Source organism: Eublepharis macularius, chromosome 11, assembly GCF_028583425.1.
Source record: "Eublepharis macularius isolate TG4126 chromosome 11, MPM_Emac_v1.0, whole genome shotgun sequence".
Lineage (NCBI taxonomy): Eukaryota > Metazoa > Chordata > Lepidosauria > Squamata > Eublepharidae > Eublepharis > Eublepharis macularius.
The window spans coordinates 78,324,935-78,397,023 of record NC_072800.1 but is presented as its reverse complement, the minus strand read 5'-3'; positions in this window follow the sequence as shown (position 1 = coordinate 78,397,023).

Below are 72,089 nucleotides of genomic sequence, written 5' to 3'. Positions count from 1 at the left end.
AAAGTTACCTGCCTCTCGCAGCATCTCCTTGCATGCAAATTCCCCCATCTCGCAACGAGACCTCATAGGGTAACAATCCTGCTTTGGCTTCTAAAGCAAACTGCGTGATTTGCAACAAATGCCTTTTCCTCAAGGATATTGAAGAACATTTTATAGACTGCTTAGCCTCTCAATGGAATTGGCTGTATGATTAGCTGCAACTTGCACATATGCAGCCACGTTTACTATCTGAGTAGGTAGCTATTGTGAGTCGAAGACTGGTGGGAAGAGATGCACGAGTCACAGGAGTTTTGTCAATATGAGCCTCCATTTCCACATATGTCATTTCTATGGACCTGTGGGAGAGGCTGGAACCTGAAGCGCACTGATGCCTGTAAGGGATGAGTGAATGTTCCCTGTTTCATTTCTTTTGATATTCATTTAGTTCTTGAGCTCAGATTCAGTTCTCCACCATTCACTGCTGGTTTGGTACATTTGTTTGCATTAGCTATGCATATCGTATGCTTTTCGTATGCATTTCACGTGGTATTTTTATTTACAATGCATGTGATGTATACATATCACATATATAATACATGCTGATTGACTGAAGCATGAACCACATTTTACAGGACATCATCCAAGGAAACAGAAAATGGGAGGGGGGAGGAATAAAGACTCATAAGTTTAATTTACACAAGGTGAAAATCAAAAAAGGGATTTTCAGGTCAAGATAGCAGGGATGAACCATTAAGGAAAAAATCACTTCTAATGCACACATATACAGTATGCCCTCAAAGGCAAAATAGGAGAAATAAGAACATAAGAAGAGCTCTGCTGGATTAGACTGATGGTCCATCTAGGCCAGCATCCTTATTTATGCATGTGGCCAACCAGTTACTCTGGTCAGCCAACAACAGGGCATAGAGGCCGTCGCCTTCCCCTGATGTTGCCTCCTGGCACTGGGATTCAGAAGTTCACTGCCTCTGAATGTGGAGATCCCCTTTAGTCACCTTGGCTAGTAGCCACTGATACCCTCCATGAATCTGTCTAATCCTCTTTTAAAGCTGCCCGTGCCTGTGGCAATCACTACATCCTCTGGCAATTAATTCTGCATTTTAATCCTTCACTGAGCAAAGAAGCATTTCCTTTTGTCCATTCTAAATCTACAGACCATAAATTTTATTTGATGATCCAAGTTCTAGTATTTCGGGAGAGGGAGAAAATGCCCCCGCTTCTCATTCTCTCTCTTCCCCTCCCTTACCACTTTGATACCAGGCAAGTGTCTAGGGTAGGAGTCCCCAACCTTTTTGAGCCTGCAGGCACATTTGGAATTCTGATACAGTGTGGTGGGAGCAGCAACAATATGGCTGTCACCATATTGCTGCAGGAGATGGAGCCAGCTACAAAATGGCTGCTACAGCTTACCTTCAGCCACACACTGAAGATCCTTGTGCTGTGGAAGTAGTGCTGCCAAAGCAATGGTTTTAAAAACCTGCACAGCCAATCAAATCTCTAACAGCCAATCAGAAGCTCTGCTGGACAAAAGCCCCAACTGGTCTCACCCACTTTTAAAAAACATTTGGCGGGCACAAGGAAAGTTGTCGGCAGGCACAATTGTGCCCATGGTCATCACATTGGGGATGCTTGGTCTAGAATCAGGAGGTCACCATGAAACATATGTAGCCCCAAAGTGGTTGGAGGCTGGTAGAAGCTGAAGTGACACTGCACATGAATGGAAAGTGCAGTAATTGGTAAAACACAAGCAAAAAAATTAAGCAAATTCTTACTTCATCAGGCCCAGGTTCATCTTTTTTTCAGTTCCTAGTCCCTACAGTGTCTGGCCAGACGTCTCTGAGAAAGCCCTAAAGGAAATCATGAAGGCAACAGGCTTCCTGCTTGCTTCTCTTAGAGCAGGAAGTTTCTGTTTAGCCATCATCATGGCCATTGATATATTTACCCTTTATCGACTTTTTAGAACCCTCTAAGCTGGTGGCCATCACTACTACTTCTGGTAGTGAATTCCACAAGTTTATTATGCACCAGGTGAAGAAATACTGTATGTTATTTTGTCTGCCTTGAGTCTATGGCCAATCTATTTCATTGGGTGTCCCTGGCATTATTGCAGAGGGCACACATTTAATTCACATCCATCGATTTCATGCTGTTATTATGTACCACTGGAAAAACCAATGGGTGGTTACTTTTTTATGGGAAAATGCAACCCACCATCCATTCTCTTGGTTCTACTTTACTCTTCCCATTACAGAACTGCTTGATCCTTCACACAGCTTCCAGTATAGAGCCTGTCTCTAGTAGAGATGGCCATGGAATGAAAAAAAAAATGAACTGCTCGGTTCGTGGTGCGTTAATTTTCACGGAACACGAACTTAACGAACTCACCCAATTTCCGAACCGGTTTGAGGTTCGGGGTTTGAGGGGGAAGATTAGGATGGGGGGGGGGGGAGAAAGGAAAAAAGCACCCTTTCCCCAAACACCTCCCCAGTCCCCAGTCAGTAAGAAAAACAAGAAATCAAGAGAAAAGAAGAGGCTTTTCAGCCCCTTTTCCAGCAGCCAGAAGTGCAGGCCAAAGATCCAAGTTCCAATCCCAATCCCAACACCACAGCCAGCCACCAAGCCCTCCTCCGTCTCCCACTCTAGAGAAACTGAAACCAGGAATCACATGGCATCCCCTATTTATGGAAAAAGCCAAGAGATTGAACTACACAGGAGCACTCTGGTTGGCAGAAAAACCTGCCTAACATGGTTTTCGAAAGAAGAGATTGGTGTTACCATGGCTGCTGAAGGCCCATCTCCTCAGTTGCCTTGGAGATTCTAACCCTCCCCCCTTTTCCTGGCTGGATAGGCCAGAGTGGGAGCTCTCTAGTTGGCAGGGATAGCTGCCAATGAAGCCTAGAGGCCTTAGATTGGGGGCAAGCTAAAGACTGCCACCGTTGCCTGGGTGAGGGAGTATTTGGTGCCAGAAGTGTCCAAACTGGCAATGGAATGGTAAGAAAAGTTTGTTTGATTCGGAAAAACGCGGTCCCACGGAACGCGTGGTTCTTTGACTACGAACCGGCTGTTCCATATGGAATTTTGTTCTGTGGTTCATTTTGTGCCCATCTCTAGTCTCTAGTCCAAGAAATTATTCATTCAGCCTTTAATGGAAGAGCTAATCCTACCCAAAGAAGGATCATGAAGACAATTCAGTCCTATCTACTGGAGGGCAGGTTGTGTCATTCTGGCTGGGATGTAGGCAGATCATATGTCAGCAAATGAGAGTCTGCATCAGGGAAAATGCTGACATCACCTGAACTACAGCGGAGTGCACACAACTGCTGCAGTTATGGCGAATTACTTTTAAAATAACATCTGTTCATTATAATGAATATGTTTTTGTTCTATGCAAGAACCTTAGCTGGCGGTTATAGAATGTTGATCACAAAACTAATTAACCTACTCATCTGCCAAAGGAAAAAAAAATTCACGTATTTTTCCACAGCTTTAAAATGAGGCCGAATAAAAGTGCACTATAAATTATCTGACTGCATTAAAGGAGTTGTAATTCTTTGTTATTGAGCAATAAAAGCCCTTGGTTTCTATTTGGGCATTCCAAATAGGCAACTAACCTCATTAACTCTTTACTGCACAGGCAGGATTCCAGCTTGAGGCCAAAGGAAGATGCCAATTTTTATGAACAGTTTTTCTGTTTCTTAAAAAGTGACCCCTCTTTTATGTGATCTTTAAGGTGGCAGGGTGAAAAAATGTTGACAGGAGGTGGGGGGGGGTCATCATTCCAGAGACAATGAGGTTGGCTTCTCTCATGCCATGCTAGGCTGTGAATTGTCTCTTTTCAGAGCACAGCATAGCAAGACAAGGAGCATGTCCCCATGTGACTAACTGTGTGATCCTTAGCAGAAGGACACCCTTCTAACCTATTGACTTTAATAGACTTATTTATTTATTTATTTTATTAATTTAATTTATAGTCTGCTCTCCCCATGAGCAGGCTCAGAGTGAATTTACATCATAAATACATAAAAACAATTAAGAACAATTAAAAACATTGGTGGCAAGCAATCATGTAGGTACAGCATTAGACATAAAAGGCAGCTCATATTGCACCCTCCATCTCAGCACCTCAAGCCTACAGGGCAGGGTGGTTGAAATGCAATCAGTGTAGGGTTGGGCACCTATCCCCTCCACTGGGAGGGGCCGGTTGGATGATTTGCTGCCTCAACCCCCATAAGCCTGGCGGAACCTCTCCGTCTTGCAGGCCTGGCGAAATGATAACAAATCTTGTTGAGACCGGGCCTCCATAGACAAAGAGTTCCACTGGGTAAGGTGCCAGGACTGAAAAAGCCCTGGCCCTGGTTGAGGCAAGACGAACCTCTTTGGGGCCAGGGATCACCAGTAGTTGTCTGCTGATCAAAGCAGCCTCCCGGAAATATAGGGCAAGAGGCAGTCCCATGGGTATGATGGTCTCTGTCTCCTAAGGGCCTTAAAAGTCAAGACAAGAACCTTGAACCTGACCTGGAACTCCACTGGGAGCCACTGCAGCTGGCACAGAACAGGTGTAATATGTGACCAGAAGGAAGCTTAAAAACTATGCTTAAGAAGGCACTGCAGGTCATCCATAGTTCTTGCTTTGCTATGATACGCTTACATGGGTGGTCAGCAATCAAGTCACCACAGGGCAGCACACCTAGAATGGACTGCCAGCCAAATCTCCTAAGACAAAGCCCCAAAAGATATCCTGGAAATGCCTGACATGAACCTAGTATTCTTAGCCAACATTCACCAGTGGATAGACTGGATTCATAAAATGAAGCTGGATGACTAATGTATGGAATTCTGAGTCAGGACCATGGACAGATCACTATGGGGGGGTCTGGGTAGAAGAGGGACCTGGATATTGACAAAGAGCCTGGAATATTGTCCCAGCTGCAGTCTGCAATAGATGGAGGTCACAAAATAATCTAGCCAGATGGTATCACGGTTAAAGTGTTGGACTAGCCCTGAGGAAACTCAAGTTCAAATCCCAGCTCACCATGAAACTCATTGGGTGCCCTTGGGCCAGTCATTCTCTCTGGGCCTAGCATCCTAGCAGAGTTGTTGTGAAGATAAAATGGAGTAAGGGAGAACTACGCACACACTCTTTGGGGGAAGAGCTTGATAGGAGTGAAAAAATAAATAAATACATATAAATACATCTCACTAAGGAGGAATGTGTCTTGAGCCATACCATTCTGAAAGACTTGCTGGTGATGAAAGAGAGAGACCCTCTATTCTGGACACATGCACAGCTTTGCTGGAATGATTTCTACTGTCACTGGATTTGTAAAGATAGTGCAGGAAGGTCTTCCCAAGAGGCAGGCGGTTCTGGGAATTTAGCAAAGAGAATGAAAGCAGGGCCATTTCCTTGGGAACTATCCCTCTGTCCCTGGGATCCTTCTTCCTCTAGTAAGGAAGACACATCAGTGGTGGTCATGGTGGAGACTGTCCTCAAGTCATATCTTACTTATAGTGATCCCTCGTGGGGTTTTCAAAGCAAGAGACTAAGAGCCAAACTACAAGTGACACCTGACACAGGTTGGACACTTGTCAGCTTCCCTCAAGTTTTGATGGGAAATGTACGCAGCTTGGCAGAATGTTGGACAAGTGACAGTTGAAAAGTCCATTGGACAGCAGTTGGAGAACCAAGCTGCAAGACCAGGACATCTACATTTCCCATCAAAACTTGAGGGAAGCTGACAAGTGTCCAACCTGTGTCAGGCGTCACTTGTAGCTTGGCTCTAACAGAGGTGGCTTGCCATTGCCTGTCTCTGTAACCCTGCTTGCACTGGCTGTCTCCCATCCAATTGCTAACCAAGGACGACCCCGCTTAGCTTTTGAGATCTGACAAGATTGGGCTCACCTGCGCTGTTTGGGTGAGGGCACATCAGTGGTAGTTCATACAAGTCCATCCAAGCAGCCCTCCCCCTTTCCATGTTTTCAGACCCCCTCCTCTGGATTGATGACATCCACCTACAGACATCTTGGCTTTGAATAAGTAGCATTAATAGTTTAATAACTGTGATACAAAGGAGCAGCTTGACATATACCATGGGACCTTCCTCTAAACTGAAATAAAAGATATATTTCATTATATAACATATCGTTGCAAACTAAAGAAATTAGCTATTAAAATTTGATAATATAATTAAGCCATAGCCCATTTGGTTGAGAGAGCTAAGAAGAGATAATGGATGACAATGTAAGTTATGCTTTTTAAAATAAAAATGCTAAAAACCCAATGGTTCATAAAAACGGTCAGAGTTTTCTTTACAGAGATTTTAATGAAAGGGAATTTTTTCTACAGATAAAAAATGAGAAGGGTATATTTCCGCAGGGACTCCTTGTTGAAAACCTGGCTTTGTATCTGTAAAAAAATTAAATGAAACAGTAAAGGCATTGAAAACTTCACAATTCATTTCCTGTTCTCTCAAACTGATACCGGGCATTAGTTATGTCCTTATTTTACCACTTCTGATGGATATATGAAGTTGCCTTGCAACAAGCCACTCCATTGGTCCACCTCAAATAGTATCATCCCCCCCCCCCGGCTGGCAATGGTTCACTGAGGCAGGGCCAGTTCCAGGTATTTTTTTGGGGGGGGGGTGCGCGCCATGGCTGCTGCTATGCCCCCCACTCACACGCCTGTCCCACCCAATAAAAAACATGTGCTGTGTTGCTGTCACTCAGCTGTAGCCTCTATGTTTTTAAAGGTAAGAAGTATAAACGAGACCTTGAAAAATGCTTTTAAATAGGTGGATTTTATCCTTTTGCTTCTTTGCCCATTGGTGTACCTGTACGCCTAGTCTGACGAAATCAGCAGCATGTCTAGGGTTGCCACCCTCCAGGTAGTGGCTGGCAATCTCCTGGAATTTCAACTTGTCTCCAGGCCACAGAAATCAGTTCACCTGGAGAAAATGGCTACTTTGGGGGGTGAACTCTATGGAATTATGCCATGCTGAGGTCCTTTCCCTCCCCAAACCCCACTTTCTCCAGGTTTCCCCAGGTTTCACTCCCCAGATCTCAGAGAATTTCCCAACTTGGAGCTGGCAACCCTAAGTGTGTCTGGCATTGGGTATCAGCGTAACACCAGAATCTATTGATTCATTATTTATCCTGCCTTTTGTTTCAGGAGATTTGGCCAGTGAACCCTCATATTTTGTCTTCCCAACAACTCTGTATGGTAGCTTAGAAAAGGTGACTGGCCCAAGATGACCCAGTGAGCTTTATGGTTGAGTGGGGATTTGAACTTGGGATTCCTAAGACCTAGTCTGATGCATTATACCACACATGAAAAACTCCAAAATAAGAAACCTGGATGGCAAAGAAGAAGAAGAAGAAGAGTGCATTACATGAGCGTTACAGTCTGCAGCCAATAGGGTTTCCAGGCCTACTGATTGACATGTGGGAGTAATTGAGTGTTTATGTGGGGACTGTGTCTGAACTCAGAAGTGATATCACTTCCTGCCAGCTCTCTAAGAATCCTCCAAATCTCTATATTAAATATTATAGAGATTTAGAAGATTCCTAAAGTGTTGCCCCTAACACAATGCCACCCCCTCCACGCATCTTCTCGCACTGTGACAATCAGTATTGGTGGGCAAGTGGGTGGATTAGCAGACAAATGCCCACAGAGAGTGGGCAGGGGGCAACCGTAATAGCAAGGGTCAAAAAGGTTCCTCACTAACTTGAAAAGAAAAGGTATGTTTTAATACTAAACAATTTCATTAAAATAATGAACAGGTATTAGGCTAGGCCTGCCAGGGGCCCCAGGGGCCCAAGTAGGGGGAGGCAGGGGGCTGGGGCTGGAGGGCAGCAGGGTATTTAGCTCTTTCGTACACTCTTTGAACATGAGCTCCCATGCTACCCCATCCCACCGGACTGGCTTCAGTGCACCTTGTGTCCCCTGGAACACAAGGAAATGACATTGTTTTCCAGCATGAAGGAAGAGCCATGGGGTATGCTGAAGTAAAAAAAAAAAGTCCATTGAGGTAAAAAAAATAATGCCAATTTGGAGTCTTCAGCGTTCCCACTACAAAGCTTCTGAATGGGTGATTTTTTTTACTTTAGCACACCCTTGGCTTTTCCTTCATGCTGGAAAACGATGTCATTTTCCAGCCTAAAGGAGGGGACACAAGGTACACTGAAGCCAATTCAGCAGGATGGGGGAGTGCACACACATGCTTCCCCCTCATGCCTTCCTCCCCCCCCCCCAGCCAGATGAGCAGGCTGGGAGGTAGCAGGTGGGGGGCAAGGTGATGGCAAACCTATATTAGGCCTAACTGTAGATTGGGCAGTGACTCCGCTACTGGAACCCTCTATGCCATTCCAGCCAGATTTTGCCATGGCAACTCATGCTCTTCCAGGTTTGTGAAGTCTGGTGATACTGGGTAACCAATCTAATGCTACTAAAGAATATTGAAACTCACAACTCTGCTTCTTTCCAACTAGGATTGCCAGCCTCCAGGTGGTGGCTGGAGATCTCCTGGAATGACAACTGATCTCCAGGTGACAGAGATCAGTTCCCCTGGAGAAAATGACTGTTTTGAAGGGTGGGTTCTATGGCATTATACCATTCTGAGGCCCCTCCCTTCCCCAAACCCCACCTTCTCCAGGCTCCACCCCCAAAATCTCCAGGAATTTCCCAACCTGGACCTGGAAATCCTATTCCCTACTCCTGGGCAACCCGGGGCTTTGGCACTGCCAGACTTCCAGCTTTCAGCCCATCAGCTCACCTGTTTTGGAGAGATCTGCCACTCAACCAAGGCCCTTGAGAACATATTTAATTGGTGGCAAAGCCCTGAGTTCATAGAAAAGGGAAACATTTATGACCCTCCAAAGGTCACTATAACAGGTATGTCTTCCCTGCACCCTCCAACACATGCCGGCAATCCAGAAATATTTGTCACAAAGTCAATTTGCTGCTGCAATGGGAGATGATTATTAGGGATTGTAACATGTGCCATGAGATCTGAGCAAAAAATGAGCAAAAATAAGAGTGAAAACAGCATTTCCAAAGAGAAACATTAACAAATTTTCAGCTGTGGGATATTTGGGAGTCACAGGAGGTAAAAAGATGTGTCTTTTGAGTCCCTAAGATAGAAATGTGAAATGAAATGCATCTTCAGTATAATTTTTGACATTGGGTTTCTATTGCCATGTTGGTTGAACAAAAAAAAATAATTAGGACTATGTATTCAGAATCATTGCCTGGTGCTCATTTTAATAAGATGTGATACAGTAGCATATCTTCCAATTATTAACTGCCTTATCTTTATCATTTCGTTTTCATGCTGAGCAATATGTTGCAGCGCGATTGCTAAAGGCAAAAATAGACCAATATTTTTTAACAGCATGTACCAGCTTAACTACCATATTCAGCAGCCAAAGGGTCGTCCAGAGGAGATGCCTTTGTATAAGTATAAATTAACCAGAATTGGTTTATAATGCTAATTCTCTTCCTTAGAGAAGAGGCACTTGGCTTTATTGGAGACACTGGTGGAGGGAAAGAGAAAGTTGGCATTGTACTGGAAATTGCTGCAGTGTGTGCATGTGTGTGAGATGGGAACTTCTTTTGTGGCTAGAGAAAAGTATGGTGCTCAGCACTGCAAGCTATGCAGAGTTACTCCTGTCTAAGCTCACTGATTTCTATGGACTTGAACTGGAATAATGCTGCATAGGATATATAACCAACAGTCCTCTGCATTTTGCACCAGCTGAATTCTCCAAATTGTCTTCAAGGGCAGCCCTGTGTAGTGTGTGCTTTTGTACTTTGACATAACCGTTAGCAGTCCTATCCCTTCTCCTTACTGGAAGGGCAGTTTATGAATCTGAAATATCACAAGCCCCTTCGTCATGTGCCTTAAGCACATGGCACTGTCTGGCCAGGCAGGACACATGCCAACTCCAGCTGGAATTGGAAAATTACAAGATGGTGTGTCAGGTTGACTGGCTGCCCCTCCATGCCCTGGAGAAGCACAAAATCAAAGAGGGCTTCCAGGAGTTCCTGCATGTCTCATCAACACACTTCCATTCTTTCCTCACCCTTCTTTCCTAATGTGGACTATTCAGGGGGCTGATAAGACCTCCCATCCAGCAGTGGCAGGACATCAAGCATTTTTCTCACCTATAGTTCCTCCCAGATATGCTCAATCAAACCTTTCCCAATTTATTGTTTTACCTCCAGGCAAGCTATCAAGCTATTGTTTCAGGGACAGAAGATGTAATTCTGCCCCAGGGTATGTTTCACACTATAATTGGGCTGCCCCAAGCCCTGTGCTGCATGTGTGCTCTGGACCCATCCACACACCCTCAGATTATATATGAGCCCTCCCTTCTCTTCCGTCAGACACTGGCCATCCTTGCTACCACTTCTGTGGACCTTCATCACTGGTAAATATTACCCCATCCCAATTACTCTTTCCATTTCCTCCCTGTTTTCTAGTCAGCTCTGTATGTATGCTGTGTGTGTTCTCTGTGTGTTTGTTCTTTTTGCTCTGTTAATAAAGAAACCTTTCCTGTTGAACACCTGCCTTTTTACTTGAGCATTCTCCAAGGGAATGATCCTGGTATATATTGATGGCAATCCTGCAGTTACCCCCTTTTGCTGTGTCTCCTTGAATGCTAATTCCCCCAACTCACAAAGAGACCCCTCCATTTAAGGCAACATAACTTGACTTCCTTCTTGGAGCGCTACCATCTCCTTTCCATCCCCCTTTTTGTATCTGTGCCTTCAAATTCTTCGTTCCTTTAGGTAATGCCCAAATCAACAGGGTGCTCCTGCTGACATCTGGGACACTGTTAAATTGTGTGAGAGATTGCACGCTGTTTTCAAACACACTTTCATTTCAAAGCAGGAGCCATCCTGTGATTTTGGGTGTAAAGTTACACTCTGCTTAACTAATTAATGTGTTTACAGATTATTTGCCTTTGAATATTCCTTACTAATTTTCTGAAACAAGTTTTTTTTTTAAAAAAACCTTTTGTTGTAAAGATGAAGCTTTGTATATGTTACAATATGAAGTGCAAAATAATTAAAAATCTTTGAACAGGCACTGGATTCTCATATTTTGTTGTACCAGAAAATTAAGTCGTTGGGGGATCTTTTAGCCTTATTTTTGCACCTTGGAAGCAAGAATCCAGGGCACAGATCTCCAGACACGTGTAGGAGATGGTAAATCACCTTTAATCTTCTACTGTCTTTTTTATGTTCATAGAAGATGTACCTTTGCTGTGTCTTGCATTGCTTGAGAACGAGGAATAGATTGCATGGTTGGAAAAAGCAGCGTGTGCCGAATCTTCAGGCATTTTGGACATTAAACACCAAATGAAAACATATATTTTACGACCTTATGCTCCAACAAATTCAGCTTATTGTGCCATGAAATTAAGTTTTTAAGGCATCCATGCGATGACTTGGGGAGTTCTAGCATTCTGTACAAGAGAAGCCTCCACCCAGCATAGTGGACAAAGTGAAATATTTCTCTCTATGAATATTTCTGGGTTTTTTTTAATGACAGTGTGTCAGAAAAGCAGAGCATCAGCAGCTATTTTCTATCATGTCCCTACTTTGAGCCATCTAACCATGTATTTTATTTCTTCCTCTACTTCATTTATATACTACTTTTCTCCTCAATGTGGATCCAAAAGTGCCTTCCAACATTTCCCCTTTTCCCATTTTATCCTCACAACAACCCTGTGAGGTAGATTAGGCTGAGAGTATGTAATGGGCCCAAGATCACCCAGCAAACTCCCAGATCCTAAACTCAGGGTGTCAGTGGCTGTCTATCGTTTTAGATTCATAGTTTAGTGGTGGACCCTATGGTCTGCATCCATTGGATTCTAATTCAAGCCCTCCTATTACCACTTTACTGGGACTCAAGTAGCAGGACAAACCCTCTGGGAGGATTCTTGCCAGGAAAGTTAGACCAATAGATGGATCAGTGGTCTGACCTTCTGTGGCCTTACAGGCAGAGGCCTTCTTTAGCCTGGCCCGTTCAAAGTCCTTTACTGGAGAGATCTGGGATTGATATTTGGGACCATCAACATGGAGAGAATATTCTCCAGCAGAAAGAGAAGCAGATTCCTAAAAATTATTACTGCATGTATCTCAACAGGGTGATGATGACTCCATAACTGGGCCTAGGGATGAGCACCCGCCAGTTCAGCTCATGTTTTGCCCACTGGCTATAAGCAGCAACCACTTTTTCTTATTTATACATAACCTCTATCAAACCTACTATCAATATAGTATATCTCAACTCAATATAACATACTAATATGATATAATATATAACAAAGATCACCCTATCTCTTACTTTAAACTTATTCTATTTCTTTTCTTTTCAACATATACTCCATCAAATACACTATCAATATAGTATATATCACAGTAATATATATATGTTGTATGCTATGCCCCCAATGTAGCACAGCACACATCACCACACAACACAGCCACATATCATATTATATATAGAGTCTGATCTACTAACCCGTTGTTTTATGTCATATATCATGTATAGTATACCTCATCGAGATATCTGTTTACCCCTTCTCATTATCCCATATATTCAATGTAAAATCCCCTTAAACATTATATAAGCTTAGATTATAATTACATCCCCCCTAAATGGTAAGATCCCTTCTCTCTTGTCATTACAACACTATTCTTTAAAAATTTTCAAACTGCCACAGTTCTCCTTTTACATCCCATTTTTTCCCAGAAATTGTTTCAGTTTCCCCCAATCAACAATATATTGCCCTAGGTCAAGATCTTTAAGTTTTCTTGTCATTTTGTCCATTTCTTCCATGTACAGCATGTATAAATAAGAATGTGCTTAGAATAAGAGATATTGAATTAGTGTTGGTAGGGAAATATAAATGAAATAGATTTAAGTAATAAGAAGGGTTAGGGGTTGGAAAGCTGCTGGAAGTCAATAGGGAGGGAGGAGGAAAAGGGTGGGGGTTAGAGCAGGGGGCAAAATGGGATTATTTGTGTCAAATTTGCAAAATTTTCTTTGTTTTACCACTCACTAATAAAAAAATTTATTAAAAAAAAAGCAGCAACCACTTTTTCATCAGGCAGTTCAGCTATTTGTGAACAGTTTGAGCCTTTTGGCATGTATCCAAACAGTATGTTACAGAGAAACCAGCAGCAGCTGACACACGTACATTCTCACAGTGCCTGGTGGAAGTTCCAGTTCCCCTGACTTGTTGCTGCTCCTGCTCCACAGCTATTTAAATAGTGAGAAAACCAATCAATCAACTATTTATAAATTCATATTTTTAAAAAAATATTGTTTGGTATTCATCTAAATCCACTTAGTTCACACATGTGCTTTTACACACTGCCTTTCAGGAGATAAAGTTTTCCGCAGTATGGTTGAATGATTGGTTTCAACCGTCCATGAGCCCAGGGGATGCTGAATTTCACCTACTACAGAGGGGCAAAAGTGACTGCAACAAGGCAGACGGAAATGAAATTCCACCACCACAGCTATTGTGCAGTGGCAATGCTATTCTGCGCACTGCTTCAGTCAAATGGTGGTGAAGTGAGGAGACCCAATAGTCAGCTCAGGAGTGATCACGGCAGTCAAAAACAATATGCCCACCTGCCAAAAATGTTTACAGCGAGGTTCGCAGCATCTCTAAGCTGGACCAAATGCTCAGTTCCTGCCTGAGTTGCAGAGTTATGTCAAAGTGGCTGTCACACAGCTTGGATAAGGATCTGTACAAGCTTCAGTGACTATTGTGGATTTTGCAACAGTGTTCAATTTGCTGAGAAACTGTGCAGAATTGATACTTTAGCTCTCGCCTGTACTATTTTATTGTCATACATACTCACCAAAAGCATCTGTTTTTCAAATAATGTTGTATTGTACCAAAGCATGTATGCCCTGACATAGATAGCCCAGGTGAGCCTGATCTCATCAGATCTCAGAAGCTAAGCAGGGTCGGCTTTGGTTAGTAATTGGATGGGAGTCCTCCAAAGAACACCAGGGTTGCAGAGGCAGGCAATGGCAAACCACTTCTGTTAGTCTCTTGCCATGAAAACCCCACCAGGGGTCACCATAAGTCAGCTATAACTTAAGGGCACTTTCCACCACTCCACCAAGGGAGGCAAATCCACACTCACTCATCTTCCGCTTATCTTGCGCTGTCATGGCAATCGCCTTTATTCCGCATGTGCATCCTCACATCCACCCTTCCGGTGCATCTTCATGGCGCAATCAGTTCTCCACATGCCACTGAGTACAGCGTTACTGTGGGCGGTTCCATCCTCTGCCGTCAGAATTGACGGCGCACGTCACTTACCTTTTTTTTTTTTAAAAAGGGGTTAATTATCCGGTATATGGATATCTTGAATTTGTTTCCCGCACCTGCCGTTCACTGGAGACAACCGTTGTTGAAAATACAGGATAGCACCTCGCACTCTTGAAAACTGGAGAACTCAATAGGGAAACGGTCCCTGTGCGACATGCGCATGCTCCGGTGACCGTTTCTTTTCCCGTGCAAACCGCTGCTCACTAGGGTTGGTTTACCGGTTTACTGACCATTATGCACTGTTAAAAAAAAGGGAAGAAAACAGATTTCTGCGAATATCACGTGGTTTGGAGGGAAGGCGCAATAGTGGCGCGGTGATGGCGGGGCACACGCGGAACGGGAAAGCGTGTGAGTATCTGCATGAATAGCACACCGCTTGCGAAAAAGCCGCGGAATCAAATAGGTAGTGTGGATTCGGCTGGGATGTATTGTGAGTTTAGAAGGCCTAGTCACACATACTGTTCATCTTCTATTAGATACTGAATAAAATGCACACAAACTTATACTCTGTGTAAAGCTGAGCATATACCTATTTTTCCTCACCTGCATGTTTTGGAAAATCTCTGCCAATCACGGAGTATCAATGCATAGAGACCTAGTAATAGAAACCCAAACACATAATTCACTCATGATGATTTAAGAGCGAGCCTTTCACATTTTCCCTTACACTGTTATAGGCACATGTCATTGATGTGTGTGATATTATAAAGTGGCTAATGTTATGGAAAATCATGACCTGGATCAACAATCATGTGCGAAGCAGAGTTGGATGGGCAATAATAAATAGGGATCCACACAGGGTTTTTTTGCGGGGGGGGGGATCACCTTTGTAAAAAGCTCTCTCATGTAGTGCTTATTCTCAAATGCTGTTTCTTGTAGTACTGATTTCTTTCTGGTGCTACAAATACTTTTGCCCCGAGTGCTTCTTCTAGTCCTGGTTCTTAATTGTTGTTATTTGGCAGTGTGAAATATTGATGGCATTGGTCAAAAAGATTGGCAGCTGCATGAATTGTTATTAACCAGCCTGTTGGTTGTAGCTTAAAGTTCAATAAATACCAAGATGCAGCATAAACCCTTAGGGAACCTTCTGCTCTCCTCTTCTTTTTTTTCCACCAGAACAAGTGGAAATTAACCATTTGATGGCTTCATAAGCTGCCTGCCTCTTATCATTTGTGCCTCTTTGGCCTAACCCTCAGATGAAATACAGAAGCTGCTTGAGTATCATAGCAATCATAACATGCATTCTGCAGCCATCCATTTGCAGAATACTCGCAACACTAAAGAACATGACATAGTCCTTGCCTGTGAATGAAAATAATCTTTAAAATTACCTGGAAAGTGAACTCTGCCTTCAGTTTTGCTCTTTTTCTTACCTCATGCTCTCTACAACTATAGGAAAGGGAAAACAGAAAAAAAACCCCTTCTTAAACTTGAAAAAATTCATTCGGCGATTAATAGGCTTCCACTACTCATGAAATATCCTGGGTGATCAATAACATCAGAAAAACTGTGCTAGCTCAGACCAGAGGTCTATCTAGTCTAGCATCCTACTTCAGACTGGTCAAGCAGCTGCCCGACAGAGAATGGAGAGATATCTCAGCACATGATGGCAGACAGGACTTGCACTCTGAAACGGAGATGGGAGGAATTCTTTCTTTATGGCCAAAAGAGAACATGTCAGGGTCCATGATATCCAGTTTGGTGTAGTGGTTAAGAGTGCAGAACTCTAATCTGGAGAGCCGGGTTTGATTCCCCACTCCTCTACTTGAAGCCAGCTGGGTGACCTTGGGCTAGTCATGGCTCTCTGGAGCTCTCTCAGCCCCACCCACCTCACAGGGTATTTTGTTGTGGGGATAATAATGACATACTTTGTAAACAGCTCTGAGTGGGCATTAAGTTGTCCTGAAGGGCGGTATATAAATCAAATGTTATTATTATGTTGTTATTATCCATGTTAAGGATCCAGGCACCCTGGAAAAACTACATTTCCTGTGGCCTCTGTCCCAAAGCAGTGTTCAACGTACTGAGGAAGCAAGAAAGCAGGCAGCATAGAGATGCTTCCAGAGAGATTTCCATGCAGCTGCCCTTAGAGCTTGGTAAATGAGGGCATCAGGGTGGGTCAGTGTTTGGGGGCTTGGAAGGAGGTGTTCAGATCTTGTCTCACAGTGAGAAGGCAACAGGGCTGAATTTCAGAACTGGATTGGGAGGAGGGGATGGGAAGAGGTGCTTTCTAATTTTTAAAAGTAGTTCTGCTTGCAGAGGTTTTAAAGCAAGTGGGGGTTGCCATTGCAATCCTAAGAACATTTCTATTAGATTGGTGGTGGAGAGTGCCCTCAAGTCATAGCTGACTTACGGTGACCCCTGGTGGGGTTTTCATGGCAAGAGACTATCAGTGGTGGTTTGCCTTTACCTGTCTCTGCAACCCTGGTCTTTGTTGGAGGTCTCCCATCCAATTACTACCCAAGGCTGACCCTGCTTAGCTTCTGAGATCTGATGAGATCAAGCTCACCTGGGCTATCCCGGTCAGGGTGGTAAGTAACTGACATTCCATTAAACTTCTGTTAAAGGGACAGGACATTTTTTTCTCCAAGCAGCTGGTTACTTTACATGACCAAGTTCTCTTGTATATCTCTGTCCCTCCCTCTCTCCCCTGTTGTTTCCTAGCTACCAAACTAATCCTGAAGACCTCATTCTGTAATATCTCACACCTTCCATCTCTCCTGAAGAGTTCATAGCAGCCAAAATCTTTACAGGTGAGAACAAAATACACAATGGAAGCTCTGGTTCAGCTATGGCAGATCCAAATCCAACTATTACTTGCTCAGTAAGTTGGCCCACTTACTAACCAAGGTTGTTGTAATAGTAGATGACCAAATTTTTAACCAATTGCTGATTTTTATTAGTTATTATTGAATTCCGATATTGAGATAGCTAAATAAGACCTTTTTCATTTCTTTTTAAAAAATGTTGACGTGACTTAGTTTTCCCTGTTGATGTTCCTAGTTTGTTTATGTTATGCCAATTGTATACAATTGACACAAAAATATGTATTAATTTCTGCTGAATGTGGTTAGTCTGATTAGGAGGGGGGGGGAATCAAGTTTTGAGTCCAGTAGCACCTTAAAGACCAACAAAATTTCCAAGTTATAAGCTTTCAAGAGTCAAGCTCCCTTTGTTAGGTACAAGGAGTTTGACCCTCCAAAGCTTATACCTTGGAAATCTTGTTGGTCTTTAAGGTACTACTGGACTAAAATTTCGCTCTTCTACTGAAGACCAACGCAGCTAATCACTTGGAAAAAAGATCACTGCAGATTTTGTCACAAGCAAGGAGAAGCCATATCAGAAATTCACATTTTCAAATCAAGGCAGTTTGTTATAACAACAACAACGTTCAATTTATATACCACCCTTCAGGACAACTTAACACCCACTCAGAGCGATTTACAAAGTATGTTATTATTATCCCCACAGCCAGTTTGGTGTAATGGTTAAAGTGCAGGACTCTAATCTGGAGAACTGGGTTTGAGTCCTCACTCCTCCACTTGAAGCCAGCTGGGTGACCTTGGGTCAGTCACAGCTTCTAGCTCTCTCAGCCCCACCCACCTCACAGGGTGTTTTGTTGTGGGGATAATGCATAGTTTGTAAACCACTCTGAGTGGGTGTTAAGTCATCCTGAAGGGCGGTATATAAATCAAATGTTGTTGTTGTTGTTGTTGTTATTATTAATCACTCTGTGAGGTGGGTGGGGCTGAGAGAGCTCCTAGAAGCTGTGACTGAACGAAGGTCACTCAGCTGGCTTTAAGTGGAGGACTGGGGAATCAAACCTGGTTCTCCAGCTTAGAGTCCCGCTGCCCTTAACCACTGCACCAAACTGGCTGTTCAGGAAACACCCCTCAATGTAAATGGTTCTGGAGAATTTTCAGAAAGAAAGAAAGAAAGGATACGCTTCCTCAGCTAACATCCACTGGAACCACTACTATACTTAAGATTCCTGAATGACATCTTCATCATTTGGACCCATGGGAAGGAAGCCCTTGAGAGATTTCATCAGGACTTCAATAACTTTCACCCTACTATCAACCTAAGCCTGGACCACTCTACACAACAGGTACACTTCCTGGACACCACTGTACAACTACATAATGGACAAATAAATACCACCTTATACCGGAAACCAACAGACCGATACTCATATCTACATGCCTCCAGCTACCACCCTAAACATACCACTCGGTCTATTGTCTACAGCCAAGCCTTACGTTACAACCATATCTGCTCCAATGCTCTCGACCGAGACCCACACTTAAGAGATTTACAACAAGCATTTTTGAGACTACAGTACCCATCAAATGAAGTGAAGAAACAAAGCAACAGGGCCAGACTACTACCCAGAAACAGTCTGCTCCAGAACAAACCTAAAGGAACTAACAACAGAACACCACTGGTTGTCACCTATAGCTCCCAGCTCAAACCCATCCAACGTATCATCAGTGAGCTACAACCCATCCTGGAAAATGATACCTCTCTCTCAGAAGCCCTGGGTGGAAGACCTTTCCTTGCCTACAGACAGCCCCAGGATACAAATAGTGTCTCAAAATGGGGAAATGACACATGTGGAAGTGATTAGATATATGTGGCTTGCTGCCCAGATATGTATGTTCGAGCTCAAAGAACGCACCGTGCAACATACTAAATGGAACCCAGTAATTGTCTTCATACTGCTTATTCCATAGTTTGATTATTTAGAGTATCCTTTTGGTTAAAGGAGGCACATAATCATATGCTAAAAAGAATTGATAAGTAACTTGTTTCAACAATGGCAACAATCTTCCTGCCTTTGTTCTCCATGTCTCTGGTAATTGAACTGACTGCATTTCAGTGCTGACATTTAATCAATGCATGTAAATCAGCTCAGAGGCCTATTATTCTTGTATTCATTAATCCAGTCATGCAGAATGCAAGCCCATAATGTTGTATATGAAGGTTTTTTTGTTGCTGAGGTCAAAAAGAACGCCATGCAGAGCTGTATTCTTAATTCCCGTCCCCTCCAATTGCATGGTCTTTGGGCCAAAGGAAGATTTTCCAATGCAGTTGCCATCAGATTTAAATGACTTGTTATGCTAACTGCTGAGATGCCATGCCATTTCATGTTTCAGTAGAGGGGATGAGACTTCAGAGTGTGTGTATGTGGTGAGGGAAGTTCAGCACATGAGGCAGTGGTGGGCTCTTGGGCACATTGAAGCACATTTTGGAAATAAAACAAATACTACGGATCATTGGCAAGAACATAATGCCATTGAACAACTTTTGCTGTGGTAAGCTTGACCCAAACCAAAAACAAACAATTGAGGTCCTGCTGAGGAATAATCATATGTGGTCCAAAATACACACCAGAAATCAGTGTTTGAGGAGGGAGTTGTGGCTTATGGGAGAAGCTGTAGCTCATTGTGTGGTAGGGACTGCACTCAGTAGAGCAGCTGTTTGGTGTGCAGAAGGTCCCAAACTCAATCCAGTTAAAAGGATCAGGTAGAAGGTAACGAGAAAGACCTCTGCCTGAAACCCTGGAGAACTGCTACCAGAGTAGACAATATTTACTTATTTTTATTTTACTTCATTTGTACCCTGCCTTTCTCCCCAACAGGGACCCAATACAGTTTATATTATTCTCCTCACCGACATTTTCCCCTCACAACAATTCTATGAGGTAGTTTAGGTTAAGAGAATGTAATTGGCTCCAGGTCACCCAGTGGGCTTCCATGGCAGAGCGGGGAATCGAGCCTGGGTTGCCCAGATCCTAGCCCACCACTCTAGCCACTCTACTCTATTGGCTCTCTGTACTGTCTATATACTCTCTCAATACTGACCTCAGTGGCCAATGGTCTGAATCAGCATAAGGCGGCTTCATTCGTAGAGCTTTGTGAGCAGAAGGTACCAAGTACAATCCCCACAATGTCAGGCAGCTGGGAAAGATCTTTGTCTGAATGTTTGGGGAGTCTGTCAAAATAGACAATACTAGAATGTAGAACAGGAGGCAGCTTCAGGTCGCAGATTATGAGAGATTTGCCCTCATTGCTTTTTTAAAATGGGAACCTCCCCGTAACATGCAGTGAAGATGCAGTAGGATGTTGTGTGTCTGCCGTATGATCTCCTTAGAATCTCATCATTGCCCTTTTTCGTCAGGGATGACATGAATTCAGTTGGGTCCTCTATGATAAATGTTATCAAATATCACCTATGGGGGCCAAATCCACACTTACCCAGCACAGCGCTAAGCAGGCAGAGTGAGAGCATCTTTCTGGCGCGTTTTATGACATCGTCGCACCACGAGAGCGGCATCATGGTGCGATGACGTCATAAATCGCGCCAGAAAGACGCTCTCACTCCGCCTGCTTAGCGCTGTGCCGGGTAAGTGTGGATTCGGCTGGGGTGTATCCAAGTCAAGCTAAACAAATAGCTGTATTGTGGTTGCTGCCATCTTGGTATTTTTTTCCCCCTATAATATAATTGACCAAGATTTTTTGTAATGTTTTGTGAATTTTATGAAATGTTATGGATCATTGTATATTTATTGTTGTTTATTGAGTTTTAAATGATGTAATCGGCCCTGAGCCCACTTGCAGGGAGGGCGGAATAGAAATCCAACAAAACCAACCAACCAACCAACCAACCAACCAATCCAATGACTAGCTTCTCCTTCCACTTCATGGGTTTAAATTGAGAGCTGGTGTAGTAGAGTGGCTAAGAGTATGAGGCAGGAAGTCTCTAGTCCAAATCTAACATCAGCCACAAAGGCCCCAGACAGCCTGCCTGGTACAGTGGTACGCAAGTGAATAAGATCAGGGAGACCCAGGTTTCAATTCCCACTCAGCTATGAAGCTCCCTGAGTGACCTTAGGCCCTGTGGGGTTGCTGTTGTGCAGATAAAATGGAAGAGGAGAGAATGATCCCCACTGGGTCCCCTGGGGAGAAAATAAATAAATAAATAGGTGGCCTTAGATGAGCCAGGATCCTTCCCCACACTTCCATTTCTGATGTGTGAATAGTCATACTGTGGAGTGGAGAGTGCCCTCAAGTCATAGCTTTCTTATGGCAACCCCTGGCGGCGTTTTCATGGCAAGAGACTAACAGAGGCGGTTTGCCATTGCCTGCCTCTGCAACCCTGGTCTTCCTTGGAGGTCTCCCATCCAACTACTAACCAAGGCCAACCCTGCTTAGCTTCTGAGATCTGATGGGATTGGACCTGCCTGGGCTACCCAGGTTAGGGCAATCATACTGATAGGCAATTATATACAGCTGTTAGAAGAAGTGGTATAATAATGTTCATAAAATGCTTTCAGCACGTTGTTGTTGTTGTTGTTGTTGTTGTTGTTGTTGTTGTTGTTGTTGTTGTTGTTGTTGTTATATCAACGGTTTATAGTATCCAAAATAAGAATAACCAAAATTCATGGCTTACTTTCCAGATAGGGCTAAGTCCCAAACCTGTTTTCAGTACTAGCATTCAACTGAAGAACATGTGAAATAATTATAAAGATGAAAGTTCTTTTGAGTATATGATGACAGCTTCTCTGACACCACTGAGTAAAACAGAAGCAGCCTACACAAAGGGAACAAACATCTTGTTTATCTTCAATTCTAGCCTCCCCATTTCTGAAATCATGGACTGGCCTCAAGGGGCATGGCGGCTTTGAACAGAACCAGGTTTTATTGTTGCAGTTCAGATTGTAAACTTCTTGGGGCAAGGATCTTTCCTCTTGTGTTAAAGAGTAAGTACCTTGCGCATGGAGGATGCTTCATGTGTAAATATATAAATAAGTACAGATAATAAATTGCAAATAGTCTGCAGAGAGAGGAAAGGTATTTGAATACTGCACTGATTTAGTTCAGACTCAAATAAATAGAAAACAGGCAAATGAAATTTTGAAATTCTCTTCCACTATCCATGCTAGCCTTTGTCATTCTTTCCATTTAAATGTAAAAAGCTACCCACTGACTGGACAGAATAATTGCAGCTCATTTTTGGCATATGTCTACAAGATCCAGTCAGACCTTCAAACAGGCCGAATGCTAGAATAAATGACCTGGATAATAACTTCGTCTCATCGAACAGCGTTCAGCTTACCTGTCTACCTTTACTCTGCTTCACTGCTGGTTCTCCCAGTTATCAGCTTCAGAGGGAGATGAAGGGACTGATTGAACGGTAATGTGCCTTCGAGGCATCCTTGTTGATGACCTTCATTTCTAGCAGGTCAGATTAGTTTCCTGCCCAAGAGGCACAGCATTATTGATTCATCTGCCTCTAAACAGATGCACCACTAGATATCGGCGTCCTGTTTTCAGGCTTTGGAAATTGAGCAGATATTTAGTGTACCTGGAAGGCACTGAGCTAGGGAGACTTCCAGCAGATATGAACAGGTGAGTCTCTCCGGAGGGAAAAAATGTACAAATAACCTACCCTCCATGGAAGACTTAAACAATTACCTGAAATGCTTTTGGAAGATGCTGTGCCCCACAGGAAAGAGCCGCCTACACACTGTCCCACTTGGATTGTTGATTCATCCGTTATGTCTTCCAACTTGTCATGGCAGCTTCTTTGCATTTTCATATACCTTTAAGCATGTGACTGAATGTAAATGGGAATTAAATTTAACATCTATAAAAATGCATCACCGCAGACAAAAATGACTGTCTTTTCTCTCCTCTCCCCCCCCCTTTGACTATAACATTGTGATGATTTTCGCTGATGAGATATAGAGAATTTAAAGCTCCAAACTTCTTTAATTTAAACAACCAAAGGGAATAGAGGTTGATGGAAGTAGCGAGGTTCTGTAAGTATATATAAATAAAAGTAGTGGTGGTGGAAAAGTGCCCTCAAGTCATAGTGTAAGTGGTTGGCCCAGCCTCCGCCATTTTAATAGCAGTTTTATATATGGCTGCTTGTGATATTAAAGATGTTCAGGCCTCTGGAGTTAAAATGGCTGAGGTATTGCCACTAGAGAGCCTATAACAGTTGCTGAGTCCCGCCTGGGAGAACATGGCATGCATGGAATGCTTCACAGGAATGCAGAGTGATTAAGAGGTGATTGGATTTACTATCCTTCCAGCCCCAAAGGTGCCCAGTGCAACAAAGGTCTCGCAGAGTCATCCCTACCTAACACATTCTTTCCCCTTTTTCCGGGATGAGATCTCCTGTCCTTGACTGAGGAGCTAATCAAATGACATTCTTAAGTATATACAGTCGTTCTTGGGAAAGTACAGTCCCCACCTAAAAACCATCAACCTAGCTCTGGTGGAATTCACTAACAAACTATCCCTTTTGTACAGCGCTAGAACATGGTTTGCATTTGCTTTCACACACCCCGGCAGCTACTAATCAAGGTACTCAAACCTTTTGTCAAACTCAGGAACTGACCGTTGGAGTCTTTGTTCTAACATCTAGGTGGGCTCTTCCACCTCAGGGCACATTTTACCTATAAAGGTAGGGCCCCGGGCTCATTCAAATTGTACATGCTTACGGATCCACAAGCGCTGTTCCCTTGAGGTTTGCCCAAGCCTCTTTCTCTCTTGGCTGAGGACGCTGGTTGTTCGAAGCTACTCTCTTCTCCCGCGGACTGGACCCCTCTTCAGGATAGGTAGATATATTTGCTCCCTCTTTCTTTATTCCCAACTTCTGACTAAGCTTCCTAGGACTCTGTGTGTGTGAGAGAGTATTTTTACCCCGTAATTGCGAGTGTATGTGCATGTCACTTTGTTCTTAATAAAAGTTATTGTTGAACCTTAAGAACCGACCTCATTTGCTATCTTGGGAAGGGACCTGGTAGAAACTGGTGACAGATCCCTGCGGTTACCGGCCTCTTGCATAGCCATCCTCCTTGCTAGCTGATTCCCCCACAAATCATTTTATTGCAAGGGGACCAGTTCCGGTAACAAGAGCTGACTTACGGCGACCCCTGGTGGGGTTTTCATGACAAGAGACCAACAGAGGTGATCTTCCCATTGCCTGCCTCTGCAACCCTGGCCTTCCTTGGAGGTCTCTTATCCAATTACTAACCAAGGCTGACCCTGCTTAGTTTTTGAGATCTGGCAAGATCAAGCTCACCTGGGCTACCAGGTCAGGGCATAAATAAAAGTAGCATGCTAACTAAGCACAGACAAGCTTCCAGACCTCACTGGCATTACATTTCAATCAAGCTTCAATGAAGGCAGCAGACCAGGAGGAATGGTTCTTTTGCCTTGTCCTATTTCCCTCATAGCCTAACACATAGTCAAGCTGGTGACGAAAGCAGTAGCTAGCAGGTCCGCCCCCCCCCCCTCCCACGTTTGGAACATGAACAGTTTGAGGAGTGAGAGGTTTAAATGGAAACAGCAATACTTTTTAAGGTCCACAATAGGGGTGGCACATCCATTGATTGACTGGTCAATTGCTCGCCTGCCTGCCTGCTTGACTTTGATCTGCTATAGTCAGATATTCCAGGAAGTCGAGCATTACACCGTGTGGCTGGCAGCTTGTGTTTGTTCTCAGTTTCTCAGCAGAGAAACTCTAAAGAGCTGTTGTAGCATAGTGGTTAAGTGGTTGGGCTGCCCTTCAGCACTCTGCTGATTTGACACCCACTACTGCCATGAGCTCAGTAGGTGGCCTTGGGCAAGCCACTCCTCTCAGCCCCAGCTCCCCAGCTGTATTATGGGGATAATAATAACACTGACTTTGTTCACTGCTCTGAATGGAGCACTAATCTGTCTAGAAGAACGGTAGATAAGTGCAGCTAATATTATTAGCAGAAACTAGTGCAACGTTAATGAGGGCTGCTCTGCAGCGACCAAGCCTGTGATAACCGTTTCCACTTCTCAGTGAGGTAACCTTAACTGTCCCTCAGAGATTAAATCTCAGTGAGCTTTCAACAAGCTCAGTACAGCTCATGCCTACACCTTGCCTCTCACTGCCTGTACATCAACTGATGTGTTGAGAAGGACTCAGCAGTGTGCCCTTCCTCCAAGTAGGCTTAACCTCAGAGTTAAATGATACAGGCTTGCCCCAAGACAGCCTCCTCTCATGGGTAGCAGAGCACACTTCTGTCGTTATGGTACAGTTTGATAAAGGCCAGATTTGATCCATAGTCTTGCCGCTGGCAGAGCAAACACAACAGTATGCCTGCTATGAGCACCTGAATGCATGATGCTGCCTTATACAGTCAGACCTTTGCTCTGCCAAAGTCAATATTGTCTACTGTGACTGGTAGTGGCTGTCCAGGGTCTCAGACAGAGGTCTTTCACATCCTCTACTACCCAATCCTTGAGAGTTTCAGCTGGATAGCCATGTTGGTCTGTAGTAGAAGAGCAAGACTGAGGTTCAGTAGCACCTTAAAAACCAACTAGATTTTCAGGGCATGAGCTCTGACCTGAGTCTTACCCGATCCTTTTAACTGGAGATACTGGGACTGAACCTAGGATTCTCTGCATGCAAACCACATGCTCTATCACTGAGCCATGGCTCCCCTCCAAGACAGGAAGAAGGAAACTTCAGTGACCAAGGACCACTGACTGATACTGCAAATTTAAACTAATGCACACAGAGGGGGAACAGGAAAAAGTATACTGACCCCATGCCATCTCCAGACTGCATGTATGCATATGCATATGTACATGTACTGCATGTATACACGTACGATTTGACCTTACGATTGGGAATGCTACATATTTGAATGTTTTCCATTGCATGGACAGATCCTATGTATGTTCAAAGTGTGACTGTTGACTGCAGAGTTCTAGGAACTATTGTTCTGGCTGTCTGCACCTGAAACTCATAAAAAAGGTATTGTACTCAGACTGAGAAGAATTACCCTGCTGTCTAGTTAGCAAAGCTACCTTTCAAACTACCTTTCAAAAGCTACTTTTCTTTGGTCCTATTTTAATTTTATTTTTTTTAATGTAACCATAGATTGGCCCTCACATTTCAAGCCAAAAAGAAAAATCTGCTCAACGAATTGTCCGCATTTATAGAAACTTCAGCTAACATGGTTACAAGTTATCCTTGGCTGCATTTGGGGAATAGTGAAGTAATTTGTTTTTACATTTGGCATCAGTTATCAAGCATGGTTGTTTAAAATACCTTTCTACCATTCTAACGGCATTCATGCTTTCAAAATAATTTATCATTATTTGATTGGATCAATAGTTGACTGGTCAACTGATGAAATCTCTTTGACCTATTGCAGGTTCTAAACCATTCTGAACTTACCTGAGTGGGAGTTTCAGGGATAAGATTGTCAAAGGAATGCCTACCCTTGACCAAATGTCTTTGTTTACAAAGCGCCTAGTTTCATTGGCAGCATTTGCACTCTTTATGGAAGCCATTCATAAAAGTGTGATGTGCTCCTTTGCATGTTTCTGTGTCTGTGCAGTGCTCCAAATATGGCAAAAAGTGAATGTGTCGAGCTTACACAAGACAGATGCACACAATACAACACATTTGTACACCTAACTAACCGGGCTGTAAGGACGAGTGAATCCCCTCGGCCTCCCATTCATCATGGTTCTTGCCAGCACAGAAGTTCCTCCTGCCCCCTTTAGAATGTCTTGTTTTTCTTGGTGTTTCAGCAGAAAATACATATTTGATTATGTAGAAAAGAGCAAGAGTCCAGTAGCACCTATTAAAGACTAACAGAATTTGTGGTCGGGTATCTGAAGAAGTGAGTGGTGTGACTCACGAAAGCTCCTACCCTACCACAATTTTTGTTAGTCTAATAGGTGCTACTGGACACTTGCTTTTTTCTACTGCTACAGACAGACTAACATGGCTGCCCATCTTGATCTATATTTGATTACGTATTCACTTTGCCATTTGATATTTGTTTGCAAGAGTGAAGCCTCTATTCTTTCTTCAGAAAATGTATTTGCCCCCCCCTTCTAGACCTGCTTGAGGCAGCTAATCCTACACGGTTTCCTGTGGACGGATTTGCATGTGTGTGTGTGTATTTATTTGGGGTGGAGGAAATGGAAACACACCACTGAGAACAGAGTGTGTTCACCAGGCTGTACAACCTATGGACTTCTGTGCCTTCTGGCATCATGTCAGTGAAGTCCAACTTTGTTATATAAATAAATAAATGACAAAATATGTTTAAATAATCATAGCAATTTCAAAGTCTGTGGAGTGAGAGGAGTGAAAAAAGTGCCATTGGTCTTTTTCAGTGTGTCTGTGAACAAATCAATCACATTTGGTGGCAGAGAACTTTACAAGTGTCCCCACCAGAGATCCAGAGATCTCTCTCTTCCGAACTAGGCAAAAAGTCGCAGATACGGAGGCACGGGAAATGAAGGCATTGTTTAAATTTGCGGACTGCGTAGGTGCGCTGGAGGTTAAAGGCATTAAATAGATTGGAGTAAAAGCTTCTCATTTATAATCAGTGATAATCACATTCAATACGTGAAATCAGATTAAAATTGGACAGCAGCGGTTGAGAATTAAACAATGCTTTCCCCTCTCCATTAACATCCTTTTAAATTACAGGGCTGCTCACACAGCTGTGCACTGCATTCAAAGGGAGCTATATCTGATGCAGGGAAGGTCATTCATTGACAGACCACAGGCGGGACGGCCGCGGCCACATTCCCATTGTCCAGGGAAACACAGGCTCCTGGGGCATTATGCGTTGGTCGCGTTTTGTTCTTGGCTGCTGACTTTTCAAGCAGGACTTGATCACACGGCTCCTTCGGTGAGCCTTGATAAGTGCCTCATACTCTTGATGATTTTTAACACGTGAGAGCAGATTTGCATTGTTTTAGTGCTTTTCTGCTTCATGTTGTTTCCTTGAACACATGAGGCTGCCTTATACTAACTCTCTACATGAGACATCAGACACGTGAAGAAAATGTGTCGGGAGATGCAATGTTAGCCGGGAAGGGTAGTTTAAAAAGACAGAGCCAGCAGCAGGGCAAAGGCTTTGCTATACATTGGAGCTGTGTGAAGGGGCTGTGAAATGCCAGAAGGGAAACTTCAGCCCATTATAACCTCTCCAGGTCCAAGCCCGGCTCTGGAAGGCAGCTCCAGCCCATTTCCATTCCTCGCTGCCCTCTGGTTGCCATCCCACACAGTTTTAGACTGGAGAGGTGAAATTGATAGAGACTTTGGAGAGGAGAAAATGAAATTAACAAACCCTCTGAGGAGTGGTCTCCGCCGGCTCTGTCCTTTTAAACTACGCTTCCTGGCTAACATTGCATCTCCCTACAACTTGACGAACACGCGCTCAGGCGTCTTGTGTAGAGAGACTCTCAGTCTATTGATCTATCAAGGTCAGTATCATCTGACTGCATGCCAGGTTCTCAGTTGGAGGCCTTTCCTATCACCTCCTCCTGATCCTTTTTAAACTGGGGATGCTGGGGATTGAACTTGGAGGCTTCTGCCTGCAAAGCAGTTGCTCTGCCATTGAGCCGTGGCCCCTCTGTTGCCCTTTGCTTCAGCCATTTGCCAATAGGATACTCAAACCTTTCAGTGTTCAAATTCTTTAATGTTTGTTAACCCCCGCATCATTCTAAGTTGTTCTGTCCCTCGCAAAGATCTGGGTTTGGCCGTTCCCCTGTATTTTGGACGTCTTTTTAAACACCTGTTTTGTGGCAATAATGTTGAGTGTTAAGCAGTTTTCTGATTCAGTTCAATGTCTCATGATGTGAAAATTGCACCAACAGTTGTCTAATTAAAAATTAAAACATAGAATGCAAAAAAAGAACTGGGGAAAAAAATCAAAGGTGCACTGAAGTGCTTTCATTTAAACCCATCCTATCCAAATTTATGAAATGTATAGCCTGCATCAATCTTCTCATTTACAACTTTGTCTAGTCATTCTCAGTCCTCAGTGTAATAACAGAACACCCATCAGCCACGTGGACCTGGTTAAAAGAAAAACTGATTTTTATTAACATAATTGCGGAGAGTTTGGCTACTATGAAACCTAACGGGGCGGGCCTGCCGCACTCTCACAGCCTAATCTGCCTCATGGAGGTTGTTGTGAGAATAAAATGGAGGAGGGGGAAGAACCACATATATGCAACCCTGAGCTCCTTAGAGGAAGACAAAGAAGGGAAAGTAAAAATGGACCCAACAAACAAAGCAGCAATTCTAGAACAAGATGCCAATGGAACAGAAAGGTTAGAACACTGCAGAAGAAAACAAACTATTTAAACATTTTTAAAGGATATAAATCTCTGCATTTCCATCCAAAATACTGAGTTCATGTAGCCTTGAGCTCCTAATTTAAATTAATTTTTCTCCCTTGGGAAAATCTGGCTGGATTGTTTACAGCCATTCAAGAGAGATTTTGAGATATCAGCATGACAAAAAATAACAATTGATCATCTACTCAAAAGCTACTTAATTCTAAATCCCAGGTGTCAATACTGAGATCTATTTTTTTCTGTTAGAGTTTGTCTGTATACTCAACATGTTCCACAGCTGAAATTTTGTCCCTCACCTTTAAAGCATTCACTTGAATGTTCAGAGGTCAAACAAATCCCAGAAGTGAGAGACAACAACAATAACAACAACAACAACGTCGACGACGACAACGACGACAACGACGATGATTATGATAATAACACTCGATTTATATACCCCCCTTCAGGACAACTTAATGCCACACAGTGTGTTATTATTATCCTCACGACAATCACCCTGTGAGGTTGGTGGGGCCGAGAGAGTTCTGAAAGAGCTGTGACTGACCCAAGGTCACCCAGCTGGCTTCAAGCAGAGGAGTAGGAATCAAACCCGATTTTCCAGATTAGAAGCTCTGGAAGGAATTTGTGAATGAAAGATGTGGCATTATGATTGATCACTTTTCACACCACTTTACTTTTAACTTGCTCATCTAAGTTTGTGATTGTGATACTTCTATAAAGATCCAGGAAATAGTGTGTTCTCCTGAGACATATTATTATTTATGTCATTTATAGTCCGCCGTTCTCACTGAGACTCAAGGCGGATTACACAGTATGATATTAGTACAATCAGTATTAAGTACATTTCCAAACAGCATCAAGGACATTTCCACAAACAAAGCCATAGGATAAATGGATACAAGTTTTAAAAGACATAGCGTTAGCAAGAATCCAATACAGAGTAGAAGAAATACTGAAACAGAACATAATCAATTCTAGTACTGACATTAGATAACATAAAGCACAGGCAGTACATAGGAGCATGTATTTAAAGCAACAGATGGCTGATTCCGCACACGTTGGATAATGCACTTTCAATGCACTTTATCAATTGTTTGAGGTAGATTTTTTTTGTTCTGCACACAAAAAAATCCATTCCAAATGATCTATAAAGAGGATTGGAAGTGCATTATCCAATGTGTGCAGAATCACTCACTATGTAAGGCAACATATTTGTGACGTCTACGGTCCCTAACTCATTAGAGAAGCATCTGAGACCCCATCCCTACAACACAGCCCTCCCATTTGAGTAAAAAGCCTTTTAGAATAGTTCGGTTTTGCATCATTTACGAAAAGCCAGGAGAGTGAGGGCTCTTCTGACTTCCTCAGGCAGGTCATTCCACAGGATAGGGGCCACCACAGAGAAAGCCTGTTTACAGGCTGCTGTTGATTTCACCCATGTGCAACCTGGCACTTGCAGGAGACCCTGTTCAGATGAGCAAAGCTGTTGTGGAGGAACATAGGGCGGGATGCTGTCCCCTAAGTATGCCAGAACAAAGCTGTGAAGAGCTTTGTATGTAATAGCCAATATCTTGAACTGAGCATGGTAACTGATAGGTAACCAATGGAGTGACTGTAGGATGGGAGTGATGTTCATGCTCCTGCTTGCTCCTGATAACAGTCGAACTGCAGCATTTTGCACTAATTGGAGCCTCCTAGTTAACTTAGAGGGGAGAACTATGTATAGAGCATTTTTGCCATTACCTTAACTTGTTTTTCTAGTAGTAGCGCAGGATCCAGTATAATTCCTAGGCTCTTAATCAAGTCTGCAAGGGTCAGATTGAAAGATTGAACTCCACTGAAAGTTCCTCTGACCCTTCAAGATCTCTGCCTTCCCAACAAGCTTCAAGATATCTGCCTTCCCAACAAACATCGCTTCAGTCTTGTCTGGGTTCAATTTTAATTTTCAGCCATTTCACCATGGCTGTCAGGTAGTGATCTAAGATTTCTACTACATCCTATAGGGACCTGCATAGCGAGATGTAGAGTTGTGTGTCATCTGCATATTGATGACATCCCATTCCATCGATGCAAATGAGTTCTCCTAAAGGCTTTACGTAGAGGTTGAATAACATGGAAGATACGATTTTGCCCTGCGGAACCCCACAAGATAGTTCCCATTCTAGAGATAGCTGATCTCCAATGGCAACCCTTTGAGTTTGTTCTATGAGAAACGATTTAAACCAGTCCAGGGCACATCCTTTGATGCCCACATCTGTTTCTAAATGCCTCAACAGGATGGCATGGTCTACTGTATCAAAGGCTGCAGATAGATCCAATAGAAGCAATAAGGAGGCATGGCCATTGTCTGTATTCAGACGGAGATCATCCACTAATGCTACTAGTGCTTTCTCTGTCCCATGTCCTGGTCTGAATCCTGACTGAAAAGGGTTCATAGCGCTAGAGTTATCCAAGAAGTTCTGGAGTTGGTCAGCTACTGCTCTCTCAATCACTTTGCCCAGAAAGGGCAGATTAGAGACTGAGCAATAGTTGGCCACATCATTTTTGTCTAGGGATTTTTTTTAAGTAGCGGATGTATAACAGCCTGCTTTGAGCTGCTGGGGAAAGGTGCCCTGAGTTAATGATTGATTTACAATAGACCTCAGTGGTTCACTTAAGTGGTTCTTACTTGATGTTAACAGCCAGGATGGGCAAGGATTAAACGCACAAGTAGACATCAAGATCCTGTTAAGATCTGTCATTGTAATTGGTTCAAGGCAGTTCAAATGTAAGCTAGATGGTGTATTAAGCATTTCTTCCATCTCATTTGCATGGCAGCTAGCATCTAGATCAGAGCATATTCAGACTATTTTATCAGTGAAAAACTTAGCAAAGGCCTCGCAGCTGACTGTTCTTGGGACTGTAAAGATTCAGCTTTAGGGATGTCTGGCTATCTTAAACAATTGGAATGGTCGTGAACTAGCTGACACGATGGTTGCTGAGAAATAACGCTTCTTTGCCACTTTCATTTCCGCTTCATAGGTCCTCCAATGGGTTCTGTAGCATGCTCTATCTGCTTCTGCATGAGTTTTTTGTTAGCGTCTTTCTAGATGTCTTCCAACCCTCTATAAGTCAGCCAGCTCAGTGGTAAACCATGCGGCTGGCTTCCATCCCAAGGGCCAGAGCAGTTGACAAGGAGCAATGGTGTCAATAGCTTCAAGGAGCTTCATGTTCCACAGCAGCTACCATGGGGCATGTGTCTGGAATTCTAAAATCCCCCAAGGCATTTTGGAATCTAGATGGATCCATGAGCCTTTGTGGGTGAATCATTTTAACTGGACCCTCCATTTTGTGGGGAGTTGGGGCTATATTCACTTTTGCCTTCAGCAGATGATGGTCTGACCATGGTTCAGGCTGAATCTCCAACATTAAAACAAGGTTTTCCCTTAAAGGCTCAGTACAAAATATTAAGTCTAAAGTGTGGTCTCTTTCATGTGTAGGACCTGTCACAATTTGTGAGAGACCCAGGGTTGCTAGGGAAGCTATAAATTCCTGAGGCAGGCCTGACTTAGATCACTCAGCATGGATGTTGAAGTCTCCCAGAACAATAAGTCTAGGTGTCTCCAACACCATGTCTGCTAGCAGCCCTGCCAGCTCAGAAAGTGTGCTTATGGGGGAGCTGGGTGGTCTATACATAAGAAGGATACTCAATCTATCTTTAATTCCCAGAGACAGGAACATGCAGTCAGTACCAGCTATAGCTTGTACTGGAGATCTGCGAAAGTTGAAGGACTCGTGGAGGATAATAGGAACCCCTCCTCCCCGGCTACTATAGCGAGGTTGATGTAGGACCGCATAGCCAGTGGGAGTTAGTTGGGACAGACACACTTTGTCATTTTCCTGCAGCCATGTCTTTGTTAGGCAAGCCACATCAATTTTCTCTTCCTGCAACATCCCAGCAATGCATGCAACCTTGTTCCTAACAGATCTGGTATTGCATAGGATTAGTGTAGCAGGGGGTGGGTGGAAGTGGCTCCATTGTCAGCAGGTGGAATCCTGGAGAGGTTGGATAAGCAGCCATATCCAACCACCGCCATATCTACCCACTCTTACTTTTGATATGTCTGTTATTTCTAAAGGCGGTGCCAGAAATAATTTCATTATTTTTTTAAATAACACTACATACACATCTGTACTGGTAAAAACAGATATTAATTTTAGCCCAGGGTAAGAGTGGCTGTTGTGGCTTGGTACATCTATTAATGTGAAAGATTTCATAATTTTAAAAAGATTTGTTGGAATGGGGAAGATGAACCTCTCCTGGCTTACCAGAATCAGAGCAGTATAAATGCTGATCCTCTGAAGAATGCTTTTTCTTTTACAATCTTAACCAATTTTTATGCCATCTAGAACTATTATGAAATGGCAAAGAAGCATAGATAACTTTATATGGGGGAAAAATGGGTTCAGTAATTCAGCTCTTAGATTCCCACATCATAAGGGTGGAATGGGAACCCCAGAAATATAATGATATTTCCCAGTTGAGAACTGTACTGATGTATATGGAAGGTAGTCCCTGCAATTGATGTCTGATGATAGAAAAACAATGTATGAAGCACTACTCATTAGAAGGAGTATGCAAAAGGGGAAATTAAAGATAGGGATCAAACACATTCCTTGGTATCAGTATCATCAAGCACAACATTTTAAAGTACATCAGTAAATAATAATAATTAAAAAATACCTTAATACAGATCCAACAGGCTTTGAGGCCTTTTTCCAAAAAAGGCCCATATCTCTACAAAATGCTATCTCTGTTGTATATAAAATTTTAGGGAGAACATAGACGGGCAGAAGGTTCAGGGTACATATTTAAATGGGAAAGAGATTTTTGCTCACCACTATATCCTAAGATGTGGCCTTCTGTTTGGTCTTTTTCCTCCTATTCCATGAACAGAAGAGAGCTTGCATTTAAAGTATATATTAGATGATACCTAACTCCAGAGAAGCTACATCACGAGACGTTACTAGTTAATATCCATCAGTTTGCTGAAAGAAGTGTGACAAAGCTGGTTCCTGTTTTCATACCTGGTGGGAATCTGTTAAGATACAATACTTTGGACATCGATCAGACATTATATCAGGAAAATAACAGCTTATTCCATTCCCCTACCACCCAAAGTATTTCTGTTGGGAGTTTTAGACAATAAAAGATCCCCCCCAAATGAGAACTCATAGTATTGTTATTTTAACAGCAGCTAAACTCCTAGTGGCAATAAATAGGAAGAGGAAAAAACTGCCTACAAGCCGATATAATAAAATTGGGGAAATCATGATAATGAATAATATTTCCACACAATTAAAAAGAATGGAAAGTCCCAATTATATCTCAAACCTTTTAGAAAAATGGCTTCCCTTTATTTCATATGCAGAATCAAAGAATATGCCACACCCACAATAGTTTTATTATATATTCTTTTAAAAAGGTATAATGTATGACAACGTACTGCTGAAAAAATACTTAATTGTAAGATCTCACGCTCTTTCTTTTATAACGATGCGAAAGAACCATGTCTTGGTATAGTAAGTCCCGTTCCTTTGTTTCAGGACCATCCATTGTAAATGTGTTATAATTTCAAATTCAAAAATAAAAAATAGGGGAAAAAACAAGAAAAGCAACAAGAGAATGAAGCAGTTACAATAGGAACAATTCCCCCCCCCCCCCCCGGTGAGTGTGTGTATAATACTTTGGCCAAGATTTTAAGATGCTGATCATCAGTGGCTGTGCTCTTTTAAAAGTCTTGCTATGGATCTGTGGCCTAGAGCAGACCACCTTCCTCCTCCTTTCTTCCTGGTTGTCCCTCCCACGTGAGTGAGTGCGTGTTATGTGTTGTCAAGTCACTTTGGACTTTGGTGACCCTATGAATGAAAGACCTCCAAAATGTGCTATTATTCACAGCCTTGCTCAGATCCTGCAAACTAGAAGCTGTGGCTTCCTTTATTGAGTCAAGCCGTCTCATTTGGGGGCTCCCTCTTTGCTTACTGCCTTCAGCTTTCCCTAGCTTTGTCTTTTCAATGAGTCTTCTCATGATGTACTGAAGTAAGACAGTCTCAGTGTTGTCATTTTAGCTTCTAAGGAGAATTCAAGCTTGATTTAATCTAGAACCCACTTATTTGTCTTTTTGGCCATCCATGGTATCCCCAAAACTCTCCTCCAGCACCACTTTTCAAGTGAATCTGTTGCCCTCGTTGCACACGAGTGAGTCCCCCTACAAACTATTTTATTTGTGCTGTTTCACAGCAGCTATTTTTTTTAACCTGCTGCTATTTTTATTTGCCATATTTTAATTGCTGCTCTTATCTTCTAAAGCTTTTGTGTCTTGTTTGATGAGACTGTAATTTGGATTTCATTGTTTTAAGCTGTTTCCGTCAAAGGCTTAAAAATAAATCAATTTGATATTCTCCTGTGCAGATAATAGACAGAAAATAGTTTACCATTTGCATGATATTAGAATTTGATAAGATATGAGCAGGGTGGAACTGAATCTTATTTCATCACTGCCATCCAGAAAGGCAAACTGACAGAGGACCCCAGCAAACTAAACATTAGGTTTGCCAACTCTGGGTTGTGAAATTTTTGGAGACATGGGGGGGAACCTGTGGATGGTGAGGTTTGGGGAGGGAAGGGAACTCAGTAAGGTATAATGCCATAGAACAGGGGTACCCAATATGGTGCCCATGGGCACAATTGTGCCCACAGACTCCTTTCCTTGTGCCTGCCAAATGTTTTTAGAAAGTGGGTGGGACTAGGTGGGGCTTTTGTCCATCAGGGCTTCTGATTGGCTGTTGGAGATTTGATTGACTGTGCAGGTTTTTAAAAACATTGCTTAGGCAGAAGCTGCATCCACAGCACAAGAATCTTCAATGTGTGGCTGAAGGAAAGCTGTAGCAGCCATTTTGTGGCTGGCTCCATCTTCTGCAGCATCCATTTTGTGGCAGTCATTTTGTTGCCATGCCCACCATACTCTGTTAGAAGTCCAAGCATGCCCTCAAGCTCAAAAAGGTTGGGGACCTCTGCCATCGAGTCCATTCTCCAAACAGGCATTTTCTCCAGGGGAACTGATCTCTGTAGACTAGTGATCAATTATAATTCTGGGAGCTCTCCAGGCCTCACTTGGAGGTTGGTAAACCTACTGAATATATGAACCTTCCTTATATCAACTCAGGCTATCAGACTATCTAGCTCAAGGGTCTTTCATCTCATGCCTCCTAACCATAGCCTAGATATAGACCTGAGAGAGGAAGAGCAAAACAAAAACACAGCTAAGATGTTGCATTTGGCAGCAGCCACCCTCCAAGTCTGCCCTCCCTGCTGTAACCTTGCTTACAAACATGTGGCTTCTTCCTGTGTCTCCTTCTTTGCATAAAAAAAATATCTTTTCCTCTCTAAAGAAGTTTCCTTTGAGATCTTTGGGCCAAGCTAGACATGATGGCTGCCATACATTTATCCCTGTGTCCACTGATGCCATTTTTAATTGATTTGTATTTTTTAACACCCAGCATCAAATGGACTAGCAGAACTCACAGTGCAGTCCTTCAAGGAAGGCATTTCCAGAATACTGGGTGAAAGTCTTAATATGAAGTTTGTTTGTTATTTGTTCAATTATAGGATTACACCATATTCTAATGTAAATCTATCTCCAGCTGAAATGTTGATGCAACAGAAATTCAGGTCCAGGTTTGATTTGTTACATCCGTTACCTAACAGGACGTATGTGTCACGAACAACAACCGAGACAACAACATGACAGGGAAGCACGTGGAGGGTTTTTTTTAAAAATAGGAGATGCAGTTTACATTAAAAACTTTGGCTTGGGTCTGTTGTGGATACCTGCTACAGTACAAATAGTGACAGGCCCAGTGTCCTGTCCTAGGGCCAAGCTACAAGTGATGAATGACACTTGAACAGCAAGTGTATTTCTCCCTGTTCACTTGCCCTCCACTCAATCCACTTGCCGTTCAAGTGTCATTCATCATGTGTAGCTTGGCCCCTAGTCTGTGACCTTAAAGGAAGAAAGGATTGGGCGAAGACATGCGGATCAACTGAGGAGGTGAGTTGTCTTGCCGTCGATTGTCCCTAACATTGCACCCAAGCAGCAAGCCATGGGCCCAAACGATCTGGTGTCTCTTTTGGACTTAGGAGGTCCAGCTACACATCTCTCTGGAAGACTGGCTGCTGAGATTTTGTACAAAACGGTGTCTCCTGTTGTGCAGAACAAGGAGGACTCTGATCATCCAGTGTCTCCCACAATTACAGACCCATTGGGAACACCATCACCTGTTCAGAGGCCAATGCGATGTTCTACACATCAGAGAGTTGCTCCCACATATTTAAGGGATTATATTGTATACATTTCTTCATGTTCTTCTTAGTATTGTTGTTAGGGTGTTCTGGTTTGGGAGTTCAGTATAAACTTATTGGGAGGGGGAATGTTGTGTTATAGGTACAAGCAGCTTCTAGGGGCCAGCTTTCTGCTTTGCATGTTCTTCAGTCTTGGCCCTTCAGGGCTCCTGTAGCAAACTGGTGGCTTAGCTGAGAGGCTGACTAAAAATGCAGGCTGAGCCAGAGTGAGAGCTGAATAAAAACCTGCCTGTTGTATATTAAGCTGGCGTGTTATGGGGTTCAAGATACAACAGTTCCCCTCTCCAAACTTTGCCCTCCTCATGCTCTACTTTCAAATCTCCAAGAATTTTCCAAACTGAAGTTGGCAGGGCTTTTTTTCAGCAGGAACATGGTGGAACGGAGTTCTGGAACCTCTTGAAAATGGTCACATGGCTGGTGGCCCCACCCCCTGATCTCCAGACAGAGGGGAGTTGAGATTGCCCTCTGTCTGGAGATCAGGGGGCGGGGCCACCAGCCATGTGACCATTTTCTCCTAGGGCAACCCACTGAGTTCCAGCACCTCTTTTCCCAGAAAAAAAGCCCTGGAAGTCGGTAACCATAAATGGAGGGAAAGCCACAATACGTCAGCACCTGGGTGATAAAAGGAGGAAGAATAAAATCAGGACCAAAAGAACAGGAGTGCAAATACTATCCCATTACAAGAATCTAGAGACTTTCATCAGGCTGCCAAATGGCCAATCTGACCTAACGAATACCATTTTTAAAACATTTCTTTCGTCATTCTACCCCAAACCATTTCTTCAAGGACGGGAATGCAATGTTGTTGAAAAGCTGTGAGAGAAGCGTAACAGTTTGATGCTTGCCAATAATTATACTGAAACAAGGCTGTCGTTCATTTTGAAAATTAAATCTAGATTTAGATCAAAATGTTGCAAGTTGGACCATGGCTCCATCTGTGCAACTAATATTTTTAATTTGGTTTGCAATCATTCCAGAAATGAGCCGAACTGATGGACGCATCACTTGTTTTTTAAAAAAATCATTTAAACAAACAAACAAACAAATAAAAGTAACTGCTTCGCAAATGAATTTTTCATTACAGTTTGGGAAAAAATTAATCTCTGGCTATCAACTTCAAAAAATAAAATTATTATGTATGACGCTCCAAAATATTATGCAAGAGCCTCTTGCTGATTCTATAAGAGTATTTTGATAATATTCCACAATCACAGGCATTTTGCATAGTCTTCATGTGACCATCCATTATTTCAGAAGCATCCACTAAACCACAAAAGGCAAAACTGGGGGAGAAATCAATTGTTGCTATCAAGAAGGACAAAATGGAAAGGGACTTGTAGAAAATGCTTTTTAGTTAATGCAATTTAAGGTAAAAGAATGGGAGCAGTACTGTATTGAATGTCCTAGTGCTCTCTAATTAGAAGTGCAATCCCACCCACCCCCCCAAAACTGAATCAAAGTAACAAAAATTATGAACTCTGCATGAATCATTTGGCTAATGGTAGCATTTGGAGAATGGCTCTATTTTACAGCTACCTGTTGGGAACGGGTGCACGAACGATCCATCTCTGTAATAAATAGGTTTGCCATTCCCCTGCTGGGGGCAGGGGATCGCCTGCTCTTACCTCCTCCCCACCGCCCCCACTTACCTGGCCAGTGGGGGGGTGCTCCACCCAGGGCACCCTCCCTGTAGCACAGGCATATCCCCAGGCAATGTGGCATGTGCCACCGCAGCACGCTCCCACGCCCCACAACGGGCCTGTTTTGGGCCAAATCGGGCCCGCAAGGGGGGGGCAGCCCTTTGGGGAGCGCATGTGCGCTCCTGGGTTGCCCTTTAACCTGCATGATGTCACTTCCTAGAAGTGACATCGTCACACATGCTGGGAGTGTGCGCGTGACAGAAAACTCCGAAGCCGGCACAGGGTAAGTGCCAACGTCCCAGTTTCCCTCTGGGGGACTTAAGGGACCTGGCAACCCTAGTAATAAAGTTGCTTCACTTCTTTTTCAAATCAAATTTTGGGCATCTTTTAAAACAATCTCCCATTGATTAAACTTTGGTACGGCCTATCAAAGAGTCTTCAATCCTTAAAAAAGAATACGAGTACTGAAGGACCATCTCATCTGGCCTATAATGTGGTTTAAATATACCCACTGAATGTCATTTCTTTACATCACCAGAAATTTCAACACTTCTGCTAGGACTTAACACCAGAAAATGATCACCGTTTCCAGGGGACCTGTATCATTTGTTACACAAAAGAAAACCACAGGCACACCCACTCACTACAGGACAACTAGCGGAATTCCATTTCTTTATTACTTGCCATGGAAACCATTCTCATTATGTATGGATGACAAGGCCTGATAGACAGCAGGAAAGAAAATAATGGCTTCAACTATCAGCTTTAGCATCAATGAAGGTACTTTGCAACTGGACCTTTGATTTATTTAACGGTTGAGTGTTATTACATCAATTCAGATTGTCAGTGCTTGGCAAGCAGACAATATTGCATGCCCAGAATTAGACACAGCCTACCGTTGCACAACCAAGTCATGGGAAAGCCTAAGGCAGGCCTGGAAAACTTGTGTGACTCACTGCACTGAGTGTAGCTACATACTGTAGCTGGTTGATAACTCCCCTGTCTTTCTGGCTGCAGATAGGCAGCATATACATTTTCTAAATAATATAAATAAATATTTAATCCCCACCCCACAAACAAGGAGCCAATTGTTCAGTGGGCAGTTCAGGTTGAATTTGTTAGCTGGGCTGTTTTGGCGTGTGCTGTCAGTTGTACATATTGCACATTAACCCCCCACATACCTATTGCCACAATCTGCTGCCAGTTGTTTCAACGAAGAATGAACAAAAACAGTCAGTCCTATGAAAACCAAATGGTAAATCTCAGAGTCCCATGGGAGCTGAAGTTTTCCATCTGCCAGAGTCATTCAATTATCTGACCCAGCCATTCCCCACCCTGGAGAAAAATCCCACTTCCTGTGCAGGTGCAAAAGAGTCCCCATGGAGAAGGAAATGAAACTGTACCCACCGTGGCTACTGTGTAGTCACAAAGCTGTTTGGCACGGTGCTTGAGCTGAGTGCTGAACAAGGGTGGTGATATGAATAATGTTCATGGTGCCTAATATCTTTGGTTCAAATCAGTAGTGTTTTCATGCCTGCACAGTTTTGCAAACCTGTTCAGCTGGCATTCAAGAGCCATCTGGTGTTGAATCAAACAGACCCAGTGATTGGCTCACATTTTTAGGGTTGCCAGCTCCAAGTTGGGAAATTCCTGGAGATTTGGGAGTGGAGCCTGAAAAGAGTGGAATTTCGGTAGTGGAGGGACCTCAGTGCGGTATGATGCCGTAGAATCCACCCTCCAAAGCAACCATCTCCAGGGGAACTGATCTGTTCCTGTAATTCCAGGAGATCACCATGCCCCACCTGGAGGTTGGCAACTGCATATGATTGATACAGTTGACCATGGTAAGTTCATCCATCAGACATGTTCACTTCAGAGCTTATGACATCTTTACCATGGTGCACACAGATTGAATCAATGAGCAGCCTAGTCCTGTAACAGGCAGTCAAGGGCATTGTTTTACTATGATGTGTGGATTGGTCTCGGTCTCACAAGGAACGGACCTTGCAGGAATCTTTGTCTTGGAGCCCATGGTGGCTCTCTGCCTCTCTGCCTTCTGCTTGTCCTGACACCCTGTTGAATCAAAGTTTCTCAGCCAATGGCAGCCAGAGGCCTATGTTTGTGCAGCCAGCCATCACCCGGCAGTTCATCACCCTCGCTGAAATACCTTATAATCTCCTCTTTATACCTAGTAAGCTTTGCAAAGTTCTTCTCACCTGAAAAACCCTTGGCCACTGTATGAGCTCAAAAAGCCAGCATAAAAGACCAGAGGTTCTTGTAACCATTACAGAGGATTCATATAGCCTTCGATTTTATACCAGGAAAACATCAAAGCATGCCATCCAAATTGCATTTGATATATGCACTCTGTCACAGGGTAAACTGCTGAAGCAATGAGGCCATCATGATTCACGTGGAGAACTATGCTGGAGTTACCTTAGGCAGGGGAGAAATATCAACATTAGGTCAGCAACCTACTGAACACAGCAGGGATTGGCAATCCGTGATATATTTTGCCCATATAGAGGTGAAAAGGTACAAACATTCCTAACAGCACTAAGAGAATGTGTCTGCTTTCAAGCAGCAGGCAGCCCGTGGGCATAAATAGAGACTGAAAAATTCTAGGAAGCACTAGTGGGGGGAAATTACAAGAAAGGAATATTTCAGCATAGCCTGAGTAAAGGTGTGAAGGCTAAAGGATGTAGTGTGGCACGCTCAGTCTTTCTCCATCCATTCTCTCAATGATAGTCAGCAAGGTCTGTTGGTGTTAGCAGTTATTTTGTTAGAAGGCTTGCTTCAACCAGGTCGACTCTCTCTCCTATTTGGGGGGAAAGTCCCTTAGGCAGTGGTTGTCCAAGAGGTTTAAGCACAACCTCTCACCGGTTATTTTTAAAAAACTGCCACTTCAGTGGTCTCTGTACTATCTGTGCTCAATACAAAACTTACCTCACAGCAGGGAACCCAAAGCCCTTACACTCGGTACCCTAAGAACATCTGGCAACTTAGGGGAAACTTTAAACCTGGTTTCCCCAAATTATAGGCAATATGGGTTCCCTTAGTTGGAAGAAAAGGCCTGTCATAGTATTCATTAGGCTTTTTGTATGTGGGGATTTTCCAAGGAAGAAGCTCAAAGAGAAACATAAAGGGAAATTTGATATTGTACCAAATTTCTCTTCAAAATCCAGATGGGAATCTTTTTACCCATTGGAATGGAGACGAGTTTGAGTTCTAGTCCCAGCTGAGAGATTTCCAGACATCTTGGGATTTGTTTAGACCACACTGGATTTTGCCTCATGTCCAGGGACCTCTAGACCACCATGTTTGCCAATTATGTTTAGGGATGGATGAATTTGCGCTTTCCCTTTCGATTCTGTATGTTGAAATTATGAACAGTTTTGGTCCAATCATTTTCATTGTTGGCATTGATAATGTGTTTCTTGTGTTCCAGTTTATAAATATAATACACCTGTAATATGTAATGACAAATTTTCTGATGCACAAACATTGTTGGAAAATGTATACATTTTGTGGGGGAAACTAGCATTACAAAAGAGAAAAAAATATTAAAATAAAGAGTCATGGGATCAGTTCATGCAAGGGAGAAGCAAACATGAAATGGGGGAATATTCAATTCACACCATCAAATTTCCAAAATTCATTCCCTATTGACACTGTCCACCCTGATCTAGATAGCCCAGGCAAGTCTGATCTCATCAGATCTCAGAAGCTAAGCTGGGTCACCCTTGGTTAGTAATTGGATGGGAGACCTCCAAGGAAGAGAAGAGTTGTTTGCAGAGGCAGGCAATGGCAAACCATCTCTGAACCTCTCTTGCATTGAATACCCAGCAGGAACCACCATAAGTCAGTTATGACTGGATGGCACTCTCCACCACCGATAACATTGTCCACCCATATCACCACCTGACATTCTGGAGACCATCACAGAGGTGACCGAGCAACCATTCTTGCCTTGTTTTCAAAGTTCAGGGTAGATTCTTGGACCCTAGGGACCTTGGCTTAAAAAGTTTTAGGTCTGTCAAGCTGTTCCCATGGTGCAACTGTTCCAGTGCTTCAGATATTGGATAGCCAAATTATATATCTGGGCCATTATCATAAAGGACCAGTATTAATGGACATGCTGGATATAAGAACAAACCCAACTGTACAATACCTACAAGTGATCGCTTCATCGCTCACCAGCACAATTGTCACACTTGTTTTGAATTCACTCTGCGCTCTTCCTTATCACTATTGTCATTTCATTATTTCTGTGCAGTGAACCCTTTGCATTTTCATACTCAAACCACAAAAGTTACACAAGAGGTGTTCCATGGCTTTTCCTCAAGAGCGTCACATGAAGAGAATGGGTAGTCTTCTACATCTACCCCTGCTTTGTTTCACATGCAATTATTCTTCAAAGCATCTTTGTCTCTAGTATTTGAGACATATAAAAAAGAACTGCAACAAATGTACTTAATGTCTGTATTTCTTCAGTGAATTTAGAGACTCTCCACACAAGACATCTGGCATGTGTTCTTCAAGTTTCAGGTGATGCAATGTTTCCTGGGAACTGTAGTTTTAAAAGAGTCAGTTGGGGTCGCTGTGGAGAGGAAGGTTGAAAATACAAGCAAAATTAGGTTAGAAGCATTTTTCTAGCATAGTTGATGAATGCAAGCCTTTAGTCGCTCTCCCGCCCCCTCCCCTGTGTGGAATCTACCATGTCTTAAAATAAAAGTTTTCAAAGACGGAGCATGAGATCATTGGGGGAGAGGAACTTTGCATTTCCACCCAGAGTGCAGGGGTGGGGGTGGGGATTGGAAAGTTCCTCTTCCCCAACCATCTTACGCAGCTCTGTCTTTGAAAACTTTTATTTTAAGACCTAGTAAATTCCACACAGTGTGTGTGTGGGGGGGAGAGACTAAAGGAACTACAATCCCCAGGAAACACTGCATCACCCGACACTTGAACATGTGCCAGGTGTCTTGTGTAGAGAGACTCTTAGACAAGGGTAACTCTCAATCTGCTGAGGACCGCACTGTCAATTTTAAATATAAAAGGAAATCCTGTTGCCTTGATGTGAATAGTTCACAACCTAATGAAATTCCTTTGTCCCAACCAAACAGTGGTGGCTCATTCAGTGGTTTGCTGGGAACTGAGGGCCATTGTATGGGGCAGAGGAGCTAGTGGCCTTTCTGAAGGATTTTGTGAGGGAGTGGAACTGGAGAGATTGCCTCTACACCGGACTTCCTGTTTGGGATCCATGGAGGTCTAACGCAGCTCCACTTGCGGAGCTGACCGGACTGCCGTTTTAACCGGCCGGCGGGGTGAAAATAGCCCGCGGCCGACTGCTCTCAGGCGGGGAGCAGGCAAAGAACGCTCAAGACCCTAGGGTGAGCTAGATCTCGGACGAGGGGGGGCTTTACACAACGAGTCTCCCCCCGATCCTTGAGGTCCCACCTTGCGACGGGTCGGCTATAATCTCTGCGGCAGTTTTGGGGCCAATTCGGCTGGCATAAGACCTACATACCCAAGCATCGATTGGGGGAAGAAGCTGAGAGGAGAACTTAAAATCGAAACAGCGATTACAACCCGAGAAAAGTGAAGAGAAGGTAAAGATCATTATCTTCTGAGACGGGACAGATTGATAAAAACAGAGAGGAAAAAAAGTAGATTTTTAAACTGCAACAGACTAGTGAAAAGGAGGGGAAGACTCGGCAGGAATCGAATTTAAAAAGAGACTAAGTTTAAAGAAGTTATTAAAGAAATGGGACTATTGTTTTGAATACCTGTGGCTTTGGAGCTGTGAGAAAAAGACACCATCGCGAGATCTGCTGTGGGAAGACGGGAGACAGGAAGTGCGTAATAACAATAGAGTGGCTGGAGAGAAGCGGCCCTTGCTGGAGGGCAGGAAGTAGGGAATCGCCATTTTTGAAAGGGGAAGGGTCGCGGCTTCAGCGGAAGATGAAGTAGGCCATCTTGGATTACAAAATCATAGAGAAACCATAGAGAAAAGACGCCCGACATTTTGGACTCTTTAAAACTTAATTTCTATAAGAAGACCGGGACATTTAAAATAGAAAAACGTTAAATTTTACGCCACGGAGTTAAGGAAGAGAGCGGATTCGTGGGAGCGAGCTAAAGCAAGCCCCACGATGTCAAAAAAAGAGTGGCAATCGGCAATAGAAAACCTGGATAAAAACCTGGACAAAAAACTTTTAGATATGATTAAAGAACTTAAGGACACGAAATTGGAGCTGATAAAAGAGGTTAAAGAGGTTACACAGACAGTAAAATCGGAGCTGTCAGAAGTGAAAAAAGGTATGGAAACAATACGAAATGAATTACAAGGAACGCAGCAGAGAGTTAAAACAGTAGAAGACGCGATGGAGAATTTAGCAGACACGCAACAAACAGAGATGAGATTGGTGAAGGGGAGAATGTCAGTTGCAGAAACTAAACATATGGAGAAGCAGCTACGTTTTCGTGGCTTGCCAGAAGTGGAAGGAAAGTCAGCGCAAGAACAGATGACTGAGGTGTTGGCTGAGTACCTGGGGAAGGAGGAGGAGGAAGTTGTGGCTATCCTAGATGTGGCATACCGTGTGAGAGAAAAAGGAAAGCATGGAGAATAAATGAGGACTTGTTACAGGAAAGAGAGAATATGGAAATACTGAGAAGAGAGACAAAGTTTTTTATACAATACAACGTGAATAAAGAAGTACCAACCAATAAAGTTTGGGATGCTTATAAGGCGGTTGTAAGGGGCATACTAATGGACTTAAATGGTAGAGCAAGAAAGAAGAAAGAGGAGAAAAGACAAGAGATTGAGGAGAAAATAAAAGCCAAAGAAATACAGCTAAAAAAGAGACCAGGGAAAAAGAAGGTATACCAGGAAATTAAAATACTTCAAGAACAGCTAACAGCAATGAGCAATAAAGAATTGGAGTGGAATCTCAAAAGACTGAATCAAAAAGCGTTTGAGGGTGCTAATAAACCTGGGAAGTACCTGGCATGGCAATTGAAGAAGAAAAGGGAAAAGAAGATAATAAATAAAATTTGCGAAGATAACAAAACGTATTTGGAGCAGGCTACCATTAGTAGAGCCTTTTATAAATTTTACGCTAAGCTGTATAATAAAAAAGAAGTAAACAAAGAATCAATAGCGTCATATTTGGAGAAAACCAAACTTCCAGAAATCTCGGAAGCTTGGAGAAATAAGTTGAATAGTGAAGTAACTGACGAGGAAATAAGTAAGGCAATACAATCTGCAAATCTAGGAAAGGCGCCAGGGCCAGATGGACTTACGGCTAAATTCTATAAGACAATGGCTAATGAACTGGCACCATTCCTAAAAGAGGTGATGAATGGGGTTTTAAGGGATCAAAGGATTCCAGAAACTTGGAGTGAAGCGAATATATCATTGATCCCAAAAGAGGGCCAAGACCTGACTAATGTGAAAAATTATAGACCTATATCGCTACTCAACAATGACTACAAAATTTTTGCGAAGATATTGGCGGAGAGATTGAAGGGGTGGCTCTCGGAAGTCATAGAGGAGGAACAAGCAGGCTTTTTGCCAGACAGACAAATAAGAGACAACTTAAGGACAGTGATCAATGCTATTGAATATTATGACAAGCGTTGTGACAAAGAGGTTGGTTTCTTCTTTGTTGACGCTGAAAAAGCGTTTGACAATTTAAACTGGGACTTTATGTTTGCCACTATGGAAAAGCTACAATTGGGAGAAAGATTCATCAGAGCAATTAAGGAAATTTATAGAGACCAGACTGCAGCAATTGTGGTGAATGATGAATTGACCAAGAAATTGATGATAAGTAAAGGAACAAGACAAGGTTGCCCGTTATCTCCATTGTTGTTCATTTTAGTATTGGAGATTCTGATGATACAAATACGTCAAGATGATGAAATTCGTGGAATAAAAATAAAGGACTATTCATACAAGGTCAGAGCATTTGCGGATGACATAATGTTAATTGTAGAGGACCCATTGGAGAACATGCCAAGAGTGATAGATAAGATCAAGGAGTTTGGAGACTTGGCAGGTTTCTTCATTAACAAAAAGAAGTCAAAGATATTATGCAAAAATATGACTAAGCAGAAACAACAATTGTTAATGGAAACAACGGATTGTGAAGTAACAAGTAAAGTGAAATATTTGGGAGTCGAATTAACTGCAAAGAACATAGATCTATTCAAAAACAATTATGAAAAACTATGGACTCAGATAGAGAGAGACTTGATTAAATGGAATAGATTGAATTTGTCATGGTTGGGCAGGATTGCAGCAGTTAAGATGAATGTGTTACCAAGAGTAATGTTTTTGCTACAGACAATACCAATCATCAGAGACTCCAAACAATTTGAAAAATGGCAGAGGAAAATATCAGATTTTGTTTGGGCAGGCAAGAAGCCTCGAGTGAAAGTGAAAGTTTTACAAGATGCAAAGGAAAGAGGCGGAATGCAACTGCCCAATCTGAGACTTTATCATGATGCAATCTGCCTAGTTTGGTTGAAAGAATGGATGACATTAAAGAACAAGAAACTATTAGCCCTAGAGGGATATAAAAAAATATTTGGATGGCACGCATATTTATGGCATGACAAAGTAAAGGTCAACTCGATGTTCCTGCATCACTTTGTTCGGAGAAGTCTATACATAATCTGGAAGAAGTACAGAATTTATCTACAAGAAGGAACCCCTTTGTGGGTGGTTCCATATGAGGTGATAGACCCGAGAGCTGTTGATAATGAACAACAATGTTTAACGTATAAAGAAATAACTAAAACTGAAGCATCCAAACTTAGAATAAAGACACAAGAGGAACTATCACCTAACTACGATTGGTTCCAGTATAGACAGATCAGAGACTTATATAATTCGGACTCTGTAAAGGGAGGTATACGAATAGAGAATTCGGAACTAGAGCAGACCCTTCTTAAAGAAGATAAGAAAAGAATATCCAAGGTATACCAAGTACTGTTGAAGTGGTATACCGAGGATGAGATAGTTAAAACACAAATGGTGAAATGGGCTATAAACTTTAATAAAGAAATAACAATGGAGGCATGGGAATACTTGTGGAAAACTACAATGAAGACAACGACATGTATTAATATCAAAGAGAACATTTATAAAATGATCTATCGTTGGTACATGACACCAAAGAAGATTGCGCTAGGGAATTCGAATACTTCTAATAAATGCTGGAAATGTAAGAAGCATGAGGGCTCCCTCTATCATATGTGGTGGTCGTGTGAGGTAGCCAGGCAGTACTGGGGGGAAATAATAAGAGAAATGAGTGAAATTTTACAATTTCAAATTAATAAGAACCCAGAACTCCTGCTACTGAACTTGGGAATGGAGGGAATTCCAGCCCAACACAGGACATTGATATTTTATATGACAGCAGCAGCTAGACTTTTGTATGCGCAAAAATGGAAAGTACAAGAAGTGCCAACTATTGAAGATTGGACTTACAAATTGCTGTATATGGCTGAAATGGACAAGATGACAAGAAAATTGAGAGATCTGGACTCAGGGCAGTTCAACACAGACTGGGAGAAGCTGAAACAATACCTGGAGAAGAAATGGGAGGTGGGAGGAAAACTGTGGCAGTTTGAGAACTACTGAAGTATTGAAGTAGAGGGGGGAGACTTTACCGGGGGGAGAAGAGATAAATGTGAATTAATAAGCAGTCAGATTAATAGATTGACATATATATAGATATATATATATATAGATATATATAGGTTAACAAACAGAACATAGAGAAAATAATTAATTATAAGGACTAAATATAAGGAGCGATTAACTAACAATATTTTCTTTTTTTTTCTGACAAGTTTTGTACCAAACTGAATGTCTGAAGATATAGATGGGTCAAATTGATTGACTACGTGAGGAGAGATATATAGTATTATAAAAAGATAGAATGAGTAATATATATAGAGAATAAGTCAAATTGTTTGATATAAACGAATGTATGATCTATATGGTTTATGATATATAGAAATACCTGAAATTGAAAAATTGGGATAAGTTGTTTATCTAAGATGGAAACAAAGGCTTACAGTTTGGGTATATAATGTTAAAAATAGTTAAGGATGTACTGCTTAGAATAATGGAGAATATATATTTGTTTTAGATAGAGGAAGCTAATAAAAGTAAGGGAAAGGGGACAAAGGGTTGGAAAGCTGTTGGAAGTCAACAAAAAGGGGGGGAAAGGGAGGGGGTTAGAGATGAAAAAATTGGGGAAAATTGAATGTAAATGTGGAAATAATGGATTCTAACCCAATAAAAATTTTTCAAAAAAAAAAAAAAAGAGATTGCCTCTACACCATGCAGGCAGATGGCTTCTGAGTGACCACCAGTGTTCGGTGCAGTGGGCAGTGCTATCTAATCAGCAGCTGCATTCCAAAATAGCACTAGCAACTCCAGAGTTTCTGCTGCCCCTTCGGTGCTCTACAGTAAGGCAACAGCTCCTGCATCCTATTCAATAGCAGTTAGTGTGACAGGATGGCCTTCTTCCAGTGAATCATTGTACACAGGGCTTTTTTTCTGGGGAAAGAGGTGGGGAACTCAGTGGGTTGCCAACACAGGGGGCAACTTCTAGCAGGAGGTGGTGCCCCTGGTACCACATGTGCAAAATGCACGCACACTCCCAGGAACACACAATGATGTCATTTTGGGTCAGCTGGAACAAGGGGGGTTTAAAGTTTAAATCACCCTCAGCAAAAATGGTCACATGGCCAGTGGCCCCGCCCCCTGATCTCCAGACAGAGGGGAGTTTAGATCGCCCTCCATGCCTCTCAGTGGTGCGGAGGGCAATCTCAACTCCCCTCTGTCTGGAGATCAGGGGGCGGGGCCACCAGCCATGTGACCATTTTCAAGCAGTGCCGGAACTCTGTTCCACCATGTTCCAGCTGGAAAAAAAACCTAATTATACAACCGGCTGCTGCCAGAAGGAAGCTCTAGTTTTCCTGGGAATTCAAGCCCCAGCCCTTCCACTGCAAAGGAAAAGAGTTTTCTGGTAGCTGAAGCTACTTTTTGTAAAAAGGATATTTCAGACAGACACCAATTACCAATCTGAGGGTAGGAGTGCAGGGATGGCAGATGTTCACTAGCGTCTCTGGAGTCAGAATAAAGTGTCATGCCAGCAGTCTACTGTGATGTTGCTAAACGAGCTCTCTGTTTCCATTTCCAGTGATTTCCTTTGTACGTTTCTTTGTTCTCCCACATGCCTTACCCAATGGTACATGTTCTGTAGCTCCCCCCCAAATAAATATCATTTTGAGCCAGAGTCTTAAAAATTATTCAACCTGCAAGAAAACTCCCATTGTGACAGCATCTTCTGTTTTTGAACAACCACCATTGTGACTCTGGTCGCCACGTAAGAGAATATCTGCATCTTTCTCCTCATCCCCTATTTACTGACAGATGTTTGGTAACAGCAGCCATTGCTGATGGGGAGAGGTTGTGTCAAGATAACTTATCCTGGGGGCTATTAGTCTCTGATCTGAGATATGCTGCGAGGAAGGGGAAAAAAAAATGAAGCCAGTAGTAAGCACCAGCACTGAAGCCATTTATCACCTACTGCTGCGTGTGGAATAAAAGGATTCGCTTTGAAGACAGTCTATTATCGGCTTCTCGCTGGCTTCATGCTGTCATCAGTTTTTTTTTTCTAGAAGTCAATAAATTTAGGAAGGCCACATTTGGAGTGTAAGTACTGTTATACTTCTAAGTTTATATATTGCTCTTTTATTTACAGCAGCTTTGCCCATTTTTCAGGCAAAGAATAGTTCATGCATTTAGGCGTTTGCAGCTACTTTTCACTCAGAGGCCGCATTCCTTATCTTTTTCTTTCATAACATCAAAGTTCTGAATGTTTGCATTATAAAAGAAAAAAATATATCATGGCCAAATTCTCTATTGCCAAAGTTCTACAGGTAGATCTGGAAGAGGAAAATAAACTTGTCAGTGATTTTGGTTGTGCAAGCAGTGCCACACTAAACAATAGTGACATACTAAATTTTCAGGAGCTTCACTGTTTAATGTGAATGGTGCCATTTTGTAGACATAATCCGGTCCACAAAGAATCCCTAACTTCTATTATTTATCACAGTTTGCACCTGTTTGTATCTTCTGGTACTTGGCTAGGCTACTCTTGCATGATTTTTGTTCTTTGAAGGAGTTCTTGACTATATGGGCACAAACTGGAAAAAAACCAAACCATGCAATTTGTGGTTCGTCAAATTCCACAAACTACGAACCAAGAACTTTCATGAACCTGCCCCTGGTTCGCAAACCAGTTCGTTTGGTTTGTGAAAATGGCACACCTGGGGTCAGAAAACCACCACTTCCGGGTCAGCGGAAGGCCACTTTCGGGCCAGAAGAAGGTCACTTTTGGGTCAGCAGAAGGTCTGCAAGAAGTCCATCCCCTGTTGACTAGGACACTGATTGATTGGCACCAGGCTGTCTGCAGTTATGAACCAAAAAACGAACCAAACGAACCAGCCTAAAATTCATGGCGGTTTGTCAGAAATGGGATCTGACGCACTGTGGTTCACGAACCACGAACCAGCCTGGTTCATGCTTAATTTTGGTTCATATTTCAGTTCGTGCCCATCTCTATATAATATATCCTATCCAACTGGGGCTCCTAAGTGAACCTGATGTTGTGACAGCACATTGTAGCCAATTAGGCATGCCTGCATGAAAATTCAATGAGGACAAATAAATCTTTTCCAATGCCCTCACTTAACATTGGGGGTGGTAGAGGGTATATATCCTTGTTGCCCAAGTAAATGGGCCAGTGTTTCCTTGATGTATTGTCAATCATTTTCATTCTATCTAGAAGAGCGGTATATAAATGCAGTTACTATAATTCTGTGGAGACCCAGGCACAGCAGGATCTGGTGGTTGAGGCGGGTGAGCCATCAAACTGGCCTCCTGCCACAGGGAGATGCAAGTCCTCCCAGCTTCTGCTGTATGACGACTTGTCATCCTGCCGCATGAGCTCTGTTAATGTTGGAGGGCTGTTACAAAATTGTGCTCTGTTGTTTTAATGTTGTTTATTGAGATGTTATTGTTACACTACCATGTTTTTAATTTTTATATGGTTGTAATTTGCTCAAGCCTACTTGTGGCATGAGTGGACGAAAAGTCAAATAAATAAATAAATAAATTACTGTAGAATAAGACTTTCAGTTTGTTAGAACACAGTATAGGTTGAGATGCATATTTCAATGTAAATTTCACCTCATGTATCAATGGTGTGAGCACTGGCTGAATTACCTCAGTCAAGGAGACATATACTCTCTTCTCTCAAAACTCACCCCTTGTCAATAGTGTCATATCAGATTTATTTACTACATTTATACTGTGCCTTTTACACAGAGACCCAATCTGATTTACACAAATTAAAAACAACAGTAAAAGAATACCATGAGTCCAATAAATATGATAAAATTAACAATATGATAAAATATATAGAAAATTTCCACAACATTAAAACTACTCAGAATTCCCTTCGTCAAAATGGCATCTTGAATAATTCCATTTTCACTTTCTGTGGAGTGATAGTAGTGTGGAAGACTTCCCGACCATTTCAGGAAGCACATCCCATCAGAAGAAGGCTACAACTGAGAATGCTCAAGGAAAAGAGGCTGTTGATCTTACCTGCTTTCAGGGCAGTTCCTTCAAAAGGTAATGCTCAGATAAGTAAGGTGTCTCATTGGAGCATATCAAAAGAGGCAGAAGCATATGAGAGTACCAAGTCATGAAGGACTTTATAGTTAATAACTACGGTTGCCAAAACTAGCTTGGGAAATTCCTGGAGATTTGGGTAGTGGATCATGGAGGGGGGTGGGTTTTGGGGAGGGGAAGGACTTCGGTGGGGTGTAATGCCATACAGTCCACCCTCCAAAGCAGCCATTTTCTCCAGGGCAATGGATCTCTGTGGCCTGGAGATTGGTTGTAATACTGGGAGATCATCAGCTACCACCTGGAGTTTGGCAACCCTAACCCGCACCTTGAACTGAAAGTGGAAAGTAATAGTTTGCTAATGGAGTGACTGGTGAATAGGTGCAATATATGCCCTCTAACTAGCTTCTGATAGTAACCTAGCTGTGGCATTCTGTACCAGCTGAAATTTTGAAGTTGTCTTCAAGGTCAATCCCATATACCACATGTTAATAGTCTTAAAAGAGTGCAAAAAATTTCAGTCCTTCCCAGTTTTCTATATCCTTGAAATGAGGATGGGGCAAAAGTTCTCTGATTCAGTCTTAGGATTTCCAGGAAAAGGACTGCAAAAATCAGGGCTAGGAAAGACACCTGAGAGCTCAGAGAGCTGATTAGAGCAGGCAATACATCTCTGCTGGTCCTACATAGTATGTGAAAGCATTAAGGACGCGCATATGCAATTTGATGCTTGTACTGCGCACTCATTTATCTAAGAAGATATTGAACAGCACTGGATGCCATATTGTCCTCAAGGAACACCACCGGAAAGTTCCTTCAATGTGAATGTGATGTTTGTTGCCCCACTTTGACCCACTTTGATACCCTGTGAAGATAAACCCAAAATGTATAATGGTGTGCTAGTCCATTACAATAGCTTTCAGTGCTTGAACCGTTGCATGTATTTTTTTTCCTTTTGGAAAGATATATTGCACTGTTACCAGACAATTAGTGTTGCTGTTGTTGCTTTCAATGGAGTAGATAATGTCCACATTCTTAACTGTAATAAAATATACTTTAAGACCAGTCAAGGGATGACAAGTCGAGGGTATGTATTTTCAGCTTGACTAACTTACTGCCAGTAGCTTCAGCGACATTAACTTTTAAGTCTTCTTGACACGTAACATGATGCATGTAGAAGATAAATTTATTTTTCCTATGTGAAAATTAATATTTTTGTTGTTTCTTTATCTGGACTTCAGTAACTGACAATGACCTACTTTCAATGTTAAAAAGGACACACAAACGTAGGATTTCTCAAGCCGCCATATCTGTGAAAGATTCCTACATTTATTTCTTGCCTATTGTGCCTGTGAGGAAATTGCCCCAAGGGGAAACTGCACTGCTGGAAAGTCTCATCACATTTCTTTTTGCTTTTCCAGAGTTTGGGTGTTTTGTTTTGTTGGTTTAATTGGCCTTACCTTTACCAAGTCAAATGATAGGGGCTCTATACAAATTAATCAATTTTCATAATAATGAATGAAATACTGTAATACTGTGTTGCATTTTCTTTTGTAGGAACTGGGATGAATGAGAAAGTCATTCTCTCATTGAAGATCCTTCTTTATTTATTCACAAATTTCTCTCTGACTCATCGCAAGAGCTCAAGGTGGATTACAAAAGCCTGAGCAGAAGATAACAAATCTTTAAAAGACAAACCACCAACTGCAATAGATAGTACTGCATAGCACTTCAGTGGTGGGGCTGCGATTCAGCACTCTGCTAGTTTGAATCCCACGACTGCCATGAGCTCAGCAAGTGGCCACTCCTCCGCCATGAGCTCAGCAGGTGGCTCAGCAGGTGCCATGAGCTCAGCAAGCCACTCCTCTCAGCTCCAGCTCCCCAGCTGTATTGTGAGGATAATGATAACACTGACTTTTTTCAGCATTCTGAGTGGGGCACTAATCTGTTTAGAAGCGTGGTATATTAGCACTGTTATATTCCTACAACAAGATTCCACAACAGGACCATCCTAAGCAGAGTCACAGCCTTCTAAGAACACCGAAATCAATGCGCTTAGAAGGGTGTAGTCCCTGTTAAGATTCAGAGGAGTTAGCCGTGTTAGTCTGTAGTGGCAAAATCAAAAAGAGTCCAGTAGCACCTTTAAGACTAACCAATTTTATTGTAGCATAAGCTTTCGAGAATCACAGTTCTCTTCGTCAGATGCATCTGACGAAGAGAACTGTGATTCTCGAAAGCTTATGCTACAATAAAATTGGTTAGTCTTAAAGGTGCTACTGGACTCTTTTTGATTTTGCCTGTTAAGATTGCATCTGTATGAGCGATGGTGAGGCTGGTGCCCTGGCAAAGAACACCTAACACACATCTTATTGGATGAAATGGGTCACAACTTTATTGATTACAGTCATTGGAGCATTGGCAGGGCATAGGGCAATGAATCCCCCGCATAGAATGGCCCCTTGCCATTCAATGTTACTTCCACAGTCTGTCTGCTGGACACTGCGGGATGGCAGGTGATGTACTACTGCCCTAGCATTGCCAGCTGGCCCCTGCCACAGGGCAAAGCTGGCAAAGGCCCCAGCCTGGGCACGTACCCTTCGGCTTTGCCCCAGATCCCTCAAGCAAACCCCTAGAGATGCAGTGTGAGCTGCCCGTATGCACCACTCACCTCAGTGGATCTGGCCCAATGCCGGTATCTTCTGCCACCGTCACAAGAATGGCGGCAACCACAGGGGCCACAAGAAAGGAGCCCAGCCCTGCCTGAGCTCCTCCCTCTGTGCCCCCTGCCAAGGCTTGCTTGCCTCTGCCCCAGCCTTGCCCCCTGGCTGCAATCTTGCCTACCAGTGAGTTGGCAAGCTTCCTTTACACCTAAGAGAGCCTTTGATAACAAATGCCTCTTGCTTGTCACCTGATGTAGAAATTCACAATACGGAGCGGGTTAGCTTTGAATTTGAAGAAAACCAAGACTCTGATGACTCATCTCATTTGCTGCCTCCCTTCAGCATTTTGCCTTATCTTAAATTAAAACAGTCCATTAATTGTCCCTTCAATGACAGAGAATTGCACAGATGGAGCTCTGGTCAGGACTTAGTTGGGTGCCAGGTAATTTAAGTAGTCAGCAAACCATGAATTCCAGACGGATAGCGCTCTGGGCATTTTAGCTTTTTGCTTCCTCTTGTTCCATGAAACTATTGTTTTAATTTGAGCTGGGCACTGCTGCCAAAAGATGGCCTTTGTGTCCTTTTGTGGGTCTGTGCAACATTTGCAATGCACTCCCCTCCCTCTGAGTTGCATTACTGCTTAGCTGGTATCATCTGAAAAAACACAAGAACGTGAGATATGCCCATGATGGGGATCTGTACATATAATGCCCTCTTGGCAGGAAAGGTTGCTCTTTGGAGGCCAAACGTGGGGATAAGGAGATTTACGCTTTGATGCTTGGGTTATCGGGTGACAAAATTTACAGGGTGGAGGGAGAAGGCACTCTCCTGGTTTTCTGCAAACTGTGCAAAATCAAATTATTCAAGACGGATTTTTTATACAGATAGGAGAGCTGTACTGTGAGGAAATTATTTCAAAGATAAGCAAAAATAAAGGGATAGGGACAATAGACTTTACTTCTATGTAGTGTCTATTGCTGTAAGTACGATTCTAGTATGTAAGTGCATTTAGTATGTCAGGTTTAGGATTGCTTGTGCTCTGTTTTAGCATTGTTTGAGTGCTATATTTGATTTTACTTGTTTTCAAATCTCTGAAAATTGTATTTGCATACCCTGTTTGCATTGTTCATTGAATGCCCCTGCTGTTGATTGTGCTGAGTTACACTGTATAATTCACCTTCAGTCTCTGTGAGAAAGGCAGAGTATAAACAACATGAATGAATGAACGAATAGATGAATGAACGGACGAACGAACGAATGAATGAGATTTCGTTTTTCAGTGACGGTCGGATGTTTCCTAATGGAAGTTTCCCCCAGAACACACAGCTCCATTTCAAGTTGATTATGTCACAAAATACATGAGCATTCTTTTTGCCTATTTTTCATCAGTGAGTCCCATATTCATGGGGAACGAATATTCATTCAAAATAGATTGGAGATTTTATGTAATTGTTATGGAAGTACTACAGAAATATAAATGGAAACTGTAATTGAGGGCATGCAAAGTAGTTTTCGTGTATTCCTAGACCGGCTGCCTCTCCTCACTCAATCAACGGCACAAAATATATATAAAAAAGTCAGCTGCCAAGAAAACATCGGGATGTGACGTCCCTCCATGGGTCAGTAATGACTCAGTGCTTGCACAGGGGACTACCTTTACCTTACCCTTAGGATACTTTGTTGTTATAGAGACCAGAACCCTTCAGATAATCTTCATCTGGAAGAAGCCAGGGAAAGCAAATATTTACAGAGAAAAAACCTGGTGAGGATAAGTACAGCATCACTGCAGGTAGGCAGAAGGTGAAAGAACACATTTGTATCCAAAAAGTAAAAGATATTTATTATAAAAGGCAACTTGGAAGTGTACATGGCATTTAGAAAGGGAGAAAGCAAAATGCTTATTTAAGATGACAAGAAAGTATAAACAGAGGAAAAAATGCCGACATTTCTACACAATCTGGAGCCAGATATATTTCCTGGCAGAGCTGAAAGCTTCTCCAGTGAAGAAAGAGAAGGAAGTCCTGCTGGCTGTCTTACTAGATAATTCCAAGCATATCAATTTACTTACACTTAACCACATTTTTATTCCATCTTTCTTCAAAGGAGCTTAGGTGATGCACATGGTTCTCTCCACCTCTATTTTATTTTCACAACAACCCTATGAGGTAGGTTAGGCTGATAGCTGGCCAAAGGTCACTCACAGTGAAATCTTAACATCACTTTCCTGGGAGTAAGCAGTTGATTCTGAGACCAGTTTAACATTGCTCTTCATAGTGTGTGGGATTTTGAACCTGGATCTCCCACAGGCCAAGTTGCATAATCTAACCACGACATCACGTTGGCTCTCCATAGTAAGTGACGAATCACTCCATCCTTCTTCCAAACAACTTCTGCCTTCAGGTGGGCTGAAATCTTACACTTTGGCTACTAAGTATGTCTTTTTAGCTAATGAGAAAAAGAGTTAAGAAAGCAAATCACAGTGAAAAAGGTAACCCATTTTTTCGCCGCCTTTTTAGGGACAGTGGGAAAGTGTGTTCCCAGAAAAGGTGCTGATAAAACAGAAGCCAAACAGCTTGCTACCATTTTGAAATCGGAGACGTGTGGAGTGAAGGTGAAAAGCTGGCAGCATTCGGTGAGTGGGCTATCCCTTTAAGAATGTGTGGAAATTGACTTAATGTGGGAATTACAGAAAGCATTTTTTTCTGACATCTTGCATCTGATCAAGTGAGCTCTGATTCACAAAACTTATGGTGCAATAAATTATGTCACTGTGCAATCCTAAACACATCTACTCAGACGTAAGGCCTATAGAGCCTTACTTATTCCCTAGTAGGTGTGCTTAGGATTGCATTCTGAGGGTCAGACTAGGCTCCCGGAGTCCACCACAGAGATGCAGCCTTCATTTTTACTTTTCAAAACACTGTGGGCGACCTGAAACTGCTGAGAACTGCAGATCTTGAAAATGGCTCAGTGAAAGGGAGACACTCACCCCCTGTGCTGCAGCCCCCAGTAGGATCAGGCTCCCACCCCAGACATTTTGAAAAGTAAAAATCCAGACTGTAAAATGATGCCATGTCCCCGTGGAAGACTCGGCAATGTGGTATCATCTAGCTTGGCACTGTTTCTGTAACTGATGTTTCTGTTGCAAGATTTACCTAAACATCTACTTTTTACAAAAAGTAGAGCTTGATATTTTCCCCTGATTGCTGTGTTTCCTCTCCCTCCGCCCACAGCAAGGATTTCCAAAAACCCTCTCAAGAAGCAAAGCAATGCATTTCTTTTCCACACAAAAGAATGCTGACAGAGTTAATTTCAGGCCTCTTCTACAAAGCTTGACAGTGCGTTCTTAAACAACACAACACAGGGCGGAGAAAAGGCACCAGGGGGCACAGGGAACACCTATTCATTTTGTTCGTTGTTCTCAGCCTCACGACACATAAATGTCTGGATAACAGGATCATTCCACATAAAATTACAGAGCTTGCTCTGCAAATGGTACAGATTTGTGACAACGTGTTATACGTAGGGGCGGAGTAGCAGTCCAACCCCTTGCCCTCCAGATTTTGGGCGGGAGCGACAGGTTCTTATAGGTGCAAAAACATTTATTACAAAAGATTGGGTCCTGCTACTTTCTTACATGGAACCAGTTGTGGAGACACATGCGTTGCGCAGGCCTCGAGCTTTACCGTGCTTTGGGCCCCAAATAGACTGATTCTTTAAGAATTGGCCTGGTGTGAAGCCTGGAGCACTCCCAGAATGGTGTGATGTTGTCACTTCCAGGAGTGACATTATTGCTCAAGCTCCAGGAGCAGTCCCGCGCTTTACTTCAGGCTGATTTGGGCCCCAAATGGGTCAATTCTTTAAGATTTGGCCTGGCGCAGGGCCATATTATTCATAAAGCTGACTCGGCCGAAGCCTAGGGGCCCTGCAGGGACTAGAGGCCCAACAATTTTTTTTGTTAAGGCACGCCCCAACATAAATTACAATTAATTGATTCTCTTATATAACCTCTATTAATAAGATAATTTACTGCTTTCTTATTGAAGTGAAACAAACTGTCTCTTATATTAAAACAATTATCCATAAATTATATATATATTTAATAAATAATAAAAAAATATTCATTTCAAAATATTACAGTATCGAACAATTATACCCCCAAAATGTGCTTTTCTCAAGAGTTCTACTCATGCAATAAAAATATTTTTAAAAATTGTGAATGGAATTCTTCAGGAGACCCTGAAAATGGATATAGGGCTACGTACTGCGGTCTAGTACCTACCGTACCAGGGTCATTCTGCCAGCTGTAGTGGAGTGAAAGATTGAACTGCTGGAGGGGGCCCGAAATACCTGAAAGCTTAGGGGCCCATCCATGGGTTAATACAGCCCTGGCCTGGTGTGAAGTCTGGGAGCACCGCAGGGGCCTGTGAGATATTATCACTCCTAGGAGTGACATTACACTGTGCCAGGAGCACAACCTGGGAGGTTCTTCCATAATTGTGGGTAGGGTTGCCAGGTCCCCTTACCCTTGTGGTGGAAGCGGGGAGACCTGGCACTTACTTTTTTTGCCTCCTTGTGCGTACATGAAGTATGCCCAGGAGGCCTGTTCACTGACTTGCCCCCCATCAGCCAGGTGGATGTTGGCGGAGGGGCTAAGGCCGGGAACAGGAGACTCCCCGCTCCCACCAGGGGACCGACAACCCTATCTATACCCCAGCTTTTGCCACACTACAGGCCAGAAACAGCTTACGTGGTTCTCTTCTCCTCCATTTATCTTCACAACAACAACCCTGTGAAGTAGGGTAGGATGAAAGTGTGTGACTGGCTCAAGGTCACCCAACAAGATCCCATGGTACAGTGGGGATTCAAACCTGGGTCTCCCATATTGTAGTCTGACAATATAACCACTGAACTACACTGGCTGTAGTATCCTTATGCCAGCAATGATGCTTTATAGAGCTCTGCGAATGAAGGACCCTTCCATTTATGATTGGAGAAAGCTCAGAAAGAAGGAAAGGGGAAGGGAAAGGGTCAGGGAAGAGATGAATGTGTGATGATGTGTCTGTGCTTCCTACAAGGTCAAGCCATCCAGGGCTGCCCACTTCGGAGGGAAAAGACCATGCTTCCAAATGCATGCAACATGGCTGAGTCAAAGGCCACCCTGTAGACAGATGTGCCACCCAAGGGTGAATTAACAGCTGAAATGACTCAACATACTTCATTAAGTGGAGGCAGAAATCTATACTTGGCCCATTTTATTCTTAAATGAGAAATTAGCTGTTCCTTGGGAGATAATTCAGAGTCCAAAGGACTTATGACTTTGGGAGTTTTAATATAAATTGCTGACACAATTGCTCTTTAATCCTTTTTATACATTTCAGTTTCATTAATCTGAACGCCCTGATCTTATCGGCAGCCTGTCTATTACCAATCCCCGAGAGCAGCTTCTTCTGCCAGCTGATGGTGTGCCACTGGGTATCAACCCCCTCCTCACTCCACAGGGCCAATTGTTCTCCCCGCTTAAGCTGGCTGGCTTAATATCAGCAGGCGATCCTTGTGCCATAGGTGACAAAATGCATTATTCCATCTCGTTGCCCTGAACTTCCTGTCTTAATTACCAAACTCATTTTTCCCCTCGCCTTCACATCCCTCTTGCTCATTACTCATTCTCAATTATGATACAGATTTCCCTTAGACTTTAATTACTTCTTGCACTTAAAAAAGATAAATTGATTTTCTTATTAACCCTCCGACATCTCATTAAGGTCACCAAATAGGACAATGATGGCTCTTTTTCAGGGAGGGGGGGGGAAAGGGGAGGTTCTTGGTAGATTTTGTATCAACATAGGGACATAGATCCAGAGGAGTTAGCCGTGTTAGTCTGTAGTAGCAAAATAGTAAAGAGTCCAGTAGTACCTTTAATACTAACCAACTTTACTGTAGCATAAGCTTTCGAGAACCACAGTTCTCTTTGTCAGATGCAGGGCTTTTTTTCAGGGGGAACACGGGGGAACGGAGTTCTGGAACCTCTTGAAAATGGTCACATGGCTTGTGGCCCCGCCCCCTGATCTCCAGACAGAGGGGATCTCCAGACAGAGGGAGGGCAATCTCAACTCCCCTCTGTCTGGAGATCAGGGGGCGGGGCCACAAGCCATGTGACCATTTTCTCTGAGGGCAGCCCACTGAGTTCCACCACCACTTTCCCCAGAAAAAAAGCCCTGGTCAGATGCATCTGACAAAGAGAACTATGGTTCTCGAACGCTTATGCTACAGTAAAGTTGGTTAGTCTTAAACATAGGGACATCATGTAATCATTCTTATGGCCCTGTTATCCAGGAAAAGAGGTCATGACTAACTTCTGGTTCATGCTGCTTCCCTCATCTCCCATATTCTTTGTGACATCTGCTAAGCCCTCTTCACAAGTTACAGTGAACCTACATACAATCTGTGTAAAGTGTACACTTGATTTTTCTTTGTATGTGTGTTGAGTAATTCTCATGTTACAGTCAAAGTGTGTACAGCTGATCATGTGATACAAACCCCACATTTATTGCGGTGCTTGTCCTCCGTTTCATTCATAAAGTGAAAACATGTCAATTGTTTCTTACAGATAGTCAATATACAGGCAGGAGACTCATGTGTTCAATGTACCGTGTGAACAGGGCTCTAGGAAACAGGTGATGTGGGGTTATATAGTTCTTATGAGTCTGAATGTCTAAAACTGTCAGGTTTGATTCAAATACCCCCTTTGTTTGTCCCTTTTTCATAATGATTTCTGTACATTCAGGCCAAATTGTATTCATTTTACACATTTCTCAATGTTTAGTTTTTCTAACTGCTGTATGATGTATAGAGGGTGTAAAACTAGTGCATAAATAGCAAGTATGCAAAAATGGTATACAAACAAAAGCTTGTGGGCAGCAATGAGAATAAGGTGAACTAAAACCAGTGGCTTGGACCCTTCAGTATGAAAGCAGTGGGGCAGTGGTTAGTGATAACTAGTATCTGGGAGACCCAGGTTTGAATCCCCACTCTGTCAGAGAAGCTTTCTAGGTAATCTTTGGCCAGTCACATACTCTCAGCCTAACCTACCTCAGAGGATTGCTGGTGTGAGGACAAAACGGAGGAGGGTTAGCTAAGTCAGTTTTGGGGCCCATTGGGAGAAAAGTGGGGTATACATACATACATAAAATATAAATGTCTGCCAGTGGAAAGCCATTCTGCCCTGTGGCGCAGAGTGGTAAGCTGCAGTACTGCAGCCCAAGCTCTGCTCACGATCTGAGTTCGATCCCGGAGGAAGCCAGGTTCAGATAGCCGGCTCAAGCTTGACTCAGCCTTCCGTCCTTCCGAGGTTGGTAAAATGAGTACCCAGTTTCCTAGGGGTAAAGTGTAGATGACTGGGGAAGGCGATGGCAAACCACCCCATAAAAAGTCTTCCAAGAAAATGTCATGATGTTGCATCCCTCCAAGGGATGGTCACATCATGGGATGGTGCTTGCACAGGGGACTACCTTTACCTTTTAGTGGAAAGCATCTCCGTCATTACAATTGGGACTTCCTCACTCCCCACTCCTATTGTAGCCTTAAATGCTCCCCCAAAATACTGCTTCTGGGGAGCAGCCCCCGCCCTAAGAAGAGCATATGGGTGGTTTTGAAGTCTGTAAAGGGAAAAGAGAATTTATAAAAAAAATTGCTCCCCTTCCATTAATTGTAGGATCCTCCAAACCAGTAACAATGACAGCATAAGATTTTGTTTTAATGAATGAAAATGGCCATATCAGCGCATTTTTAACTTTTCAGTTGTAAGGACTGTATCGTTCCAGTCTTGTTCCATCTACAGTTTACTTCTGGGCCCAAGTCAGGGTGCAGGTATTAACGTCTAAAGCCCTATATGGATTGGGGCCAGCCTACTCCCAAAAGAATCTGCTTGTCCGCTCTGGTGTACTTCTGGGCCCAAGTCAGGGTGCAGGTATTAACGTCTAAAGCCCTATATGGATTGGGGCCAGCCTACTCCCAAAAGAATCTGCTTGTCCACTCTGGTCATCTTCAGAGGCCCTGCTTCAGCCGCCCCTGCCTTCTAGATGGATGGCAACCCAACAAAAGGCCTTCTCAGTCATGGCACCAAAATCCCTTTCCAGGGAGATTTGTCTGTCTCATTAAGTTTTGTTTCGTTTGGCATTACCCCACTAATTGCTATTGCTCCTCCTGCCTGGTTGTGCTATGTGTGTTTGTTTATATGTTTTATTGACCTGTAGAATTGTTTTATATATGCTTTATTTAAATTATTTTAAATGCTGTTTTAATATCTGAAATGATTTAATGTTGAAATGTTTTAATGCTTATTTCTGTATTGGGTCAAAGGGCAACATAGAAATGTGTTAAACAAAAATAAATTAATTAATCAAATGTAAAGAGTTCATATTTCAGGCTGGTGCCTTTTACAAAATGGAAGCTATTTCTGAGTCATGATGAGTGAACATAGGAGATTTTGGCCATTGTTTTCTGCTAGTGTGGTCCGCGTTCCACATTTAAGCACACACATGATATCCCATGCATGGTGCTAAATGCATTAATACTGTCCTAAGCAAAGTTATAACCTTCTAAGCCCATTGAAGTCAATGTATAGCAGCAGTTCCCAACCTTTTTGGCACTAGGGACTGGTTTTATGGAAGACAATTTTTCCACGGACTTGGGGGGGGGGGTACGGTTTCAGGATGATACAATTGTGCACTTTATTTCTATTATTACATTATAAGATATAATGAAATAATTATACAACTCACTACACTGCAGAATCGGTGGGAGCCCTGAGCTTGTTTTCCTGCAACTAGACGGTCCCTACCTCGCCTGCTTCCTGGAGCTTGCTCTACGCTCACCTGCCACTCACCTCCTGTGTGGCCCGGTTGCTAACAGGCCACGGACCAGGACCGGTCCACGACCCAGGGGTTGGGGACCTCTGATTTATAGGACTGTGCTGCAAAATAAGGGTGGGAGAGGGAGTATAGGGTTGGAAAGAAATGAATTATATATGACCACATTGCTTTGTAGATTGAAATCCATTTTTAAAGGCTGGAGACAATGAGATGGCGATTTCTGAAACAGTTTTCCATTTTAGAAATAAATGTGGGTGGTCTATTGTGTTTTATTTCATAGCATTCTGTCAACTCAGCAAGCTTTTATCTCTAAATTTGAGAGGCAGGTACCCCTTATTCACTTAGGTAAAACTGTCAGGATATCCAACCTTATGGGCCACGTGAGTGAAGCAGTCAGATGATTATTTTTTTTTTATCATCATATACACTAGCTTCTCTTGTGGTGAAGTTTTGAACTGATCACTGCCAGTGGAGGGGGGCATGAAATTGACATGGATGCCAAAGCAAAACTACACACAGTCAAGGCATGTTGAGAGCCACGCTTGTTGTTCTGAGTGAACAAACGGGGCTGCCACTTGGCTGACTATAACAGCTACATCTGTAGCTGAAGAAAACCGTTGTCTCAGTGCAGGTAAATGGACATTCGGGATGGGGTGAGTCAGTGCAGGTAAATGGACATTCGGGATGGGGTGAGTCAGAATCTTTCTCAAGGCATTGCTGCACCTTGGTGACTCCATCCACCATTAGAGGTGAAGAGCAGTCACACGTACCATTCAGACTCCTTCTGGGCAAATGTTCCAGTACCCTAGAATTCCCTTCCAACCCTATGATTCTATGATTCAGAAAGGCATACCAGACCCTTCCCTCTAGCCATGAGATTCTTAAGGGATAGATCTGTCAGTGGCTACAAGCCATGATGCCTGAAGGGAACCTTCAGAGTGTGCGATAGTAAACCAGTGATAGTAGGCAATATACCAGTGATCGTAGACAATATCAGAGGAAGGTCCTGACTCCTGGCCTCTATGTCCTGTTCATTGGCTATTGTGTTAAATAGAACACTGGACTAGATGGATCATTGGTCTGATTTAGCAAGGCTATTCTCATGTACCTCCATGTTATCCTGCTGGCATGAGGCACACTGCTTATATCTTTGTGAGGCCCCCCTACTCTTCAGTCTGAGCACAACCCACCTCTGATGGAGTGGCTGAGAGTGGGATGTTGTTAATCATTTGGTATAATTGGCATGTTTGTTGTTTGTCTCCATAAAAACCTCAAGGAGCTGGCTGCTACATAGACTTTTTTTTTAAATCACATTTTTCTCCTGTTCTTCCACCAAGGAGTTCAGGCTAGCTTTCACATTTTATCCCTACGATCAACCTATGAGTTAGGTTAGTCTGAGAGATACTTTACTTGGCCCACATCACCAATGAACATTATGCCTGAGAAGGGTTCTGTACTCAGGAGGATACACTAAACTGAGTCTTCATTTTTACATAGAATTGTAGCTGAAAGAGGAGCTTTACCCAATGTCACTCAATGTAGGCACATATGTTGCTGAGCGGGATTTCAACTTAATCCACCCCTTTACTTATTAAGCCTTGCCGTCTTAATATCTGGGTTGGCTATCATTCTTGTTTTCAGCAAACAGAATACTTAATTTTTTTAGGTTTGTTTTTTACAATACAGTTTTACTACATTGATGTCACTTCTGTATTTAAAAAATTTACCATCTCATAGAATGGATTTCCACCATTTTCACTTAAAGCTCATTGAACGTGTAAGATATGTTTAGAAGGAAAGATGGCATAGTATAACCCAATCTCATATCTTAGAAGATCTTAGAAGCTAAGCAGGGTCAGTGCTTGGATGGGGGACCACCAAAGAAGACTCTGCAGAGGAAGGCAAGGGCTAACCACCTCTGCTTCTCACTTGCCTTGGAAGCCCGTTTCTGGGGTTGCCAAATTGCTTGCAACTTGACAACACATACATACATAAGATATGTTTAACTGAAGGCAGGACAAAATATGACAACAATGGAACCATATTTTTGGAATGTGGGTTGTGTGCAGTGGTCAAAAGTAGTAAAGCAGAGAGTGATTTCCAGTAAAGAAGCAGATTCCAAGATGGGATTGTGTATCTTTTCAATATGTACTGCTCCCTCCAGATATTATTATGTTCACTGTCTTATTATTTATTGGTCTCACTACTTGTTCTTCCAAGCAAATGTATTTATTGTTTTAATGCTGCTTTTACAATATTTTTATGACATGGCAATTTGTCCATGTTATGTTTTTAGTGTTTAGTGTTTTGTTTTAAGATATGATTTTTAATGTTTTGTAAAGCACCTTGAAAACTTTTAGCTAGAAGTGTGGGATAATAAATGTTTCCAATGTATTTGATAGCTTTTGTTTTCATATTCCTCAGGTATGCTAAATGTAGGACCCATCCCCAGGAATACACCTCAAGTTTCTCCCAGTGGATTCTTGCCGATGAGATGTTTAAATGAGTGGTAGGTATTTTTTTTGATTAGCAAGGAATGAGCATTTCAGGCTGTTTATCATCTTTCTTCCTCCAATGTGACATCTCTCCTGATTACACACATTATGGTTAATTTGCAGCTGATAATCAGCCCTAGTTTCTTAATAAACTTCTCATTAAGTGAACTGGAGCTGTCACTTTACCTCCATGTTACTGTTCCTAAGTATAATCTGTGACCATTATGCAAAAGAAAGGGCTGCTGGACGTCACACATGTCATTTGCAATCATGTACAAAATCTTGAGAAGGGGCTCGTTAAATAAATGCCCTTCACAATGCATTAGGGCAAAATGGAAAAGTGTAATTAATCACCCTATTGCCACTTTGTGCTTTCCTTTAATCTTTAACATAGTGTGTGGGCATATTGCCATTACATCTCCCCATCTTCGCACATGACAAACAAAACGTGAGAGAGCTAGTTCATACACGCTGAAACATCAAGGATGTGTGAATGAGGAATAACAGGTCAAATGCTATATTTCTCAATGGGAACTGATCATATTGTCAACTATTACTGAATAACTGCGTGATGATATCAAGCAATGTGTGGATATTGAGAGCCATCATAGACATTTGCTAAACTAACAAACAAATAAACAAGGCTGCCTTATACTGAGTCAGACTACTGGTCCATCTGCTCTGACGGGCGATGACTCTCCAGGGTCTCGGGGACTGATTACATCATACACTTTCCCTGGGTCTGCCCCTGAGTTTGCCCTGGATCTTGCCAAGCTGATGTGTGCTGGGAGTTCCCTTTGAAACTTAAATTCTCACATGCTGAGGGGGATGATTTAAGTCTGAACTGTGTCAGGCAGGAAGAAAGGACTTAACACTCCCCCGTCCCGGCCCCTGCAGCCATCAGGCCACTGCTTTCCCCACTCAGGAAAATTCAGGTAGTTCAGGTAGTTCCCCACTTACATGTAGTTCATCAGTACAATGAGGCAAATGGTGATTGGCTTAGGGCCAAGCTAGAAGTGATGAATTACACTTGAATGGCAAGTCAACAGACTCACATGTATTCCTCCCTGTTCACTTGCACTCCACTTGCACTCCACTCAACCACAGGTGATTGAGCATGTTCACTTGCCATTCAAGTGTAATTCATCACTTCTAGCTTGGCCCATAGTCTGTTTAAGGTTGAAAAATGGTGCAGGAGGGGAAGATGTAAGCTTCCTCTCCCCTCACACTGCAATCTTGACACAAATTGACCCCCACATGTTTGAGAATCTAAGTTTCTACCACATCTCTTTGAAAGGTTGCAGGATGTATCCAGCCAGGGGCAGAGTGGGATGGAAAAAATGGCCTGGGAAGAGGTTCCCCCCTGCCCCCAAGGGATGGAAGGAGGTATTTGGCCTGCCCCACCTAAGACCTACCCCCATGAAAGAGGGAGGTGGAGCAGAGGGGGCCTGTCTGCTGAGCTAGCCTCCTCTTTTTCAAGCCCTCTTACATAGCTTTGGAGGGCTGGCAGTATGCCTTATACAGGCCTCCAATGGAACGGGCCTTACACAGGCCAGGCATCACCTCCTCCACCTGGATAGGTCTCAGATGGGCCAGGAGCCACCTTGCCCCAGTCGTGTGGGCCTCACATGGACCAGGTGGTGCTTTCTCCTCAGGCATTAGGGTTGCCAGTCCCCCACCCGAGGCAGGTGATCCCCCACCCTGCATCCCTTGTCCCTTATTACCTGGTTAGTGGGAGAAGTGTGCCCCCTGGGTGGCACGGCATGCTCCTGTGCACTGTAGTCACCCAATTCAGGTCCGTTTTGACCCAGATTGGGCCACTCCAGAGCACAGGAGGGCTCCCTGCCTCTGTAGTGGCACGATCCGAGCCAATCTGGCCCTGATTCAGCCCAATTTGGGTCCAAATCTGACCAAATCGGTCCCAAATTGGGCTGATTCGGTCCCCTGCGGAGTGGGGATGCACTCCCAGGGTGGCTGCATGATGATGTCACTTCCTGGAAGTGATGTCATCATGCTTGCCAGGAGCACATGCACATGCCCACCAGCAAGGTAAGTGACAGGTCCCCAACCTCCCACTGGGAAGTTGAAGGGGCCTGGCAACCCTATCAGGCATGCAGGCCTAACATGGATCAGATGTTGCGTCCCTCCTGCACCACACAAGCCTCATGTGGACCAGGTAGTGCCTTATGGGCCTCATGCAGGCTGGAAGCTACTTCATGTAGGCAGGCACCCCTTGGCTGGCTAGATGGCTCCCTTGGCAACTGGATGGGCACCCTGGCACTTACCCTTTTTTCTTTACTTTGCATGTGCACAGTTCTGGCCCAGAGTGATGATTTCACTTCTGTGACATCATAACTAGAGATGGGCACGAACCGAAATATGAACCAAAGTTTGTCATGAACCAGGCTGGTTCATAGTTTGCGAACCAGTGGTTTATCAGAGCCCATTTCTGATGAACCACCATGAACTTTAGGGTGGTTCATTTGGTTCATATTTTGGTTCATCACTGTAGGCAGCTTGGTGCCAATCAATCAGTTTCCTAGGCAACGGGGGTTGGGCTTTCTGCCGACCTTCTGCTGACCTAGAAGTGACCTTCTGCTGACCCATAAGCGATGATTTGCTGGCCCAGAAGTGACGTTTTTACAAACCAAATGAACCGGTTTGTGAACCGGGGTAGGTTCGTGAAAGTTCATGGTTTGTGGTCCGTGAAACGTGATGAACCACGAACCGCATGGTTCTTTTTTTCCTGGTTCGTGCCCATCTCTAATCATAACTGGAGCACAAGAAGATGGGTGGGCTGGCTGGCCACTCTTCAGGCCTGCGGCAGGCCAGGCAGTTGGACAAGCGGGTGTGCATGCTATTTTAATTTTGTTTCCCTCAGACAGTCTGGTAACAATCCAGAGTGTCCGAGGGAAAACTGGAAATCTGGAAACCAATGGTTGCTCCAGCCCACTTAATAGGGATACCATTGGCCCACCCACCGGGAGAATTCCTGGTGGCCATAATGGCCAATTCACCCCTGGACGTTCCCAGCAATAGTTCCCTATATAGTTAGGCCCCAAGAAAAGACTCTTAACTTGTTCTGCTGAGAACCTTTAAACTGATGTCGCCAAGGACATCATATGTACAAAGAATGTGATCTATCAGTAAGCTATCACAGCTTCCTAACCGGCTTTAAGTAATAATGAGAAGGAAGTTAGGAAAATTTTGCATTTGGAAACTAGATAGTCAGGGATGGAATGGAATATAAATCTTTCAAGGCAACTTGGCTTAAAATATTTGGGAGCCCTTCTATTAAGGAAACCTAGGTCTAAGCTTGCTGAAATTAAACCTTTTTAAGGTTTACAGACATGAATAATTCAAAGGAAACACAATTACATTCAGTAATATAATACTATCCATAATCCTTATTCAGACTACAAGGAATACAGGCGTAATTACTAGTATGCTATCCATAATGGAATCTGTTCAAGCATACTCCCATTGGGAAGAAACACTAGATAGATACAACATCCTTACTCTTCTGAATAATCTCATTCTGTAGACTTCAGCCCTTGCTGCACAGCCTCCATTTCCATTTCTCTCATAGCAGCCGCGCCACTTTTCAGCACTTTCTTATTTGTGAAATAGAATGTTTGTGAAGATCCCATGTCAGCAATGCTGACCAGCCAAATGCTAGGAAGAGTTGGCAAGCAGGCCATGAAAAATAGAAAATCGTTATTTTTGCTCATGTTTTGTTCTTCAGCTCAAGCTCACGCAGTTAGCTACAGGGGTAGAGAGAGAAAAATGGCATCATTTTGGCCCCTGGGGACTAGGGTTGTTATGGGAGGTGGAATTTCTTTTTCTAAAATTTTCTTTTTTAGATGTAGTAATTGGTCCATCTTACTGTTTTTTCCTCTTTCAAAGGAATTTTCTTTGATTTCTCACTAATTTATCTTTGAGGGTTTTTGTTTGTTTTTTTACCATTTGGTAGTGTGGTTTCTGTTTATACCGCAAAATGGTGCTCTAGGTGTTTTTTTGTAACTTCTGCCCTTTCAGCTTCATCTACCTCACAGGCTTGTGGTGAGGATAAACATAGAGACATTGAGGTATAGTGGTTAGGATGTCGAACTGGGTTGACTCCCACCTCAGTCGTGGCAGCTTGCTGGATGCCCTTGGGCCAGTGATACACTCTCAGCCTAACCAGCCTCACAAGGTTGTTGTGAGGATAAAATGGAGGAGAAGAGATCAGTATAAGCTGTTGGGGGGGGGGGAAGCAGTAGTGAATAGGTGGGTGGGAAATATCCCATTCTTTACATAATCAGGTGTGTGTGTGTAAGAACTTTTCTTAGTTATCAGAGCCAGTGTGGTGTAGTGGTTAGAATATATGACTTCTTTGAGATCTAATTGAATTTTCCTCCTTACAAAAGAGGAATTGATTTGAAATTGACTCAAATTCCTAAAACAGAGGGCTAGAAAGGGATTTCTGGATCTAAGGAAGAAATTTTGCAAAGAGGCATTAAGAGAATTCTACTTAACAACCTGACTGGGGACAAAGGCCTTTAGCTATTTCGAAAAGAATGCCGGCGCAATTCTTGTCTTTAGCATTCTCCCATTTCCACTTCTATTTACCCACCCAGGCTTCCTCTGTTCATTCTTCACAGTCGGTTCCTTTCCTGTGTTTCAGGCTAGAATCCATCTCATGACCTATTATGTCATCCTGTCTTTCTTCTTCCCCTTCATTTACTGCGACCGTTCCTGCAGTGGGTTCTCATAAAGCCAAATATTTGAATGATAACATT